Source organism: Spinacia oleracea, chromosome 6 (assembly GCF_020520425.1).
Source record: "Spinacia oleracea cultivar Varoflay chromosome 6, BTI_SOV_V1, whole genome shotgun sequence".
Taxonomy (NCBI): domain Eukaryota; kingdom Viridiplantae; phylum Streptophyta; class Magnoliopsida; order Caryophyllales; family Amaranthaceae; genus Spinacia; species Spinacia oleracea.
In genome coordinates this window covers 143,736,108-143,807,621 of record NC_079492.1, presented here as the reverse complement: position 1 = coordinate 143,807,621, position 71,514 = coordinate 143,736,108, and the positions used below count along the sequence as shown (strand labels likewise).

The 71,514-nt window shown below is 35.2% G+C and overlaps 8 protein-coding genes and 2 long non-coding RNA genes across 10 annotated transcripts; 3 read left to right on the top strand and 7 right to left on the bottom strand.

Moving 5' to 3' along the window:
* Positions 1–2,019: 2,019 nt before the first annotated feature.
* On the bottom strand, positions 2,020–2,801 carry LOC110786373 (uncharacterized). The gene is made up of 2 exons (XM_021990919.2): positions 2,443–2,801; positions 2,020–2,247 (listed from the first exon to the last, which is right to left on the bottom strand). Exons 1-2 carry the CDS (start codon positions 2,734–2,736, stop codon positions 2,239–2,241), a joined length of 303 nt encoding a protein of 100 aa, XP_021846611.1. The 5' UTR covers positions 2,737–2,801; the 3' UTR covers positions 2,020–2,238.
* A 1,646-nt stretch (positions 2,802–4,447) lies between these two features.
* LOC130462574 (uncharacterized) lies at positions 4,448–6,568 on the bottom strand. The gene is made up of 3 exons (XR_008923103.1): positions 6,459–6,568; positions 6,120–6,233; positions 4,448–4,898 (listed from the first exon to the last, which is right to left on the bottom strand). It is a non-coding gene; the product is annotated as an uncharacterized lncRNA (long non-coding RNA).
* A 7,102-nt stretch (positions 6,569–13,670) lies between these two features.
* Positions 13,671–14,725, bottom strand: LOC110786374 (uncharacterized). The gene is made up of 2 exons (XM_021990920.2): positions 14,344–14,725; positions 13,671–13,891 (listed from the first exon to the last, which is right to left on the bottom strand). The coding sequence occupies exons 1-2, from the start codon at positions 14,647–14,649 to the stop codon at positions 13,883–13,885; spliced, it is 315 nt and encodes a 104-aa protein (XP_021846612.2). The 5' UTR covers positions 14,650–14,725; the 3' UTR covers positions 13,671–13,882.
* Positions 14,726–19,499: 4,774 nt separating this feature from the next.
* Positions 19,500–20,886, bottom strand: LOC110786436 (uncharacterized). Its single transcript, XM_021990993.2, has 2 exons — positions 20,466–20,886; positions 19,500–19,726 (listed from the first exon to the last, which is right to left on the bottom strand). Exons 1-2 carry the CDS (start codon positions 20,784–20,786, stop codon positions 19,718–19,720), a joined length of 330 nt encoding a protein of 109 aa, XP_021846685.1. The 5' UTR covers positions 20,787–20,886; the 3' UTR covers positions 19,500–19,717.
* Positions 20,887–30,641: 9,755 nt separating this feature from the next.
* On the top strand, positions 30,642–33,349 carry LOC110786437 (probable WRKY transcription factor 53). Its single transcript, XM_021990994.2, has 3 exons — positions 30,642–31,333; positions 31,424–31,552; positions 32,340–33,349. The coding sequence occupies exons 1-3, from the start codon at positions 30,993–30,995 to the stop codon at positions 32,962–32,964; spliced, it is 1,095 nt and encodes a 364-aa protein (XP_021846686.1). The 5' UTR covers positions 30,642–30,992; the 3' UTR covers positions 32,965–33,349.
* Positions 33,350–34,815: 1,466 nt separating this feature from the next.
* Positions 34,816–39,441, bottom strand: LOC110786438 (uncharacterized). The gene is made up of 4 exons (XM_021990995.2): positions 38,915–39,441; positions 35,507–35,524; positions 35,213–35,400; positions 34,816–35,110 (listed from the first exon to the last, which is right to left on the bottom strand). The coding sequence occupies exons 1-3, from the start codon at positions 39,294–39,296 to the stop codon at positions 35,228–35,230; spliced, it is 573 nt and encodes a 190-aa protein (XP_021846687.1). The 5' UTR covers positions 39,297–39,441; the 3' UTR covers positions 34,816–35,110; positions 35,213–35,227.
* Positions 39,442–42,945: 3,504 nt separating this feature from the next.
* On the top strand, positions 42,946–47,379 carry LOC130462573 (protein SEH1). Its single transcript, XM_056831118.1, has 8 exons — positions 42,946–43,177; positions 43,752–43,863; positions 44,228–44,328; positions 44,429–44,506; positions 44,698–44,853; positions 46,378–46,490; positions 46,761–46,887; positions 47,059–47,379. The coding sequence occupies exons 1-8, from the start codon at positions 43,019–43,021 to the stop codon at positions 47,188–47,190; spliced, it is 978 nt and encodes a 325-aa protein (XP_056687096.1). The 5' UTR covers positions 42,946–43,018; the 3' UTR covers positions 47,191–47,379.
* Positions 47,380–47,464: 85 nt separating this feature from the next.
* On the bottom strand, positions 47,465–49,064 carry LOC110786439 (hydroquinone glucosyltransferase-like). The gene has a single exon (XM_021990996.2). The coding sequence runs from the start codon at positions 49,011–49,013 to the stop codon at positions 47,562–47,564; it is 1,452 nt and encodes a 483-aa protein (XP_021846688.2). The 5' UTR covers positions 49,014–49,064; the 3' UTR covers positions 47,465–47,561.
* Positions 49,065–57,216: 8,152 nt separating this feature from the next.
* Positions 57,217–58,257, bottom strand: LOC110786375 (enhancer of mRNA-decapping protein 1). The gene has a single exon (XM_021990921.2). The coding sequence runs from the start codon at positions 58,089–58,091 to the stop codon at positions 57,465–57,467; it is 627 nt and encodes a 208-aa protein (XP_021846613.2). The 5' UTR covers positions 58,092–58,257; the 3' UTR covers positions 57,217–57,464.
* A 4,760-nt stretch (positions 58,258–63,017) lies between these two features.
* LOC110780788 (uncharacterized) lies at positions 63,018–64,733 on the top strand. Its single transcript, XR_002531555.2, has 2 exons — positions 63,018–63,334; positions 64,437–64,733. It is a non-coding gene; the product is annotated as an uncharacterized lncRNA (long non-coding RNA).
* The last annotated feature ends 6,781 nt before the right edge of the window (positions 64,734–71,514 follow it).

Here is a 71,514-nt window from a genome sequence, read left to right as displayed (position 1 = left end):
TAATTATTAACGACGAACATCGTCGTTAAAGCCAATAACGACGGAACCTGTTACAACGAACATCATGACCGTCGTTAAAGGTTTTAACGACGAAAATTAAGGCTTTTAACGACGAAATTGTTCGTCGTTAAATGTCCTTTTTCTAGTAGTGCATAGCAATGGCTGATTATTTTTGATGAACTTCGAATGGAGAGGTATGAGGGATCGACAATGGTGGAGAAGAGGTAGAAGAGAAATAATGGAGAGGAGTGTAGAGATGAAGCAGAAAATTGCAGAGGAGAGAGGAACGAAAATTAAAATAGCAATTAAAGAAAATAAGGGGGAAAAAAAGTGTTATATGCCACGTAAGGGTGAATACCGCCTATAACAGGTTAGTAACTTGTTAGGCTTAATAATAGTAGTTGGGTCATAAATGTTGGATTATTTAGAAATATCGCATAGGTAGGCTTAATTAAAGAAAATCGGGCAAAGGTTGGATTAATAATTACAAATTTTCCAAATCTTTTACCACTTCAAGAAATTGTACCATTAACGACGGAAAATCCTATCGCTAAAGGCCAATAGTGGTGGGATTTCCTGTCGCGAATCCGTCATAAAAGGAGGCCCTCATTGATGAAAAAACCAAACATTCCCTGAAATAGAATCGTGCAATTTGGGTCATACATAAGAATCTAAGATACAATTGGTTGCATACAAAATTTCCTTTTTCAAGGGTTAAACTTGGTTAATTGATCAATCTAGCTAGTCGGGTTTTGATATTGTGATGTTTGAGTCTTGGTCACTCTGACAAAATTAGTAAATTATGAAATGGTCTCACATTTTGTGTGGTTTCATCTTAGAGCAAGCAATGTAGTTTAAATGTTAGTGGTTTCAGAGTTGTAATTATGCATCTCGATCTTTTGTGTTTAAGCTATGTTGATTTGGCGTAAAACTTTTTCAATGAAAATGATTTTTCAAGGAAAAGCACAATTTCGATCTAGTTTTCCTTTGTTTGGTTCATTACAGGAACATTAATAGAAAATGGGAGAAGATGAGAGAAGGTTAATAGCTAGGAAAAATGAAGAGGGATGTAAGGAAGAAAGAGGTTTTTCCGTTCGTTCTTTCTTTCAAATGGAAAAGGTTTGACCGAGCTGAACTCGAATAGTTCATCTGATTTGAACCAATTTTAAGAAAAATAAGTACTAATAAGCAATAAGAATAAGGTGAAGAGAACAAAGCCTCTAATTCTTATGAACCAATCTTTAAATAACACAACCTGTAATATCTACCAAGTAAACATTAATGTCAGCATCGAAATTTTTACGACACTTTGACGGGCGTCAATAACCTTAATCTTTGATTGGTTTATTATTGGTACCACCCCTAAATAAAATATTTTTTCCTCTAAAATGAAATTTCTTTAAGCTAATTTGGACCAATAAAAGACCAGGGTATATGGGTCCTACATACCCCTGAGGTATGTGTATCATCTCCCATTTGGTAACGCAAAGGCTACACATACCCCTGGGGTATGTGGGCTCTTACATACCTTATTCTTTGATTGATTTATTATTGGTACCACTCCTAAATAAAACCTTTTTTCCTCCAAAATGAAATTTCTTTAAGCTAATTTGGACCAATAAAAACCAGGGTATGTAAGTCCTACATATCCCTGGGGTATGTGTATCATCTCCCGCATTAATAATGACTTTGTAACAATAAAGTCTTGTTGTCAACGTCCAAGTTACTGCAAAACTACATGGATTTCCTTGTTATGTTCTCTCTGGACTTGGCAATAAAGACGGGACTTGCTATTTCTTGCTGTTGTGTCAAGAACACATTTCGCTTTCAGAACCTAGCTTGCTTTTTGAGATGCACGTTAAAATGTAATGCAGGTCATTGTTTTAGTTAGACTAATTTCTCAGCTTGAGCTATATATTGCTTGAGAGTTGAGAAGAGAGATATTTGTTTCGTAATGTTCTACTCACTTTCTAGTTTGAGTTAGCATAAGTGCAGTTTCATTCTAGAGACGGGACATAATTTCTTTCTAAAAACCAAAAGCCATGTACTATAACTTCATAAAAAAAAATCCGAAATACATCGCCAAACAAATTACTCCAAGATAGCAAAGTACACATCGTGTCGAATCCTGGCCCGTAATGACTAGCCTATTTTTAGAGGGTAAAGAGGACATTTTATTACACTGATACCATGTTTGCTGTCAATTCTCTGGTTCATGATTCATGCAAGTGTCAACTGTCAGTACCTCTGCAGTACAAAAATGAGACATGAAAGGGCAAGTTAGCTGATAGATTTAAGAAAATTTAGTTTGGACACTCAAAATAAGGAGTATTTTTCGTTCCTTAAAATTCTTTACCCTTACTATTTGCACAGACTTCAATGTAATATTTAACCATTAATATACCCGTGTCAAATTAAGAAGGATAAAAAAAAAACACGTACCGTCCTATCAATGATGTTAGGGTAGTGGTGGTGGTGGTAGCCGGGGATAACATCAGTGGTCACAAACCCCGTTACGACATTTCCGAGTCCGTTACGGGAGGTGTGATGACCAGGAATGACATCAGTCACAATCTTAGTTATGGAATTTCCCAACCTATTGTGGTGGTGGTAGATGCGGTTTCCATATTCGTCAACCCTGTAGTCAGCGACGTAGGCACCATATGGACCGTCACGGACGACCTCTCTCTCAACCTCGTAGTAGTTCTTTCCGTAGGGGCGGTTGATGTATGCCATTAATTGTTGTTGGTTTGCTTAATTTAGGGAGGATTACAAGTATTGATTGAGTGAGGTGCAAATGAGCAAGGTCCATGGTATGCTTAAATAGTGGTGAAAATGGGAATATTTTCATGTTGCATGTTTGAGAGAATCACATTTTCTTGATCAATTTGGAATTGCCATATTGAGTGGTGTTTACTGTTTAGGAGCCAAATGTAGAGCATATAGTATCTTTCATGGATGGTCTCAACTATTTGAGGATGCTTATAATCTTTATAACACCAACTTGATGATCAACTAGTTGTCTTTAATTAACTCTCTTTACTTATTTGTTGTATTATAATTAATTGTTAATAATTTGAGGCCTTGTTCTCTTCACCTGACTTGGTATGATTTATCTATTTTCTGATTTGGTCTGGTTTGACTAGTCTTATATGCACGCGATGCGTGCGAGATTATACACGCGATGGATATATTGTCACAAACCTCTTAAATTGATTGAGAGTACAAAAAAATACTACAGAAAACAAAATGCTACGATTATGAGACTTGATTGTGAGTAAAAATAGAAATTGAGTATAAAAATAAGACTTGATTGCGAGTACAACGACTATTCTGTCTCTTTAGCTTCGACTTGTCACTCGACATTTTGACATCTCTCATTCTGTTCATTTTCGACAGTGTCGCAGCTACAATAATGCTAGGATTATGAGGTCCACTGCAATAGAAAAAGAAAAAAGAACGTCGTTCAATAGAAGGAAAAAAAAAAGAAATTGAGTATAAAAATAATACTTGATTCACAGGAAGATATCAACCAAAGGGATATCAATAGATTGTTACTACTTAATACATATTTCAGAATTCAGAATCGATATGATAAAACATGAATGGTTTAAGTTTAATTAAAACAAAAGATGACATCACGAAATATTAGAAGACCAACTCTAGCACTAAAACAACAAATAATCAATTGAACCAGTGAGCTTAACCATGTTAAAATTGCATTACTCAAACCTAGCCTAATACACTGTCTTCTCATGAACAAAACCACCACCACCACCTACGTTTCCTCAAGCTCTAGAATTAAAAGAACAAATTGCCCAAATTCTTACTCAATCAAACATTAGTAAATTACACGAAGTATATAAAAATTAGCAATCAAAAGTAAGGATGCAGGTAGTCCCACAATATTGCTCCTCCCAATCACTACTGCTCTCTTTCTATAATTTCCATCTCATACCTAAGCAACAACTCAACACAACCGCATGGAACCCAAAAGGTTTATTACCATCGATAAATCTGTTATCAGACCTAAAATTTAAGTTAAACATGTTTTTATGCATTCACAAAGATACTGATTACAAATCATAGGTCTAATTTGGAAAAGACGTGAGATGTATTTTTAATTGTTATATGCGCATTCACAATGATTTAATTTTCCCCAAACTGTAGTTATTGTTTAAATCTACAATAAGAAATACCACATAAACAATGATCCAAAATAGCAATTAAACTGTAGATTTAATCATTTGTACCCGCAGTGTATTAGACTTTACTGTTTATCATTTAAAAATATGCTACGGCCTCTGGTAATTTGGACCAAACTGTAGATTTAAACATGTATCAATGTCTTAGCTACATATCCTAAAGTCCAAATCTTTGGTAACAAAAACAACCTTAAAATAAAGACAACAATAATCAATAAAAATATTGAAACTTTACCTTGAGAAAACCATCAATCAAATCCATCTGATTATTCCTTTCATCAATCAAATCCATCTTTCTTGCAAAAATTTGAGCCTCAACACCATTTAAACCCGTAATATCGTTAATCATACTGTTAGATTGATAATGACAATCATATGGTGAATCCAACCACACCTGATTACTCCTTCCAACCAACAAAACCCATATCAGGATCAGGACCCTTAAAACAATCCAACATAATCTTATGACTAAAACCAAGAGAATTGTTATTATTATTACAATTTAATCGCATCTGATTAATTCTCTGATCCACCAAATTAATCTTTCCCTCCAAAACCTTGACAAAATCCATCAAACCCTCAAACCCTAATCGATCGATAACCTGATCCTCTGTTTCACATCGTTGCGTAGATGAAACACCCACATCTTACTTGTTTTGATGATCTGAAGGCTGCAAATCAGATTTCTAAAACCTAATCAAAAGTAAAACCTCGTTATAAATATGTTTTCAGTTAGTAATGAAAATGCAAAAACGAAAACAAAACAACAATTAAATCCTTAGTTTGTAAAATCGGAGTCGCACAAACAGAACCAAATCCAAAAAAACAACAAAATTGATGCAAAAAAAATAAAAAAATAAAAGGAATTAAAAAAATAAATCGAAGATGAGAGAGAACTAAAGATTTGAGATCTTTGACTCTTTGAGTGAAGGGAGGAGAGAGAAAATATGAGAGTGAAGCGGCGTAGAGTGAACTTTGTGTTTTACGCTGTTGGGTTTGAAAGTTAAAGGGGAAGGGTGTTTTTGTCGTTTACGTGGGGGACACGAAAAGCGTGATTACCAAATTACCAAAAGCATTCATCATCACATCAGATAACCATTCATCAGACAAAGATATTCAAAAGGATTGGCAATAAACCAAGACTGATTATCAGAGTGATTGTCCAACAGAAGGAGTTACTATCGTATCAACATTTTGTCATAGCAATTCTCAACCTCATAGTAACAAAAATAATCCACATAAACACTTTAACACTCAAAATCCCTTATCAAACCTAAGAAAAAAGAGTAATTTAGTTTATTAAGAGCAAATATTAATGAATGTCACATTTGTAGCAAACTAAAATGACACCAGTAATTCAACTCTTAGAGATAGATTAATCTCTCATGACCTTAACATTCTTCCTACCCTTATAACCCCAAAAATTTAGTTCAAAAATTTGGTTCAACAATTTGATCTCATGTCCATTTGAAAGCGATAATGGTTTCCCCGTATACGGAGTAGTTGTAGTCTATAGCCCTGCCTCAGTCAGAACAACAACAATATGCCAATAATATGTATCAATATGCCAATAAATATGTGTCAATATGCCACAATAAATATGTTAATATGCCAATAATATGTGTCTGTTTTACAACACTGAGCCTGAGCTAGTTCATGAATAACAATAGCAATTTCATGTCATGTAGAAAGCGATAACGGACTTGGTTCCTTTCTCGAAACCTAGTAGATTTTCCAAAGCAAAAAGATATGAGTAGCATTAGCAATCATTTTCCCAAAGAAATAGTTCAAAGAACAGGCATACTTTGCTTCAGTTATTGACACTTAAACTTACCCCAGACCATTAATGATTCAAGGCAACGAAACAAAGGAAAAAGATGAATGATAAAAGGCAATGCAAGCAAGATTTTTTACCAAGATAAAGGTGAAAACCTTTGAAACAATTGTTCCACCATCTGCTTCAACTTGCCGGAACTTTGGCCTATTCCGAAATGCACAAACCAAAAGAGTGCAATTGGAATTCCAGTCCTGCTGATGTCCAAATTTCATAGTGATCAGCTAAAAAATCATAAACTCAAAGTAATTGGCGTTTTTTTAAGACATACGCAGATGAGAAAATGAATCAAATTGACCAAATACATGAAGAATTAGAAATAAGAATGTATTTTTTTTCAATTGATTGACAAAAGATTGTATTTTTCAATCAAATTAGCAATTAAACAAAATGGTAAGAGGATATTCATAATTTCATACCTGATGAAGAAGCCATTGCCTCAGTAAAAACTTCACCCAAAAATAATCAACGTGAGGGTTTTGAAACCCTAATTAATCGACCGATGCCGCCTCCTTCTGGTTAATCGAAAATTACACGAAATTGAAATAAGTAAAGCAAAATTGAAACCCTAATTAATCGAAAACAAAAAGTTGGGAAACTTAACAGGTTAGATGATGATGAGGGTTTTGATTTTTGAAGAGATTCAACGTGAAAAGGGCCGACCGATGCCGCCTCCATCTCGATCTCCACCAATTGATGATTAAAAAACCTCAATAACACAAAGATCAAACGAATAAGAACATAAGTTTTAATCCGAATTTACCGAATCTTTGAGAAGAGAATAGAACGGAAAAACGGCGAGTTATCTCACCCGGATCTCCAGAAGATCAGACGTTAATGGTGATGGTGATGGTGATGGCGGTGGCGAAGGCGAGAGGCGGAGGAGAGAGAGTCTGCGTGTGCGGTGAAAGAAACACGAAATATTTAGGGTTTGGAATGGAGGATGGGGTTTGGTGGAAGAGGATTAGAGGAAGAAGATCGAAGAAGATGAAGAGGAAGAGGAAGGAGAGAGAAAACGGGAGGGAGGTTGAGGGAGGTTAGGGACGCCGAAGACCTAGGAGAGAGAAAGAGAGGTATGTGCGAGACTCAGTGAGAGTGTGAGAGTGAAAGGGTGGGGGGGTTTAATTAGGGGGTAATTTCGTCAATTCACAGGGGGACACGAAAAGTTATTTTACTATTATGCCCTCAGCTGTTCCTTTATATAATAGAGATTTAGTATGGTTTGATCCGAGTGTTTTATGTTAGTGATTTTTGCTTTTACTTGTGTGATCTGGTCTAATTTTCCTAGTCTATTCTAATAAACAATAAGAATAAGGTAAAAAGATAAAATTTTAACGTGAAGGTTGGATGTATTTCTCTCATATACTTATTGTATCAGAAAATGCAATTCGGAGTCTCTCGGTCCTTTTGGAGAGACCGCAAATAGCCGGTCATGAGAGTATTAAGCCACATGAATATACTTCCTCCGTTCTTTTTAAATTACACAATTATTTAAGCAAATTTCCCGATGCACGAATTTAAACATTAATATTTCTAATTACGGATAAGAAAAAATTATAAGAATTAAGTTGATATTTAAAAAATATTTATTGAGACGAATGTAAGAAGACCCCACACGATTATATTTTTCCTTAAATGTAAACCACAAAATGAAATCAAAAGAGTTTGTATGAATAGTGTACAAAACCTAATTATGTCATGTAAATAATAACGGAGGAAGTATGACTTTGTTAGCGATTGTTAGCCAAGATTTCTATGAGTCACAATGATCTTGGAAATTCTCCATTTGCAAGCTCAAATTTTTCAGCCACTTGTGCTCAACAATCTATTTTTTAAATTGTTTTTTTTTAATGCAAAGCAAGGATTTGATTTAAGCACCACATAAAAAAGTAGCTACAAAGTTAAGGAGGCACGCATTTCCTCCCTGATTCTATCCATCACAAATCCTGGTGGATTAGCCAAACGATACAAAAAAATTAGGATAGTTTCTCTCAAGACTGTAAAATTAGCTAAATTGTTTGTTGCCTACATAGTAAGCTATCTTTGGAAGGGTTTGGTACCATATCTTCGCAATTATTCTACCACTCTTTCCATCAAAAGTTTAGTACCACATCTTTGCAAATTGCAATGATTCTTTCATCCAATCACTCAATTATCACCAAAGTTAATGCTTTTTTTTTTTTTTTTGTACATGGTGTTGTTTGAAACACACATCATAAAGGTTTTCGGCAACTAATGGTTCACAAGAGTGAAGTTTAGAAAGTTCGTGTAGTTTTCTTTTTAGTTGGTTTGTAAGAGCGATAATAGCGCAGTGGTGGTATGAGGGAAATGATAAATTCAATGAAGAATTTCATTTTTTCCAAGGAAATCAACTGTAAAAAAATGTGAATTTCCTTGGAAGAATTAAAATTTCCCTTGGATTTATCACTTCCCGGTAGTTTGTGTTGTATAAGAGCTCTTAACCCACTTTATGTTTGTAGACCTTTTTTTCTATTAATTTTTGTTTTATTTGCTGCCAACGAGATTGAATTAGACGTGTGGTAAACTAAATTGCTCTTTTATTTTAGGCATAATTCAATATTTTTCACGCGGATTGAGGGATAACTTTTAAATATTTCATTACTGTAAGTGTCATGAAGCGAAAAAATGAAGCCTCGGTGTAAATGCTTTCATGGCTATTGAGAGATCAATCCGTGGACTATGGACCATGGTGCACATAGAGCATGGTGCACCATGTGCACAAAAAGAACACATGTACATAAACAAAAGAACACGACACTACGACAAAAGAACATGCAATATAATGTTTTACTTTTTTGTTATAAAAAATCACAATTTATTAAAAATATAAAAAAAATATATGTCCATGTTCTTTTTACGTAACCATATGTTCTTTTAATTATATACTAATGTTCTTAAGGTGCACCATGCTCTATGTGCACCATGGTCCACCTTCTAAATTGCGTTGAGAGATTGTTAGCCTTTATTTCTAGTGGATTGGTGGTTTTTCCCCCAATTCTCAGGCTTTCCACTGTAAATTTTCTTGTGTTCTTGTTTGACTTTTTGCTTCCCATGGCCTAAAGTGGTATGCATGCATGTACCTTATTTAGATTTTTTGTTACTACTGCTACTAAAATGTTCAATGGTTGTGTGGTTATAATCACTGCAAAAATATGTATCTTTAACAACAACCTAATTACGACGGGTCAAAAATCCCGTCGAAAAGCCTTTTACGACGGGGCTAACAACCAAACAAAGACGGAAACAACCATCGCAATTGTCTTTTACGACGGTTTAACGACGGGATTTTCCATTAACGACGGCCCTCTTTTATGACGGGTTCGCGACAGGAAATCCCGTCATTAATCAACGATTATTGATCTTTAACAACGGGATTTTCCGTCGTTAATGGTACAACTTTTTTATAGTGAATTTTAAGCATGTTTTTTTTATGTATTTCGGTCAGTTAGTAGTGGTTTTGGAGCAAAAGGCAAAGTTTTCAATGGTGCCATTGGTAAATTTAATATTATAGGTGTATTGTATATTGGTAACGGAAATAAAAATTGTTTGCCAAAGAAAAAAATAAGCAAAAGAACGAGGTACATTCATTATCATTACGCTTCATAAAGCAGGATAGGCGGTCATCATAACAAGGTATTGCAAGTTTGCAATGCTAGCTAAATTATACTTCCTCCATTTTTTTTTCACTTGCAATACTTTTTTAAAATGAAACATCAAAATACTTGTAACGCATCTAGCTATACTATTATTAAATCTCCAAGGCAAATCATGTCATGTCGCCATGTGTCACCTTCTTTAAACATGACAAGGCGCCACATCAACAATGACATGGAGGATGTGATTTTTCTATATTGATAGATAAAATGTTATTGTTAGGGTTTGAACATGGAACCAACAAGAAATATAGTAGAAAGCTTACCATCTTAGCTATTATTTATGCATTTTAACTCTATGTAAATATATTTAAGTGGCATAGGATTAGTGTACGTGTATTTATGCTATTTTTTCACACGGTTTATGTTATTAATTTTCTAATTCCACCACATAGTGATTGCAAGAAAAATAATTTTGTTACCATTATTGAAAATGGTTTTGAATAATGGTTGTATTTTTAATTTGTCCATTTTCTATATATAATAGAACACGTTTTTCCATTAATTAGTCAATAATTGTGTTAGCATATGTGGATCATAACATATACACAAAACATTTGTTAGATATTGGACATGATTTACAAATACTAATTCACAACCCAAAAAGAGAAGAACACTATTACTGAAAATTGATACGTACTACATACAATACATCTCATCCAACTAAAATAAACGACCTCCGAATAATTATTAAAAAGAAGGTCAAACTCGCATACGCAACACATGTAAACAATGCTTAAAAATTTTGTATATTATCCAACATTGTAATCGGGCGCATCGCCCGGAGCACGCACTAGTTATAAATGAAAAATTATTTTGTTCCAATGACATTTATACATTACTTTACTCTCTTTATTAAATTGTAACCTGACACCCATAATGAAATTTTGCATTTGCACCTCGTAATAAAGCAGTGCGCGAAAAATTTTACGTGGCAACTACTCCACCCGTCTCTTTTTGTTTTTTTTACGATTCGTATTTTTCACGCGTTTTAACGATTAATTATTGTGCATTGAGATTGCACTATTTTTTTATTTAAACAAGACAAATTGCGCTTATTTATAATGTTCTTACTTTTATCAAAATTCTGATATTGGGAAAATGAGAAAAATTTAATGTATTAATAAAAAGTGTGAGAGATAGAATTAAATTGGTTAATATAATCGTTGAACACAAATTTTAATAGAATATGAAAGCATTTATGTGATAATATAAAAAGAAATGCAAAGAATATTTTTGGACAGCAAAAAAGAAAAACGTAAATAGCAAAAAAAAATAAAGGGAATATATAGAAACTGAGGATGTATTAATCCCGGTCAACCTGCTCAGCCAATAGGGTCACAGCCTCTCGGGAAAGGTATAAATATGTTACGGAGTACTTCCTCCGTCTCTTTTTGTTTTTTACGTTTTCCTTTTTGGGTATTTCAAAATGTTCTTTACATTTCCTTTTATATTCTCACATAAATAACTTAGTATTCTATCAAAATTTATGTCCAATTATTATTTTAACCAATTAAATTCATTGGGTCATTTAATCTCTCACACTTTTCCATTGGGACATTAAATTTTTCTCATTTCCCAATATCAGATTTTTGATAAAAGTGAATTTTTTATAAATAAACATAATTTATCTTGTTTAAATAAAAAAATTGAGGAATCTCGATGCAAATTAATTAATCGTTAAAACGCGTGAAAAATAACAAACGTAAAAAATAAAAAGAGACGGAGAGAGTAGGTTTGAAGGTCAATATAAGGGATTTTTTTTTTTTTTAGTTGACAAGAAGGGAAATTTATAGTCTGACACAAAAAAGACATAATCCGTACCGTACCCCTTGGTCGTAAACTCGGAACGAATCTATGGCTTCCACTGGAAATTCAAAGGTCGAAAGAATAATAAGCTAAGGGAGGTTGCATGAAAGAATCATGACATTTATGAATAAGAGCCAATTAAAACCATTTCGTATATGTAGGTATAAAAGTATGAATGTTATCTGTCATTGGCGTGATTGGTCGTGACTTAACTACGAAGAATAACTAGTATTTGGACCCATGCAATACACGGAAACATTTGTAAAGTTATACGAACTTGCATTAGTCAAAATACAATAACTTTAGGTATTATGATCTTTTAAATTATATGTGCGTCTCCGTAAATTTTTGCTTAGTGTAACACACAAATATATAAATACATAGAACCACGTTTTGTATATGTTAAGATTATTACTAAATTAATCTAAAAATATTTAGAAGGAATCATCAAAGATGGTGATAACGTAACATATAGTATACACAAATTCTTATTTACATGAGGTGTACGATAAATATTGTACACCGAAGTTAAAGTTGACGTAAAATGCTTAAAAGTCACCATTATATAGGTAAAAGTTATCTACTTTTTAGTAATAAAAATTTTCATTTTAATAAAAAATATTTATTCAAAATCACTAATAATGTATAAAATTAATCATTTAACACTTTAAAATGTTTATCTATTAACTTTTTTTGTAATAGTATAAAAGTTAGAGAAAACTGAGTAAAAGTTAGAGAAAATTAGATTAAAGTTATGTTGGTGCACAATAAATTTATTGTACAACTTGTGCACGCAAGACCTTTTGTATAATATAATGTCTATAGCAAAATAAACCGATAATAAAATAATCATAATAAATTGACGAAATTTCAAACTTAGCTATAGGAAGAAAAAAAACACATAAAGTAAAACACACATACCTCTGAACATGTAGATGATATAGAGTTGATTGTGTAAGATATATAACAAAATGATTGTTAGTCAATTTATAAGGATTGCATGGAACATGAGAGGTTGATGAATAAGATGTTTAGTTTCTTATGATTTATTTTTAGTAAATAATTTAAAACACTATTAAGTACTAATGTTTATTGTTATGGTGATGGTACTAATAACAATTTAAGTTAGCTCATTAAGTTTTGATTTTTATTTTTTGTGTGGGAAGTCTTTTCGGTTTTTCCTCTTTTAATACAATTAAGTACACATTAATATTGATGTCTTTTGATCGAGTTTTCTCTATTTTAATTAACAAAAAATAAATAAATTGATGAGGTGATGAGTTGATGACACATGTCTCATTATCATCTATGGTTTTAGTTTTTAAATACTACTAGGTATAGATTTATGTCATGTCACGTCATGTCATCCCAAAAGGTATAAGGTCATAGGCCGAATGAACAAATTTCATTTATTAGATAAGTCGCCACAAACTTAGTTGCCCAATTTGGTTGATGCTTGTTGAACAGTACTAGAGTAACGATGACGAACTACTTCGTCCATCTGAATTTAGTCAATAGTCATCACGTTATCAGTTTAAATTACACTTTCACTATAACTATCTATCTCAAATCCAAAGTATAGATCAACTTGCCAACGACCTAGTTAAGTTATTTCGCATCAAGAAATTTATACTATGCTTCGTATTACATTTTAGATAATTTTATGAAGGATCTTCTTCTAATGTTTTGCCTAGGGCTCAAAACATGGCAGGACCAGGACCGAATTGTCATATGTATGTTAGTACTCCGTATTACTTGTAAAATACTCCCTCCGTATTTATTTAAGAGATACACTTGGCCGGGCACGAGTATTAAGAAAAAGAATTGAATGAAACAAAGTAATAAAACAATTGGGGTTGGTTGGATATTTTAATAAGTAAAACAAATGAGGACCATGTCATTTTAGGGGTTGGGGTGGAGATAGGGTGTAGATAGATTATTTAATTAGATGGCGGAGTTGATAATTAAGTTATTAAAAATGACAAGTATATCTCTTAAATAAATACGGCCGGAAAAGAGAAGTGTATTCCTTAAATAAATACAGAGGGACTGAGGGAGTAGGACCTTAAGTCAATAAGGTCCGAATCCTGACATGCGATCACTTTATTTTTCCGGGGTGCAATTTCATTCTACTTAGACAGGATATAATTATTTTTTTTTTTAAAGCAAAAACCATGTATTATAACTTCATTAGAAACCGAAATACATAGTTAAACAAAGTACAAAATAGCAAAGACACATCGTATTGAATGGCCCGTAACGACTAGCCTATTCTTAATTAGAGGCTAAGAGGACATTTTTATTATACTAATTAATACCATGGTTGCTGTCAGTTCTCTGGATCATGCAGGTAACAACCCTCAGTACCTCTTCATATAAAAATGAGACATGAAAGGCCAAGTTAGCTAATATAATTAAAATCTCGATACATTGGATTCCATGCAAATAGTAAATGTTAAAAACTTAAAAAATATATATGGAGCAGTACGGAATACTACCTCCGTTTCAGAAATATATTTACAGTTACTATCTACACAAATATTAAAAAAAAATACGAAAGTTGTTTGAATATAATAAAATATGGAAAAAATAAGATAAATGTGTAAAAAGAGTGGTTGGGTGTAAGAAAAAATGAATAAAGTAAGAGAAGTTGAGTAGAAAATTGTAAATATTATGAGGGTAAAAAGGGTAAGGTAGATAAATTTTCATTTTCAAAAATAGATTAAAGCAAATTGTAAATAATATTATGAAAAAGACTAAACGAAAAATATAAAAATCTTTTTGAAAGGGAGGTAGTATAATTAAGCTAAAAAGAACATACCCTGTGGTGGCCAGGGAGGATACCAGCGACAAGGCCAGTTACGGAATTTCCCAGTGCGTTGGGGCGGGCATGGCTGCCGGGGATGATATCAGTGACAATCTCAGTTACGGAATTTCCGAAAGCGTCATGGGAGGCATGGGTGCCGGGAATAATATCAGTAACAATCTCAGTTACGGAATTACCCAACCCATCATTTCGGCGGTAGTAAACGCGGTTGCCATATTCATCAATCCTATAATCAGCACCGTATGGACCGTCACGGACCACCACTCTCTCAACCTCGTAGTAGTCGTTTCCGTATGTCATCGTTGTTGGTTTGCTTTGAGGGATTACTACTATTCTTGATTAGCTAGGTTGCTTTGGTTGAGTGAGATACAAATGAGCAACGTCCATGGTGTTCTTATATAATCGTGAAAATGGGAATATTTTGATCGATATTTTCACGTTGCATATATGCTTGAGAGAATCAAAACGTGACAAATCTTTTCTCCATTTTTTTTGTTTAATTTCTTGATTTGGAATATAATAATGCAACTTTTACTAGAGCGTATAGTATCTTTCATGTATGGTGTCAACTGCTTGAGGGTGTTTATAATCTTTATATCATGTCACCAACTTGATGATGCAACTAGCTGGCTGCCTTTAGTTAACGGATAATGATATATGCAACCCTTGCTTATAGCAAGGTTTTTTCATTGTAGATTGATTTTATTATACTTGCACACCTAGGTTCACCGGGGAAAAAAAGATCACCGGAGAGATGAATCTTGGAGTGGAAATAAACTAACTTCTTGCTCAGTAACTCCCTTGCTCGAATCGTGTCCCTATTCCGTGAATATATAGTTCTTTCCGCCAAAATGGGTGCTCCAGATTCACCTTGATTCGCCGGGGAAAACCTTTCCCTTGAAATAGGATCTAAATCATGGGTCGGTTTATTTGAGTCGAAATGGTGCATGTCGGAGAAGTAACCTCTCCCGAGAAAATTAGCACTCCCAAGTCCCAACAGCTTCGCATAAGCGAGTGGTTGAGGAAGGACCTACGAAAGAACTGGTCGAGACTAGTCTCCTGCGTCAGTGGGAGATCTGACGTGTCATGAATAAACAACAGAATCAGCCTTTTTGGAAAAGGCAAGGACGGGCGTAAATATTCTTGATTTGAAAGTTTCCTACGACGATATATATAGTATCTTTTCAAGAAAATATACATTTCTCAAAATATGGTTCCATATATTGAGTTCAGAATGGATCTTAGGTCAGATACAAAGCATCATTCAGGAACATGTTGCTATTTAGCCTACTACATGCTATATCAGTGTTAATAAGAATCTTAGGGTCCATGAAAAAGTTTTTAGACCTCAAAATATAAAAGATTATATTACATCATTTGGACCAATTTGGAGATTTCAATCACTTAAAGGTTCGGGATGAGCTTAATCTACAAAACTATTTTATAAGAAAATCAGTTAAAATGACAGTCAACTGAAGAATTAGATGATTCTAACCACCTAATAAGCATCTCAATCCCTCATGGGTCCAATGAAAACATCATGACCGCTAATTTTTCCGGTTCCAAACAAGTCACAATTTTCCCAAATATGAAGATTATAATACTATGGACTATTTTGTAGATTTTTGAAACCCGGTCTTTGAAACTCCTAAAATCCCAGAAAATGCATTTGGGTGTAATAAAAAATTGTTCGGAACAATGATCACCCGCTAATTGTTTAGAACATATTACATACCCCTTATGCACCGTGTATTCTCTCACATTTTCTCCTTACATATGAGGAGGCAATGTGATATAGACCACCAATGGGCATAAAAATACGATTGGGTGCACCGTGCACCCGGGCGGTACACCTAATAATTTTCACTAGTTGTTCACATGAAGTTCGGAATGACCTTCATTTAACAAAATAAGTTTCGTGAGAAAACCATCTAAAATGTCATCATTTTGAGAGACGAAATAATTAATGGTTTTAACCACCCAATAGTCTCCCGAATTTTAGATGGTTCTAACTGCCCGGTGATCGGAAAAGTCATGCGAATCAATCTCCAAGGTCTTCCTAGCTAACCCCAACATCAAAAACATTACTAGGGGTTGTTTATATCCGAAACAGTAAGGTGTTGCAAAATCGCAATGCTAGCTAATTAAAAGCATACTGTCTCCGTTCTCTTTTACTCCCTCCGTCCCGGAATACTTGACCTGTTTTTCTTATCGGGCCGTCCCTTAATACTTGACTTGTTTCTAAAAATGGAAATATTCTAACAATATTATATTATTTCTCACTCCACCCCTATTAACCCACCTACCCCCTACTCCATACAAAAAATAATTAAAAATTCAACCCCTACTCTCCCCCAACCCCACCTCTTAACTCACCTCCCACTAACTACATTAAAATAATACCCCACTATCAACTACTACCTATTAAATTAAATAAGTCAATTCAAGTCCCTTAAACTCTGTGCCGGTCAAACCGGATCGAGTATTCCGGGACGGAGGGAGTAGTTGCAACGTGCATTTCCTATTTTTGTTCGTTTCTTTTTAGTTATAAGTAACCTTTCTACTTTTTTCTACTTTACCCACTTAACTTTACCAAACTACTCTCATTCATATATGTTCAGGGGCATGAGTGTAATTCACTATGTATCTACTTACATACTTCCTCCGTCTTTTAATACTCGCAACGTTTGGACTTTTGCCACTATTCATATAATCTACTTTGACTATTCTTAGTGCTTTTTATATAAGATAAAACATAGTCGTGTGAGATCTTGTTAGATTCGTCTCAATGTGTATTTTCAAAATATCAAGTTTTTATAATATTTGCATAACGAGAATTTAAGATATAAATGATCAAAGTTGTGCATTGGCATGCGTGAAACTAACAAACGTTGCGAGTATTAAAAGACGGAGGAAGTAACAAATTAAATTAATTAAGGTGAACAATAATATTGCAACTAAAACAAAACAAGAGGAAGTATTACTCCTTGTTATCCTGCTCAGCCATAAATTGTACTCCCTCCGATTTATTTAAGGGATATACTTGGATGGGCACGGGTATTAAGAAGAATAATTGAATGAAATAAAATAATAAAGCAAGTGGGGTTGGGTAGATATTTTAATAAGTAAACAAGTGGGGAACATGTCATTTTGGGTGGTGGGAGGTGGGGTGGGTTTCTGAAACTGTTTGTTTAATAGTATGGTGGGTCATAGGGTAAATTAGATGCATTATTTAATTAGATAGTACTAAATATGACAAGTGTATCTCTTAAATAAATACGGCAGGAAAATGCAAGTGTATCCTTTAAATAAATACAGAGGGAGTAATATTAGTGTATCGCTACTCGACGTCCTCGTTCGCTAAAAACGCCCGCGTATTTTATGTGAAAGGACTGTTGTGCCCTTATAAAGCTCTACCCCACCCCAAGCTTTCACACTCCCCCTTATCCGGCAGCCCATTCCATTGTTCGGCTACAAAATCCGGCAGCCCTGCCTCACCTCACTATCTCCACCACCACCACCTTTCATCTTCAAACACCATCACCGTCTCTTCACCTTCCTCACAGTCCCTTCACCATCATCACCGGCTACCCATTCACTTGCTGACCTTCACCGCACCACCATCCACCTGCACCGGCGACCAAGTAATAGGCGGTTTTAAATTATTTTTTCTAAAATAAAAACAAATGCCGCCCATGAATGTCGGTAAGGACCATGGTTTTGCCGCCCAGGAATAGCTAGCGGTGCCGGCCATGGTCCAACCTCCCATATTGGGCGGCTGAACCATGGCAGGCATTGCTATTCTAAGGCAGCACAACCATGGCCCCAACCGCCATTTATGGGCGGCACATGGATAAAATTTTAAAAAATAAATTCAAAAACTTACCCCTTGCAGGCGAAGGCTGGGCCATAGTTGGGGCGGCGTGGTAATTGGGACGCAGCAACCTACCGGCGTGGTGGTTGGGTTTTTCTCGAGCAGCGACAGGGGCAGCGGCGCGGGAGTAGTGGTTTCCTCGACCAGCGACAAGTTGCGGGGGTAGTCAGGGTACTGATGCGTCGCAAGTGCAGTTTGTGCGGTGATGGTGGTGGTGGTGTAGTGCGGTTTGTGGTGGTGGTGGTGTGGCGCGGTTTCTGATGGTGGTGGTGGTGGTGCGATTTCTGGTGGTGGTGGTGATTTACTGCAGGGGAATAAGGCTGAGGTGAGATGGGAAAGGGAGAGAGGGGATTAATTTTTTTTAATAATAGTGTACTTTTACCTTTGAAATGAGAGAGTATTTAGCGAAATAGAACGTCGAATAAAAAACCATAATATTATTGGCCCACAATAGGGATAGGTACAAAACTACACGTAAGTACTATACGTTATACTTGTAGGTATAAAGTTCAATTATAAATGGAATTTCAAGTCTAGCACTAAAAAGACATAATTCGTACCGTCCCACTGGCCACTACAACACCATGTCTTCAATGAAATTCAAAGGTAGTAGAAAGAGTATAAGACTATAAGCATGGGCCTTTGGCAGGTTGCATGAAAGAATCGTGACATAATGAATAAGAGCCTATCAAAATCATTCGGTATATGTACGTATAAAAGTATGAATGTTATCTGTTATTAGCGTGACCGGCTGTGATTTGATTATGAAGAGTCACATATAGTTTATGTCATGTCATGTCATGTCATCTCATAAGAGAATTCGGGATAAGACCCTGGACCGAATAAACGAATTTCATTTGTTAGATAAAAGCGCGTTATATCGTATTTCTTTACAGGTAGTCCCAAACGAAGTTGTCCAATTTGGTAGATGCTAGCTTGTTGAACCGGACTAAAGTAAGAACGACGAACCACTTCTCTCTTCTAGATTTAATCAATATTCATCACATTATTAGTTTATTTTTCTGATGGAAATCACATTATTAGTTTAATTACACTTTCCCATGACTATGTATCTCAAATCCGAAACGAATGTTGAAACTTATGAACTTGAAAGCAACTTTGTATAACCCAAAGTAGCTTAATATTGCCACATCCAATGTGAGAGCTCGTGAAATTGTGCTCTATTTACATGAAGATGTGCCAAAATCAACAGAGTAGTGTGTCAAACTCAGTTTTTATATAGGTGCAATTTCGTTCTAGAAATAAACATATAATCTTCTTTTTTTAAAGCAAAAACCATGTATTATAACTTCATTAGAAAACCGAAATACATAGTCAAACAAAATCCAGTACAAGATAGCAAAGCACACATCGTATGAATGGCCCGTAACAAGTAGCCTATTCTTAGAGGCTAAGAGGACATTTTATTATACTAACACCATGCATGGTTGTTGTCAATTATATTCGATCTCTGGATCGTACAGGTACCAATTCTCAGTACCTCTGCAGTAGAAAAAAGAGCATGAATTGGCAAGTTAGATGACAGAACTAAAATCACGATAAATTGACGTCCGTGCAAATAGTAAATGTTACGGAGTATGAACTATAAAAAATTAAAGTAGTATTTCTTCCATTTCACAATATATGTATCATTTTGATCGACTTTATACTAACTTTAACCATCAATATCTTTCAATTACATAGTTAAAAATTATACGGAGTTTTTCATAAAATTATATATTTCAATAATATGTATTGAAATTAACCTAATAACAAAAAGATAAAATTTATCTTTACCTATTAGAAATATATACGGTCATAATTAGTACACTCCGTTCCGGAATACTGGAAACGCTTTCCTTATAAGACCGTCCCGGATTACTTGTAACATTTCTAAAAATGAAAACTTTTATTAATATTATATTGATTTCTCACTTAACCAAGGACCCATCTACATCCATACTCCGTAAAGAAAATACGGAGTATTAAAAAATTCCACTACGTACCCCAACCCTTTAAAAATTTGTCACACATCTCACTATCTATATTTTTAAAAAATACCCTACCATCTAATTAAATAAAAGTCAATTACAATGCATTAAATTCTGTGTTGGTCAAACCGCTTTGAGTATTCCGAAACGGATGGAGTAAATAAATAGTATGAAAAGTATATGGGGAAACCAAAACAAAAATGAACACTCAAAATAAAGGAGTACGGAGTATTAAGCTTAAAAACACATACCCTGTGGTGACCAGGGAGGATACCAGCGACAAGGCCAGTTACGGAATTTCCCAAAGCGTTGGGGCGGGCATGGCGGCCGGGGATGATATCAGTGACAATCTCAGTTACGGAATTTCCGAAAGCGTCATGGGAGGCGTGGGTGCCGGGAATGATATCAGTAACAATTTCAGTTACTGAATTACCCAACCCATCATTTCGGCGGTAGTAGACGCGGTTGCCGTATTCATCAATCCTGTAATCAGCACCGTATGGACCGTCACGGACCACCACTCTCTCAACCTCGTAGTAGTCGTTTCCGTAGGGGCGGTTGACGAATGTCATTGTTGTTGGTTTTCTTCGGAGGGATATTTTACTACTACTATACTGGATTATGATTGATTGGGCTTATTGCTTTGGTTGAGTGAGATATAAATGAGGAACGTCCATGGTGTTCTTTTATAGTCGTGAAAAAATGGGAATATTTTTATATTTTTCATGTTGCATGCTTAAGATTTAAGAGAATCTAAACGTTACGAATCTTATCTCCATCTTTTTGTTTATTTAATTTCTAGAGCATATAGTATCTTTCATTTATGGTCTCATCTGCTTGAAGGATGCTTATAATCTTTGTGTCATGTCACCAACTTGATGATCAACTAGAAGTCGTTAGTACTAACTGGGGTTGACATGAGTGGTTAAATGTCTATTGCTCCTTAACCAAGGTTTCGGGTACGTTCAAGTCTTAGGTATGAAAAAAAACTTCAGCTGAGACTCTGAGATGAATGTTGCCCGTCGAAGTACCCATACAAATTCCCGTGAGATATTATCCCCTGAAAGCGGCGGAAATTACTCGTAGTAAACCAAGAAATAAAGACAAGAAATCGTTAATTAACGGGTAATGATATATGCAACCCCGGTCTATAAATGTCAAATAAGAACTTAATACATTTTCCTATATTCAAATTAATTATGAATGCATGAAAAAATTACACATTGATCTAAGGCTCCGTTCTATTCGACTTCTTTTGACTGAATTTATATTATCTGAAATTATCTAAACTTAACTGAACTTATTTGAACTTACCTGAACTTAACTGAACTTATCTGAACTTATTTTGTCTGAAATAAGTCGAACATAACAGAGCCTAAGTACCACGTATAAGCTAATGTTTCAATTTTTAACTTCCTTTTCGTATTAATTATTGGTAACTTAATGTTAAGGTTGGATGATTTCTATCATATAATTACTGTCTGAGACATACGTAGTACTTCATCAAATTGGTAAATTTTAAGGGTCCGTAGCAACAACTTGAGAGTTGAGTCTCTCATTCCTTGTAGAGAGACTAGAAATTTTCGGTCATGGGGATAGTATTAAGTCACAAGAATATGTGACTTTTCTGGTGGTTGTTAGCAAAGATTTCCTCAAGTAAAATGGATCTTGGAAATGCTCACAGATTCAGCCACTTGAAAGGTTTTACTTCCTAGATCCTACACCACTCCTTCCATCAAAATTTTCGTACCATATCTTTACAATGATTTTGTCATAATTCAATCATTCGGTTAAGTTTATGCATCCACTAGTTGGTCACATAATGGTTCAGGATAGCTAGCTGTTATTCAACAAATCATTTTTTATAAGAAAATCGACTAATAATTCATTTAAGAGCCGAATTGCATAGTTCTAACCACCTGATTATTTAATACCAACTATATCTAATTTACTTTAGGGACTACCACTATAATAACTCCATATCTACTTTGATTAAAAGTCTTTTCCCATCATCTTGTTTCTACTACGTATTTGTTTATTACTCTCCCCCGCTGCTTGCTTCATTATTTTTATTAAATTCAACTCTCCTTCCTTGATACGTGTACCGATTAACATGTGACTCCTACTTCCTCCGTTCCAAAATTATGATCTTGTTTGACTAAAAACACGGATTTTAAGAAAAGTGGTCATAAATAAGGGTAAAGTACATGGGGAAAGGGAATATAGTACATGATGAGGTTTTCAATGCATTTTTTTTTGTTTTTGTGGTCCCAAATAATAATATGAGAAATATTTTCTACGAAGTATTCAAATAAGGAAACAACACTATAATTATAGGTCACCCGATTTAAAATATAGAACTTTAGACACTTTGAAAGTAGGGGATGGTAAGGGAAACCCTCCCTCAAAACGCCCTTAGTGTGAATTGAACCTGCAACCAAAAGGTTGAAAGGTAAAATTATTTCCACTTGGCCAAGACGATCGCTTGGTACTCCTAGTCAAGCTACTCAGCCAACTAGGAAAGGCACAAATATGTATACATATACGGCAGTGGCGGATCTTGGCCAAAAAATTACGAGGGACCAAGGTTTGAAACTTTAACATATTAATGAATATAAGATTATAAGTGCATTCAATCAATATATCACCGGCATTTTATATGTATATTTTAACTTGTAAAATTTATAATTTCAAAAAACTTATCAGGGGCCTGACCCCGAATGGCCCCGATGGAAGGTCCTCCTCTGATATACGGTATACTTGAAAGTTGAAAGTCATCTGAAGGTGAGTATAGGGGAAGCTTCTAGTCCGGAACAAAAAGGACATAATTCGTACGTACCATACCACTACAAGTCTACAACAACTTTAAACATAATGAACTATTGTGTCCTACGTACATTGGAAATTCAAAGACGGAAAAGAATCGTGACATTTATGAATACGAGTCGATTAAAATCATGCAGTGTATATAGATATGAATTATGAAGGTATGAATTCCATTTGTCATTAACGTGATGAGTAATTATGATGTAATTACGAAGAATCAAATTTGTCATGTCATCGTCAAAACTAGACTCATAAGGGCATTAGCCATGGATCATTATTATGAATAAGAGCCCATTAAAACCGTTAAGCATAGGCAGGTCTGAAAGTATGAATATATGTTATCTTTCATTAACGTGGTTGTTTGCTTGGATGCGACAGGAGCATGAAAAATCAAATATAGTACTACCTCCGTTTCTAAAAGTTCTTTACGCTTTGGAATATGTGTCAAAATTACGTAAACTTTGACCGTAAGTTCTCACCATTATATACATCACAACGTTACATGTAAGATCTTGTTAGATTGATCTCGGTATGTATTTTTAGAATATCAAATTTTTATAATTTTTTGACCTACGAAATTGGATATATTAGTAGTTAAATATTGCATTGAAATCTGTGCAAATAGTAACTGTAAAGAATTTTCTTAAACGGAGGTAGTATATGTCATTTCACCATCGAATATAGACCGATAAATGCTATGGCTAAGGCGATGGGCCATGGGAATGGGGCCATGGGTCATTTTTAGTAAGAGTCGATTAAATTTGTTCTGTGTACGTAGTTATGAAAGTATGAATATTATCTTGTGATTGATTGTAACTTTATTACAAAGAGCCAGATACATTTTATGTCATCTCATGCTATCGTTAAAATTAGACCCATAAGGGTTAAAGTCATAAAGCCATGATTTCATTTGGTATTTTACTAGTATTTCTTTACGGGTAGCCACAAACTAAGTTTCCTAATTTGGTAGATACTTGTTGAACCTGACTAGAGTAATCGATGACAAACTATTTTGTTCTTCTAGATATGCTCAATAGTCATCAAATCCGAGGTGAATACAAACTAAGCTAGGAAAAGTATATCGATTTGCAGGCTAGCTAGTTAAGTTGGTAATTGTTGGTAATTATAATCCATTACGGATCGGTTTAATTATGATAATGCTTGTGGGTCCGTTTCATTGTTGTCGTGGGTATTGGTTTTGGAGTATTGTTTAGGAGTTGCGGTTTATACCAGATTCCTTATAAATACTCCTTTATTTATTCCAATAAGATAACCCAGAGACACAGAGAAACATAAAGAAACCCTAAAAATTATTATCTCTGTCATTATTGTCCCATAGATATCTGAGCAGTTCTTGAAGTAATTCCAGCATTCCAATCGGGGTACAGAGTTAATCGAACCTTGTACCGGTGGTGGCGAAATACGCTTCTAGGGCAGGCGTAAAACCCGTCACAGCTTTTGAGATCAATTATTGAGTATTGTGTTCTTCCCTATTATTATTTTATTGTTAATTTTCATGGTTACAACGCATTATTTCCAACAATCTAGAAGCGTATTTTATCGTTGTTACCGTGTTTTATGGACAATTATGCATGACTTAATAAGGTATGCGATAGTCGGTAATTGTTGCTCTTGCGGAGCAACTTAATCTTTGTGATTATGGTTTATTTTGGTTGAATCAAGGGTTTAATAATAATAACAAAAGGTGAAGAATTTGTGTATGTATTTATGCGGCTAGATTTCCATGAATCTGTGTCTTTTGTTTGGGATATATACTTGGGAGTTATTTATGATTTAATGCATTAATTAATACTGCACATTGAATCATAGAGGCCAGATGAAGTTTGAGATTCGTACTTTTGTGTTTGGGTGCTCATCAAATTCCTCGACAAATATGCATTTGAACAACATAAGTGTACAAAACCGGCAGTGTAGACCACAGGTCCGTTGTGGCAATCATTGCTTTTTCCCGCGGCCAAGTCGCGGAGTATGCTGATGCGGCTTTATATTTTCTTCGTCAACCAATTGTTACTGGAGTTTGGAATCCTTTGGATGTTTGTAATATTGGCGGGCCCCACCTATATTCTCCCTCCTCTAATTAATTGATGGAGTATCATGTTTCTGCAAGGCATATATTTCAAAGACTAAGTTCCTTTCTTTTCCTCATATTAGTATATATATATATACACCAAGTTTAGAGTATATATTTTTTGGGTTATGATTCTGGATGAGATGTCATACCTTATTAGGCTTATGACTTTATTATTATTATAAGGATATAATCTTCTTAAGCATAGTGACCTTGTGTACGTGCAAGGGAAAACAAGTACAAGAATTGGAAAACAGTGGCAAACAAGCACAAATTGGTGCATACAGGGCTGGCCACGAGCCACCCGCGGTATAGAAGGCAGGCCGCATCGAGGCCGTGGAGTAGGCTGACCCATAATGCATTTGTACGAGAATAAAAGCAAGAAGCACTCTACAAGCATGCATGTGTTTAAAATCATTGGTTGAGGATGATCAAGTTCGAATAGCCGACGTTTGCATTCCAACAAGTTTGTGCGGTAAAAGGGGATTTCCTTCCTTTAATTTATCTTTGTAAAACTTTAACTTATTCGCATAATTTATTTTATGTGCCCTCTAATGCAAAAGTGGGCAATGTGAGGGTTAAAGTTAAAGTTCGAAGACTAACAAGTGCGTTAGTTGTGATTTTGTGCGTTGGACACTAGCAAGGTTGTGCAGGTTGATTATACTTGGACGCGTAGCTAATGTGAATACCTGTTTGCAAAGCTAGCAATAAAAATGAGGATGCTCGTCTACTACTTTGGAGAGCACTATCATTAATGATAGTGTATCCATCATGATTGATGTCAGGGAAGTTTCTTATCTAGATTTATGTTTGCAAACTCTAACTTATTTACATAATATGTAGATATGTCCCCTCCTTTGATGTGTGTTACATTGTTATCTGATACTTTGTCGGTCAATGTGGGGGTGTGAGTTAATGTTTGAGGCCAATGAGCTAGTTTACTTGCTAGAAATGAGGAGTATGTTGGAAAAGGAACACTTAAGCATTGATATGAGTAGTTTTATTAAACTAATTCATGCTATTGGTTTTATTATTAGCATATTTGATGCATATGTGTGTGTCCCTATATGTCGTTGGCTTTGATAGTGTTCATATGCCTGTGTGAACCATATGTTTTTGCATTGTACACACGTTAATGCGTTAAATGAGACTAAAGTTTCTATTTCTCAATTTAAGATAAAAGTCAAAGTGAGACAAATGAATCGGTAAAGGTACGTCCTAACCACATTTGAGTTTGTAGAGGCTTGGTGATAAGTACCAAATTTTAATTGAGTGGCAATCATATTAGTGTATAATCCTAGCATATTGTGGAAATTTATGTAGAAATAGTTTCTCATAAATTGAATATGCTAACATGCTTGAAGTTCCACTATTGTATGATAAATTCATGACTTGATGATGCTTGTGTTGTAAGCATACCTTGTAGATAATCCTATATTGCATAGGTGGAGAGCGTGGAAGTGATCTTCATTATTCACCAAAAGGTACAATGGGAAGAGGATCAAATAAAACGAGTAGGTTTGAGATCCCCATGGAGTCAATATGAATTTATGGCAATATCATTGGATCCTACAAGTCAAGATTCATACAATTAGAAAAGGATATTGGATGATGGCTCATTGTGGGGGTAAGTAATTTTATCGCATTTCTTTATATTGTCATTCACTATTTACTGTATGTGTGAGTTGTCAGGTACAATGAGTTAATTGGCAAAGTGAGACACATTCGTGAAATTTAGACACGAGAAAATACAGTTATTTGTGAATGTGATACCCTCCTTGAGTATGTGAGATTAAAGAGAAAATATTCTTTAAGTAAGGTCTTGGCACGAGTTGGTGTCAAACTAGTTAAGGGGAAGGGTTTTAAAATCTATGTCGTGTTCAATTTCTACGGAAAACCCTTGTTAGGATGAGCTTATGCTCTTAATGAATCTATATCCCAAATTTGGGTGGTTCTATGAGAGAACTTGATGGATTCACCGTTTTGTGTGAGGTTGAGTATTTTACTCTTAATGTATCTAGCCTTATGGTCCCCTAGAATGGGTGGTACTATAAGAAGCCTTGATTGATACACCGCTTTATGATTGGGAAGGTTAATCCTTGTTGTTCTTATGAGTCCATAGTCCTATTGTGTGGATGGTTCTTATTGTTGAACTTGATGGATTTAAGATTAAAGTATCTAGCCTCATTGACTTCACTTACAAAGTGATTTCATGAGAAGACTTGATAGATACATTGTTCAATTTGCGAGGATGAACAATATGTTCTTAATATATCCATAGCTCCTTTGAGTGGTTCTAATTGAACGGACTTGATGGATATAACGATGGATAAGGTTGAAATTTAGTCCTTAATGTCTTCATATCCCTTTTGGGTGGTTTATGTGGTAAAATAGACTTGATGAGACACCTATGTGAGTAAGAGGGGATGGCATCCTTCTATGAAAAATATGTTTGTTATTTTTCTAATAATACTCACTAGAATCCAAGGGAATGTTGGCCTCGTATGACGTTTCATGCGGTCGCGGAATTTTTCAAGCTTCTAAAGGTGAAGCGTGTGGTGTTGGGTTTCTTCAATAGTCGTAGAGTTCAATCGTCGGATACTTTATTGGTTGTTGAACACCTCGCTCCACTAATATGTTAGTTCAAGTCTTTAGACACTAACATTTATGCGCTAAACCTTTCATTTACTGCTCAGATTTCAAGATCTCTTGTCCGTATGCATTAGTGGGGGATTGTTGGTAATTATAATGCATTACGGATCGGTTTAATTATGATAATGCTTGTGGGCCCGTTTCATTGTTGTCGTGGGTATTGGTTTTGGAGTATTGTCTAGGAGTTGCGGTTTATACCAGATTCCTTATAAATACTCCTTTATTTATTCCAATAAGATAACCCAGAGACACAGAGAAACATAAAGAAACCCTAAAAATTATTATCTCTGTCATTATTGTCCCATAGAGATCTGAGCAGTTCTTGAAGTAATTCCAGCCTTCCAATCGGGGTACAGAGTTGGAAGGTAGCTGTGTTACCCTTGGGGAGCAATCGTCACTGAGAACCTTGTACCGGTGGTGGCGAAATACGCTTCTAGGGCAGGCGTAAAACCCGTCACAGCTTTTGAGATCAATTATTGAGTATTGTGTTCTTCCCTATTATTTTATTGTTAATTTTCATGGTTACAACGCATTATTTCCAACAGTAATTAGTGTTGTCATCTAGAAAAAGACACATTGTGGCCAATACAGCTTAAGAGTAGAGGTAGCCAACAAGTCATTTCTTTTGGACTCGAGTCAATTTTCAAATCGAGTTGGGAGCGAAATACATTGATGGGTTTGTTTATTTGTTACTCCGTAGTATTTACTTCCACATTACGAGTATTTTTTTTAATAAGTAGTACGAGTACTTATCTTCAAATTACAACCATTTAAAATTCCATTATTCAAGTTTTTTATTTTCTACATTTATTAACCATCAGCAAATGTAAAATGGACATTCAGTTTTCCAAGTATTAAAAACTCACTTAAATCCGCATAATTAAAATTGATTTTGACATTCCACTTTATTGATTTGATACATCTCTACGTGAATGGAGCACGCGAAAAGTTTATTGTGCTCTCATAATGAGTATACCAAAATCACTTCTTCTCGTAATCATAATTACTCTGTAGTATTGATCATCATTAACTGTATACATTTTGAGGCGGAAACTGGTTAGCTAAATCACTTCTTCTCGTAATCATAATTACTCCGTAGTATTGATCATCATTAACGGTATACATTTTGAGGCGAAAACTGATTAGCCGGATGTATTTCGGATTCATTTCAGTTTCTTATTAGTTTCAGATCTCAAATCAAGTTCTGTTTTGCACTTTTGCCCCTTCTAGAACAAGGTAAACAACGAACCTGAAAATCAAAGAAAGAAAGGACGGGACGAGAGGTCGTTGTCTAGGAGGACCCATGAATCATTTAGTCTTGGAAAAACGTAGCACACTATTTTGCTGATTTTAATCGTGTAACTCACTAAATTAAAAAATAACTCAGAATAATATAATAAAGTAATACTTCGTATAAACTACAAAAATCCCCACAACCGTAAGTATTTGCCATAACATAGCTCAAAGTATGAAAATTCAAGTAAACCATGACAAATAAATAAAACAAAATGCTAAACATTGCAACTAAAAACTTATTTATCAAATTTTATTAGAACTAGGATTAGGTAGTTTGAGGTTAGGGTGTGAGGCTCTTTGTTCTCTCTTTTCTCATTATTTCCTTTATTTTTGAAGTTGTCTTGTACATTATCCTAAAGAATAATTCAGGTAATTCACCTGGTTAATTTTCTTTCTTTCACGAGATATACAGTTAAAAACCACCCAAGGTGGGAGGTGAGTATGACTCATACCAAACCTCTAGGTATCAAATAAAAGCAAAATACTTACCCCGGATATAACCAAACACATTGTATTAGAAATCAAATTTCAATCCCATACCACCATGATTTCATTCCTGATTTCAAACGTATACCACTATTGATCATATAACATATACGTTGAGGTAAGAAATTGATAATTAAAAGGGATTCCTTTGGGAGTCACTTTGATGTTAATTAGAAAGTATATGGTGCTTATTTTCATTTATTTTAAAATTATGAACTTATCTAAAACTTACCTGAACTTATTAGAATTTATCAAACTTATTTATTGTAAATTGAGCTTAGATACAAGTGAAACCAAGGTGAACAGTACAAGGTAAAAGTTGTTCGGGTCAAGGTCATTTGACTCTCTACGAGTATTGGTCATCATCGTCATGACCAACAAATTTTGACTCGGGTTCTAGTCGGATCGACATGTCTCGGTTAAGCCCGTTAAGGTCCAGCTTCGCTTCAAATCGCTAATTGTGGATCTCATAGTTTTTCCCCTTCTAGAACAAGGTCAACAAGACAACAAATGAACCATGAAAATCAAAGAAGAAAGAAAAGATGAGAGGAGAGGTCTTTGTCTAGGAGGACCCATGAATCATTTAGGCTTAGAAAAACATAGCACGTTATTTTTCTAATTTCAATCGTGTAAATTACTAAATTAAAACATAAATCATATATTAAATTACTAAAAAAAATTCCCACGACCACAAAAATATGTTGTCCTAATCATTGCTCAAAGTAGGAAAATTCAAGTAAACCAAAAATAAACAATTAAAATATACGCGTAAACCAAAGTTTGAACAAGTCCAAGCCCTCATTTTTTACCTTTTTTTAAATTTATTCAAACACTTAATTATAACCAAATCTATTCTTACAAATAATGAACCAATCACAGCAAAGTTTGAATTAGTCAGCACTTCATTTTGAACTCTTTTTCCATCTCTTATTCTATACTCTCATTTCTGTTGACCATAGACTAGTCTTTCTTTCTACACAAATTATATTTCCATTTTGTCAACATTTTGCTTTTTACAGTCAAATATTTTCTCTCTCCTACCACTTTCTATATAACCAATATCATTATACTTCCATTTGGAGCATAATTCCTTCACTTCTGTTTCTCTCTCTTACCTAAAACATCCTTAAAACAGTTTAACTTCCACCTTGTTTTCAGCTACCTTTTTTAACTGAAACAAACCGGCAAGCGTGTACTTTGCCCGGTTTCCTTTCCTCAACTTCTTCTTGTAAGTGTACGCACATATTCGTATTACGCACTGTCAGGCAGCTGAAACATGCAACTTACAACAAGAGAGTAACAACCATAACTGATATACGACTGTACGTCAGACAGTTCAGATAACAGATAACAGAAAACAGACACTGGCATTCTGCATATTTTCACTCTGAGGCAAAATTTTAAAAAAAGTAGGAAAAGGGAAACGGAAATGGAAAAAGGTTGTGGAAGTTACGAGCAAGAGTCGTTGGTGATGGAGCTAATCCAGGGGATAGCGCTAGCGAAACAGCTGAAAGCTCAAATGAGTCAAGAAGTATTACTTGCAGGTGACACTAAAGGAATGTTGGCAGAAAGGATACATTCTTGCTTGGAGAAAGCCCTTTTGATTATGAAATGGGGTGGTTCAATGTCAATGGAACAGTCTAACCAGAGTGTGGTGCCATCAACCACAATGCCTGAATCACCACTCTCGGTGATTGGAAGTCCTAGGAGTGAGGATTTTAACCCCGGGTTTCATGTTCAACAAGACGGCAGAAATATGTCAAGAAAGAGGTAAAACCGTAAAACTTTCTACCTGAGTTTTTAATGCATTTCCTGGTTAAAAAGAGAGTTTTTAACAGTGTTTTGGAATACTTGTTGCAGAAAGATGATGCCCATTTGGACAGACCAGGCTAAAGCAAGCTCTGAAAATGCGGGCGAAGGAGCACCTGAGGACGGGCATAGCTGGAGGAAGTATGGTCAGAAAGACATCCTAGGAGCCAAACATCCTAGGTAAACTTACTTCTTACTGTAGTTTTTACCAAGATACTTCATTTGTTTCACAATAGATGCATCATTTTGACTTTTTACACTATTTATATACTAACTTTAATCATCGATATCTCTAATTACATATTAATATAAATTACAAAAATTATATATTTTGAAAATATATATTGAGGTTAACCCAATAACAATTAAAAATACAAAATTTGTTTTTACATATTAGTAATAAATATGGTCAAAGTTAGTAGATGAATAGTGTTAAAAGTCAATATGATGCATCTATTAAGAAACGGAGGAAGTAGTACATAGTCAGTCCATCAAATCATCCATATTTATCATCAGACAAGGTTTTTATCAGAAATTTGTTAAACATGTCCAAAAAATATCCCGAGAGTCCTACAAAGCAAAGACATAGATTTGATTCTAATGTTGACCAACCCCATCTTTTTGTCTCTTTCTTTTTCCCTTTTTTTGTGTTTGCATCTACTCTATTTTCATCTAGAAAGTTGAAGGAAAACTCATGCAATCCTGTACGGAAAACAGCACTAAGAAGACTTTTTTCCAAAAGTCAACTACTAAAAATTTGACTATAGATGTATCTCCAGCTAGAAGGTTTGCAATGGAATCTCAGATCCTTAAAGCAATTAAAACAAAATTAAATAAGTAAACAAGAAAATTTAACACTCATATATAAAAAAATTCAACTTTCACAGGTCATCAAGAAGTAAAAAAAAAATAGATGGTAAAGAGCTAGACATAGAAGCTAACAGCAAGATTATTTCTGCATTTACAGAAGCTACTACAGATGTACTTACCGCAACATTCAAGGCTGCAGCGCTACCAAGCAAGTGCAACGAAATGATGAAGACCCCATGCTGTTCGACATCACCTATAGAGGGAGTCATACTTGTACACTGGCCCCACGTTCAAAGTCTGCACCTACATCACCACAAAAACAAGACCGCAACAAACAAAACAATTTTGCCATCACACAATACCAGCAGCAGCCTGATATGCTTCTAAATTTTCAGACAGGGCTAAGAGTTGACACTCAGAACTTAGAAAACCAGGAGACTGGATTTTTCTTTCCTACACAAGAATTTGGACATGAAAATCATGCCTTTACGCCATCAACACTCAACCACAGTCACCCTAGTAACAGTTTTCCTCAGTCGTTCATACAATCACCGGCCACCTCGGAATCAACCTACTTCTCCACATCACCCTGCAAGACGAGCACCTTTGGAGGTTTTAACTATGGACAGCATTTCGAATCAGACATCACAGATATAATTTCAGCCACTACTTCAGGAACCAACTCCCCAATAATAGGCATTGATTATCCGTTGGAACAATGGGAAGGTTTTCTGTGTGATAACCAAGCATTTCCCACCAGCTTCTCTCAAGCTAAAGAATAGTCCAAACTCCAACATGAAACCCCCACAGATGGTTACTTGGCTGTTATTGGGGAATTTTTCAGTTCAACATTTTATCTAATCAGACAAGACAAGCAGGGAGGATAAACAATAGAATCATTACTCAAGTGTAAATTATCAGAATAGGTAACAAAATGGGGATACTACCTAGTATAACAAAATAGAAGGAAGCTTGTGCTAGGTTTATAAGGAGTCGCTGGTACAAGCAAAGAGCTTCATGCTAGTTGACAGCAGTTTTACTATTCATTTTATTCTTTCCCCTTGTAGCCTAAAGTCTTTAGTTAACTCCAACAACCCTCCAATCAATAATGAAAACATAGTGGATCTTAATCTGAAATCAAAGATTTGTTACTCCGTAGTTAAACAATATTGTAAGCTTATAACTATTTTTGGAAGGAGAGAGTAGTTGTTTAAGGTTGATGATTTGTTAATTATTATATTGACATTTCCTCTTTCCCTTTTAGTTGCAACGTTCTATTTTGGGACGTTTCTTTTTAGTTGCAACATTCCTACTTTTGACAACTTTACTTACTTGACTCTCAGCAAACTACCCTCATCATATTCAATATCCCACTTTTTTCCCTAATTAGATCCGAAAATGGGGGCATGAATGTAATTTACTACTCCGTATATATCCACTTGCATTGCAAAATTTGGATGAATCGTAAAAGTTGCAACTAAAAGAGAACGGAAGAAGTATTAATTTATCACAATCAAAATTGCATAGGCACTCTAAAATGTCAAATAATACTTCGTATAAACCTTAAGTGACTAGTATGACGGTATGAACCAAAAAAGCTTGTTAATCTGACAAATAAGTAAGTAGGAGAATCAGCCACAGCCTACCAGTCAAAGAAATATGGAGAGGGAGCAGACAAGCCCAAACATACAAAGCAAACTAACAGAAAAAAGGCCAATAGGAAAGACGTGTCTAGATACCAAAGTGATATTACTTGCCATATAAGAACCGGAAGTATGAACTACAGCCTACGATCTGAGTGGCTACGCCTGCTGTTGGCGTACTGCCCATCCCAGGGGTAGGCCCATGGTTAAGCACAGACGCATGGCCAACATGCACTGTCGGGCGCTCGCACCGCGTCAAGCTAGTGCACAGGCACCTTAATGCCCTCATATACTTTATTTTTAGCTAATTGTGTAGGTCCATGGGCTTCTTGTCATGCCTGTGCCGGTCTTTTCAAAACTATGACCCAAAGTACACAGGCCGTCAAAGGGGGGCTCGTACAGGGTCACCATGGCCACTGCCAGCCTTATATACTTATTTAATTAGGTAAGCCAAAGCACTCCAAAGGAAAAAAGGGAACCCAAAATCGAAGGCACGTAGAAAGCTAGCTTTAGTTCAACCACATATCAAGATAAATCGAAGGCACGTAGACATTTAGCTTTGGTTCCGTCACTTTAAAAAAAAAAATACCATAAGATAAAACTTTATTTGACCCCATGGTCCCAAGAGGAGAAAATCGGAAGCAGACTTCACCCCTAGAAAAATGAACAAATCTAAGATAAGAAAATACGGAGTTCACCCCTAGAATAGTAATTTTCAACAAACCAAGAAAATCTAACTACACAAATTAAATACTAGTCAGATTAACTCCTCCAAAGGTGCTCATCTTGCATTTTGAGTAAGGGGGTGGCAGCTTGGATAGTTTTCTAGGGGTTTCTTCCTTTTGAAGGGGCTAAATTTTGAACCTCTCTTTCTAGAAACCCACATCAATTGATTGAAAGAAACACCTTTGCTACTTCAGAAGATCCTTGTGATTAATTATCATGCCTAATACTAGAGATTGAATAGCACCGCAAAAGGAATACAGGGAATAAACACAAAATAATAATTTATACTATATTCTGAGACCATTGAACATTTGAACCATGTTTGAAGATCCAGGCAACAAAGTATATAATTATATATTACCTGAATAAGAGTGCGGAGAACAGATGGGAGAGATGATGTATAATTGTAAAATTAGCAACATGTATAGCTAAAACAAATTACACTATATTGAGCTCCGGAAAATCCCATCCTCCCGGCACGATCTTTACAAGATGCTTGATGTGGCTACCTTTGGCATAACCTTGAAATTGATTAGTTGCAGCAGCAGTTGGCGTACATCTGCAAATGTAATATGCTTAATACTCAACACACAATCTAAACTAAGAAAAAGTTAAACTATTATCAACCAAACTCAACGAAGCACAACAAGTCAACTAATACCTATGAGGAAGGATTCTACTCTTTGAATCCTGAAACTTCATCAGATTTTGTCTCTTCCGAATTTATAGGTTCCCTCAGAGCTTTTCTCAATCCCAGCACAACAAATAAGTTCGACAGAGTGAGCAGAGACTCAGCCCCACCATGCAACCAGTCCACATTAGAGAGGGAAGTTCCATAGTGTATCTTCGCTACCACCAAAAACTTGCTAGAATTTAGGCATCAATTCAAAAACCAGTCCCTTTTAAACCATACAGGATAATAACACTAATAGTTAATGTTGATGAAGTAACTTACCATATATTCCAGCAGGAACTGCCAATGAGGATGGCCGAGCAGCAAAACCAACAAGGGAAAATTAGTAAACTTAAGTCAGAAAGCATGGAGTGATAAAAATTAAAGTGACTTGAAGGAGTAGCTAGTTAATGTAATTAGAATGATCTTGAACTTTTTCTAGGACTAAGGCTACGTTTTTTTTGATGGAAAACAGTTTCTTGGAAAAAGAAAATGACTTTCCTGTTTTCCTTTCTTTGTTGGTTTAAGGGGAAAAAATAACTTTCCCAAGGTGGAAAACGTTTTTCTTTTGTAAGGAAAGAATGCCACTGTTTCCTCTCTATTCCATTACATGTTTACATCCCTTTTTCTCTCCTCCCATTCATCCTCTCCTTTCCACTTCCATATCCTTTTTCTCTACAGATTTTTCTTGCAAGTAAATAAACAAAGGAAAACTATTTTACAATTGGGTTTTCCCTTGATAAAAAAATCCGCTAAAAAAAGTGGAGCCTGAGGGAAACAGGAACCTCAAGAATAACACAAAAATGATAAAGATCAACATACAAGACGTCATATTAGAACCAATTATGTTTGGAGCTTGAGGTAGTTTCCCAATTGGTTAGCCTTTATTTCTAGCAACAAGAGGAAGCACACTCAAATAGAGAATTCTATCATACATGTGAGTTCCTTTTCAAAGGCCAAGTTTAAGTACATGGAAAATTAACGGGAAATCTAAGCCACACAAAGTAGTCCAAATATCAGTAACCCAAGGATTCACATTGGCCAAATAACTCTACGAAAATGTATTTTTAAGTTCATAACTCACAATTGAGAGACATTTTCAGGGCCAGTTAAGTAATCTCCTCAAGCCGCTAATAATTACTAGGATCATGGATGACACCAGATTCCATACTAGTTGACCATAGAAAAGGCCAAATACTTTTCATGGATCGGTGAAGCAAACAAACAATTCGAAAAAGGAACTTACCCACAGAACAAATACCTATCAAGTATCCAGGTTTAAGGTTTTATGCCCATTAGAATCACAATGGTATAGATCTTAAAATTGGCCAAAAAATGCCATCTGAAAGGTTCTAAGTATATCCCAGAAAACCTCATAAGGTAAGTAACTTATCAATGGAGTAATGGACACTTGAGGAAAGTTCTTGAGTTCCCAAAATCCACATGAACAACGAATGGCATACCTAAGATCGTTTCACCCCATCAAGGCCATCATAGCCACAACTTATGTTATTGAGACCCTTCCCGTTGGCCCACGACACATGTGTACAGATGGTAGTCGTCTCCATACCAGGATCCCCATCACCATAGATATCACTGTACCCACATCAGGCATGGTAAAAACCATCATGACAGTTGTAACTCTCACCCTTGACTGCCTTGAGACTAACTTGCAGGCCAACGGGGAGTCTTTCCATAGAGATAGAAAGGGAACTTCCCCAATGCCCTAAATATACCATGACACCTCGAGTACCAAGCATTCTGAAAGTGATCCTATTGTTGGCATCTCCTGAACATCGTGTATTTAAGCTTGCGACTTCAGTATACCAGAGCATATTGTGTATGAACTTCCAACGTCTTCACAACTCGTTCTCTCGCCATCAATTGGCCCCACACCGAACACAACCAATCGATACGACTATCAATACTTCTCACAAAACACATTTTTTGTAAATGATATGGCATCATGCCCTCTCAGTCCAATTTTTATTAGGAAATTTATATCCACAACATGTCTCAGCTCGAAGTGCTTTGGGTTTAAGAAATAAGGAGCTATTAGTGCCTCTACTCTCTCGGCATTGGTGAAGCAAGGATTTCTCTAACTTAACTAGGAAAACAATCCCAGTTTTAGAATCATTTTTACCAAAAATACTACAATTTCCCTCGAGAGATTAACTAGATGGATTCTACAGAAGTACTACATAGCGAAGATATAAAACCAGTAATCTAACGCTTGAAGAGACAATGGAATCTGCGCGTAGATTTTAATATTTACATAGCAGAATAATTTAAGCAGAAAGAGATAAAAGATGTAGTATCTTATCAATGTCCTTTAAAGCGGTTGTTACACCAATATGGCCTGAGGAAAAGGGGATAGAGTTCTATAGAAACGCAATACAATAGATTTTATCACAAAAATAGGATCCCAATTGATTAAATTATAAAGCTACAGAGTCATCAAGATTAAGAAAACATAGATATGACTTTTTTATATTTCAGAAAATTTTTTATGCTCATAACCAATACAAAGAAGTCTCAACTCTCAATCAAGTGTATAACCGCATTCAACTGCATAAGCCACTAGCTGATCGATCTCCTCTTCATCTATGACTCCATCAATATCAATATCAGTGTAATAGATTGCACGATCTGCTCTCCAACTAGGCATAATTGCACCCAATCTCCGAAAGGCTTCCTTCAGTTCTTCCTTATTCAAGTGCCCATCATCGTTGATATCATGTTTCCTGAATGTTGCCCTCAGTTGTGCTTCATCTAGGGCTGCCTCATGGAATTTGGACTGTGAGGAATTCATTTTCTTCCTGGACCTAGGTGGGTTTTGAGTTTCTGATACAAAAAGCTTATTGCACTAAATGAAGAACTTTGCCAAGTGATGTTTTATAGGACCTTATATATCCTGCTTGCTATGATTCTTAAAATCTATCAACCCCTTCGCCCTAAATTATTAGCTGTCTTAAAGCAAAAGAACCACCTGTTCTGCAATGTTTGGAGAATCCCAAGTTCTTATAAAGACCACAGAGGGAATCAGATTCCATCTTTTCCTAACACAAAGTATGCGCATTTCTAATGATAATATAATCTTCCTAATCTCTTTCTCTTTAATCAAAAGTTACAAAGCAAACTTTAATCCCACGCATCAATTCGTTGTGTGAGGATAACGCTACGTACACCAAACTTCAAGCACCTTTTAGTGTGTGGTAATTTGCAAAATATCCTAAACAGGACAATCAAATACAAACCAGGAAGTTAGAAGCTATCTATTCTTCCTCAATTTCGAGCATTCTCGATCCCTTTTCTACTTATCCAACATCACTTCCTAGAGTTTGGTAATATGCAGGATGTTCTTTGAACAGGATAACCAAATCCAAACTAGTGAATAGCTTCTCCTCGGTTTCGAGCATTCTAAAAGTTCCTTGGGAATCATCCTAGCTTCTTCTTCTTAACTTCTCAAACTAATACAAATCAACTAAACAACCACCTAATCTAATTAAGATTTCCCATTAGCAACCAAAATAACAAGGAAAATTACTCAAATTCACAATTCACAGTTCACAAATGTCAATATTCATATAAAAGTCCTAATAATTGCAACAAAATCATAAGCCCTTAAAACAAAACTTACAAAAAAAAAACACAGAAAATAAAGATTAAACAGAAGGGAGAAGAACTTACTGGTGGCACCCACAAACGCAAGCAGGAAATAGAACCCAAAAACGGTGAGTTTTGGAGCAGATTTGGACTTGGTGATAAAGTAGAGAAAACCCAGGTAAGGGAAGAGAGAGAAAGCGAATAGCTGAGAAGCAATGCTCTGGGAATCAATGTTGGGTGCCCATGGATCTACCGGTAGAATACTGCACACTATTCCTCCCTCTCTTCTTCTTCTTCCGATTGTTCTTGTAAAAGCGCCATTGTTAATGGGGTTGAATTTGGCGGTATCCCTAATTTTGAGAAATGAGGAGGATGGAATTTGAAGGGAACCTAACCGAGTTGTTGGTGGGGCGTGTGAAGTTGGGGTTGAGTTCCTATGAACTGAGCAAATGCAATTGGCTGCCATTGTTGTTTGATTTTGAGAAATTGGAAAAATATTGCAAAAAAGCTAACGGTGTTTCTTTTGAGTGGCCACCGGAGTTTGCCTAAATTGTCAGTTTTTACGGTTTGATGGATTCGCGCATAAACCACGACGTTTTTTTAAGGACTGTATTCGGTTAACCCGATAATCAAAAGCTTATTACACAGTAGATTGAAATTGTTGTTACTCCCCGGACATGGAAATCGATCACATGATCACTTGGGATCGGGATGAAACACTCTAAAAAAACAAGTTGATTTTATTAAACAAAGAAATAAGTGGATTAAGTGTATGTATTAAACAATTAGAGTAAAAGATAGTGATAGTATTAAATATGATTAGCGGAAGGAAATGATATGACTATTAGGGTTCATGGGAACAAGAAAATTACTCTGTATAAAATAAAAGGGGGAGTATTTATAATAGTACTCTATTACCACCTAATAAAAAGTATGACTGATTTTAAGAATTGCCTCCCTTAATAAAGTACAGAGGGAGTAATTTGGATTCAAACTGGCTTTAGCCTAATGTTGTAGTTTACTCCCTAATCGAAACAAACAAATCAACCACTTGTTTTTGGGTTCACAACTTCATACTAGGGATGGCAATCTGGTCCGAATCCGACTCGAGTCCGATCCGATCCGAAGGAAAAAGTCCGATCCAAATCCGATAAACAAAAGTCCGAATCCATATCCGAAAAAAAAAAGTCCGACTCTGAATAGGAGCCGGGTCGGATATAGATGTTGTGATGGGTCCGATGGAGGTCCGAATAGACTTAAAGGGTATTCATATTTTTACTATAAAAAGAAAAATAAACCCTAAAATCTACAAACACTACTACCAGCCGCCACTTTCTCACCTCTCTCCCCATCTCTTTCTCTCTCCTCCCTCATCTCTCCCTCCTCCCACTGAGTATTGGCGTCATATCAGCACTTCTTCTCTAAATCTTTCTTCAAATTCTTTCTTGGAAAGTAATTATGGTGCAAGCATGGTATAGATAATGCCCCTGTGATTCTTCATCAACATTAAGATACTATATTGTATTTCTTTGGTTAATATTTTGTGATTTCTGGTTGATTTAATATATTGGAGTGGATGTATAGGTATACGATTTTATCATTGATTATTAATCTTTTATTTTCAGATTCCTTGTATTGACTTCATTAGAGTTCATGACATATATTTGTTCTTGTTCATTTTTGTAATCGGCTTAAGTGAATATATTTAATGAGATTTGTTCTTGTTTCATTTTTTGTACTCTGCCATTGTTGATAGTCATACTACACATCCCCTCTTTTTTTTGTTGGAAATATTGAAAAAGATGTTGCAGAGAGCATTAGGTGGATTCGGATCCCGTCGGAGGTCCGACGGATCGGATCGGATTCAGACCTGCGATTTAGGTCTTCGGATCGGATTCGGGTTTCAGAGTTTCGGAGTCGGATTCGGATTCGGATCCAACTTTAAGCTCCGATTATTATATGGATCGGATTTGGATCTTGCTACATCCGACCCGAATCCGATCCATTGTCATTCCTACTTCATACAAATGGCTTAGGCTACTAAATTGAATGTTACTAAACTAAAAGGAACTGAAAAGTAAAGAGTGAAACTTAAATTAAGCCAAAAATAGCATTAGTTATTACTTATTTGTGATATAAATAGTCACTGGGACTTCAAATGAACTGATACGTGCGCATTTGCGAACAAGTTCGGTCAAAGCCCGCTTATTCAGTAATGAACGAGTTTGAGCAAAAAAATTACGCTCGATAAGTAATCGAGCCAATTAGCTCGACCATCATCACATTCAGCTCGATATTGTTCACAATCACTCATTTATACCTCATTAATTACTCGTTTATAACTCGTTCAAACTCGAAAAAAAATTGATGGAATGAAAATATAATTTTTTTAAAAGAAATATGGCCCGTACATGTCAACAAGTATTTAAAACGAAAGTGAATCAATCATGCGCACATTATAATATCCCATATATATATATATAATATTTTGTTAACTTTCTCCTTGAATAATAGGGGTGCACGCAAATGAGCTGATACGTTGGTGAACTACTCGCGAACAAGATCGGCCAAAGCTCGGTCAAAACTCGTATGATAAGTTAATAAACAAGCTTGAAGCACTGAACAAAAAATTTAAGATGGATAAGTAAATGAGTCAAGCTCGAACAATTTAGGCTCTGTTCCGTCCGACTTATTTTGACTCATTTCAGACAAAATAAGTTCAGATAATATAACTTCAGCAAAAATAAGTTTTTTCAGACATTTTCACACACAAATAAGTTTATTTCAGACAAAATAAGTTTATTTCAGATAAAACAAGTTCAGATAATTCCAGTTAAGTTTAGATAAATTCAAATAATATAAGCTCAGTCAATATAAGTCCAATAGAACAAAGACTTAATGTTCGGCTCGTTAATATTTGTGAATAGCTCGCTTAAGTTATTTTGTAAGCATAATTATATATGTTCAAGTATAACTCATTAAAAACTCGTTCAAACTCTTAAAAAATATATGACATTAATTATAAAGCTATCTTGGTATTCTTTTAAATGGATTCAAAATTTTCACAAGTATAAAATGTTGGCCATACATTTTTATTATAGAGAGATTTGAAAAAACTCAATAACATTAAATGGATGCATAATTTATTTTCTTAGAAAGGTAATTCAAGGTTTGTTTATTTTATCAAGCTCGAGCTCAAACTCGTAATGCAAACAATTTTGTTCGTGAGCAAAGCTCAAACAAACCAAATTCGTAACGAGCCAAGCTTGAACAACAAATTTTCAAAGCTAGCTTGTTCAAGCTCGAGTCGACTTGAACACTTATAATCTGTATCAAGCTTAGCTCGAATAGACTAAAACTCGGTTCGACTCGACTCGTTTGCAGCCTTATCCATGAATATATATTTTACATCAATTTGACAAACTTTCAAAGCTCGAATAAAACTCATTTAGCTCGCGATTGAATCAGGCGGATGCTCAACGAACAATGCCCGAACAACAAATTGCAAAGCTCGGTCAAGTTGGAGCAAAACTCAAACAGTTAAAATCCTTATCAAGCTTAGCTCGAACAAGGTGAAATTCAAATCGGCTCGGCTCGTTTGCAGCCCTTTAGTCACACTTTTAACTTTCTATAAAACCTTCTTTTTCTCCTTAAAATGCATTTTGAATACCTAAAACATGAAAATGTACTTAATTTTGATAAGGTCTTCTAAACAAACAAAAAAATGATACCAAATGGTAAAGATGGCTGTGGGCAGAGTCGGACCATGCTTCCGTCCGAGTCCATGTGCCTTGGCCCAACCTACGCAAAAATCAGATGTTACATGTTGGGACATGTCGTGTCGAAAAAATAAATAATGTGGTCCAGACACTACCCAAACCCACATGTCGTCATGTTCGACCAAGATGAATCATCGTGTCTAAACCTAATTTCACTAAATTAAAATTGTCGTGCCTCATCAGTCATCATACTTCCTCACAAAAAAACGGCTCATGCCCAACACACTTATTCGCGCTTGTGTCGGGACGCGGGCCGGCTCGGTTCAGCTCGGCTCGACTCGAGGCCATCTTTACCAAACGGACCCTCAAACGTCAACTCCAGGTCAAAGCTTCGAGTCAAGACTAGAGAAGGAGGAGCGGGAAGTAAAACCCTACAATACGGTGGACAAGAAAAGAGAAAGAGAAAGCAATGGAGAAAACGGTGGCGACATTGGAGAAAGGAACAGTATGCTCAGCTTGGAATTACAGCGCTCAAAGATTAGCTACTGGTTCAATCAATGGTCTTCTCACCATCTTCGATTCTCCTGACCCTGCTTCCTCTTCTCCCTTCTCTCCTTCCTCTTTTCAGGTCTGCTCCTCCTTATTTTCCCAATCAATTGCAATTTTTTTTTTGGAGACAAATTCATTTCTTAATTGCTCATCTTTGTGTTTATACTATAATGTATGATATTTTCAGTTAAATATACAATCTTTTATTTGCTGAACTTTATTTCTTTCTAGTAGTATGTTTGTTGTTCTATGTATGAAACAATTTAATTTATGATGGAAGTTTGTGAATGTTGGTTACTTGATACTATGGCGCATGGTGATCTTTCCGATTTTAAAAATGTTAACAATTATTAATCTTAGAGCTGTCAAATTGGTGTTTTGGTCGGATTGTGTGTTCGTCGAATCATCCCCGGTAGATCATCTAAGGTCTGGTAGCTCTAATTATAATGTATGTGAGATTTTGATGTAATTCCGAATTATGATTCAATTTAACATTTTTCAGTGTATCAATATTTGGGGGTTTATCAAAATTATGTTGAGTTTTTGAGAATTAAGTTGGAGGGTATATATCTAATTTCTTCCGTTGAAGCTTCTGAAGTAGTATGATGCAACTTTCATGTGACAATTAACATGAGATTAGATTGTGGTTTTAGGTGCATGAGGGTAGCATTGTGAAGGTGGCATGGGTTCCTCCAGAGTATGGAGATGCCATCGCGTGTATTTTGGATGATGGGACGTTATCATTATGGGAAGAAGTTACAGGAGGTAACACTAACTCAAACCTCTTGTTACATTCATACAAAGCAATCATTTCTGCACATGTCAATTTACACCATATTGTCTTTTCTATAATGACTGTACTTCCCTTCTTAAAGAATGAGTTGTGAAATTGTATGCTCGTGTAAGCTTTCTAGCCGAGAGAATTATGTTGCCAACTACTTTCAGATCTCCGCATTACAAGTAGAGTAATGATTTACAAATCTTATGCTACCCTTTTGGCCTTTACCCTAATGACTACTAGTAATAAGTAAGACATTGATTTCAGAATTGATATGAGAGTGGTGTTATTGGTGTATGGTTACGAATGATTTAAAAATCTAAAACATTTGCGCTTCCCTTTTCCATTCAGAGGGGCAATCACTTCAGTGGAAGATCTGTACCAAGTTTCAGAATAAAAGTGCCCGTGTATTAGATATTCAATTTGGAGGATCCTCTACTTGTTTGAAGTTGGTAAGTGTTAGATAATAAAAAACTTGCTGAATGTGTTCTTCTTGGTGCATGGTGAAATCCTCTGACTTTATAATTGTGTCATGCATTTCTTTGCTTGTAGGTTGTTGCATATTCAGATGGGTATGCCAAAGTCTATGAGCTCCAAAATCCTTTGGAACTGAACACTTGGCAACTTCAGGTATATTTCCTGCTTGAATAATTGAATAAAAAATTTAAATGCTCCATTAACTTGATGCCTACTTATCTAAGGAGCTTTCGTTTAGTTAGAGTATCTGTAATAGTCGGAGCCCTCTGCAGCTGCTCTTGTAACTTATTAAGTACAAGTTCGGATTTCTGTTAACAAACTTCTATTGTCAAATTGTGGTGTAGGCCGAGTTCCAGAATGTCATTGACTCTGTATCTAAATTTGCGAAAGCTTCATGCTTATCAGCATCCATTTCATGGATTCCACAAATAGGTGAAAGCCAGCAATTGAGCTTCGTTCTGGGATTCAATTCAGATATACCACAACTCAATTCTTCCAAGGTATTGTTGAGTCCAATAAGTTTTGCTGAGTATTCTAACTTTTCTTTTTCTTTTTCGTTCACATGCCCTTATAGCATTGGTAGTTATGTTGTTCTAGGCCTTCTAGCGTATATATAGAGAGAGTATACATGTGATTCACCCTCTTCTATCACTTTTCATTGTGTGTGGTTGCTGTAACTGACCTTTGCCTTTTTTGCGTATGCTTTAACGTTTATTCTTAGTTACTGATATCACTCTTTATGCCACTTTGTTTTCCTCTCCCGGGATTTAATTATTGCTACTAAAGTAGTAATACTCCTCTAGTGCTCCTCTCGTCTCAGAAGTTGTGTTCATAGTAAATAATATGGAATCAGCCTCTTTGAATGCTGAATGATAAAAGGTAGGCTATATGCAATTTGACTTCCCAAATATAACATCAGTATGGGGATCCACCGTGAGTGTTGTTTTTCTTACTATTGTTTGTTGTGAGATGAATAAGATGCTTGTGCTTCGCCGACTCATATCATATGTTTAACTTCGGCTCACTTACAACCGACAAGTATTAGCTTTTTTACTTTAGGTCTTTAGTACTTCGTATTGTTTCAATTTTCTTTTTGTTTGTGTGTGTGTGTATGTGTGTGTGTGGGGGGGGGGGGGGTGGTGTTGGTGTAAAGCTTTACATAATTGCATATATATATATATATAAGAACATATAGGTGTGTAAATCTAAACTGAAACTTTTCACGAAGCAATTTTATATATGTAGAAAACATAGCCACCATGAGTTTTGGCGCCAAATTGCCAACAATGTCTAAGAAAACTATGCTATTATTGTATTATCTGTCAGAGGAAGATCAACCCCAATCCTGCAACTTAGAACAGAGGTCTGGATTTGGTTAGGTTTTGTTTTGTTCGACTTATTTTCGACAAAATAAGTTCAGATAAGTTCAGCAAAAATAAGTTTTTTCCAGACATTTTCACACACAAATAAGTTTATTTTAGACAAAATAAGTTTTTTTCAGATAAAATAAGTTCAGATAAGTTTAGATATTATAAGTTCAGTCAAAATAAGTCCAATGGAACGGAGCAGTGTTACCTGGTTCGTTAGTATGAGATTGGGTACGGGTTCGCAATTAGCTACCTAATATGCTAAATTAGACCAAAATTATACCATTTTGATGTTGTAATTCGCTTTTTCGGTTCGCGGTTCGTGGGCTGATTGGAGGATTAGGTAACACTGGAACGGAGCCTTAATCCCAAATACCTATGATATGGTTTATAATAGGCTCTAGCTCTTCATTGACATTTCGTTTTCTAATAAGATAAAATCCTAAGAAATTTCCTAATGTAATAGTTTTGTCTTGGTATATCTTTCAGAGATTCTAGTGTTCTGAATAAATCTCCCTCTATTCTCTAACGAAGTTCTACTGGTTTTTCTGATTCCTGAATGAACTTGTTTTAGTTCTTGGGTGGAAATATCTGTGATGAAGCGACTTGCTTAATTGAATAACTTAACCAAATCAATCTCATGTTAGATGATATCAGGTCTGGGAGTTTGATCAACTACATCAAAGGTGGCTTACTGTTGCAGAGTTGGCTTTACCTGAAAACACTGGTGATCCGGTGCATGCAGTTGCATGGGCTCCCAATATTTGCAGGTAACTGTCACACGCGTTTCTTATTTCTTGCTCCATATTATACATTCTGATTGTTGGTTGAGCCTTTTCTGCTGGTGTGAGGCATCATAATCTACGAGTCTACGGCCATGCATGTTTGGCTTACACAGTCTGCTTCCCGTGCCTCTAGTATGTTACCGATATTAGGAGTACTTGGAAATGACTCCTTCATTTTGGAAATAATAAAAAAAAAAAAAATTTGGGTTTTTTTTTTTGAGAATAACTGTGTTCCTGCCGAATCTTCACTTACAGGCCGTATGAAATAATATCTGTTGCAACTCAGATGGGTATAGCAATATGGCATATTGGTTTGCACCCTGATGTTAACGGACACCTCTCAGTTGAGAAGATTGCTTTGCTATCAGGTCACCAGGGCGAGGTATGACACAACAACTTTCTCTTCCTTTGGCCTTATTTCTTAATCAATATAACAGATCATTAAGCCAAACGATTATTTTAAGGAGCACATCAGGGAAAAAGTTGTAATCACTAAGGAAACATTCTTCTTCATGAAACTGCTAATTTTGGTTGTGGTACTTTGGGTGAATAGGTATGGCAAATGGAATGGGACATGAGCGGAATGACTTTGGCAAGCACCGGGAGTGATGGGGTGGTTAGGCTTTGGCAGTCTAATCTGAATGGTGTCTGGCATGAGCAGGCAGTCTTGGAACCTACCTCGTAGTGTTGTACCGCGTAATGGAATACTTAAGCCGGCCTGTCTATGGCCGCGAATTTGTATGGCTGACATAGTGACATTCTTATAGTGACATTCTTATGGTAATCAAATTCTAGAGCACAGATTATGCAAGAATTATGACTCATTTGTGACCAACTGTCAAATTTGTGTAGATGATAAATTCTTTACTCGATACTTCTCCTTGTTTTTGCTTGTTTTAGTAACGTTTATACTGAGGTACTAAAGAAAAATCAAATTAAAATAAACTACAAATTGCTGGTTACTAGAAAAGTTTGATTAATTGTGCAAACATGCAAATCTTCTTCATCATGCAATATTAAAACATAGGAAAGTACATTAATTAAACAACCAAAACATCAATTATCAAGATGATTGGATTCATTTTTTGTGATCTTGTGATTCATTATCACTTGAGCAACCTTTGCTAATGACTCCTTAGACGACCCATCTTTGTTTAAAGCAACATTAGCCGCATCCATAAGTGTTCTCATTTTCTCTTGCAATACTCTTCCTTCCTCTCCTTGAATCAAACATTGTGCATATTGACCAATTTGGTCACTTTGAATCAAACCCTTCTCATTTGGTTTTACTCTGAATGCAACCTTTAAATCTTCGGCTATTATTACAGAATTCAATCTTTGTTCAGCGTAAAGTGGCCATGCAATCAAGGGCACGCCATGAGATATACTCTCCAGAATCGAGTTCCACCCGCAATGAGTTAAAAACCCACCCGTTGAACCATGACTTAATATTTGCACTTGAGGAGCCCAATTAGGCACCACTAAACCTAACCCTTTGGTCCTATCTAAAAACCCCTGCGGCAAATACTCAAGTGGGTTATCAACATTATTGACACCAAAGTAAGAAGCATTAGACTTATCATGTGGGGATTTAACAACCCACAAAAACCTTTGACCACTCAACTCAAGCCCTAATGCTAACTCTATAAGTTGCTCATGAGAAAGGTTTCCACCACTACCAAATGACACAAATAACACCGAATCATTTGGTTGGTTATCCAACCATTTTAGAGAGTTTGACCCGTCTAACAACTCACCTTCGGGACCGGCCCGAATTACCGGTCCAACGGAATAGACCGGTGGAAAATTATCTTCTTTACCACGGTTTTCCATTAAGTACTTAAAAGCAACCGGTTCAAGGTCAAAGAAACTGTTGACCAAAATCCCGGTAACCTTAGAATAACATTCTGTTAGGCCAAGAAAGAACTTGTAGACTTCACGTTCCCTATCTTGAACCGGGTCAGGAAAATCAGCACCATGAACATGAACCGAACCGGGACAAAATTGAACCGGTTCAGGCAAATCTCTATACTCACGCGTGTGCATTTTATCCAGTTTTGGCATAGAATAAGCGCAGCACAAACCCAAAGCACTCGTGATGAAAAACACGTACGACTGGATATCAAATTCTTGGGCCAAACTTAACGCTTTGTAGCCCAAAAGATCCACAACGATGCCAACGAGCCTAGTTGACTCGGACAAAACTCGGAGCGAGTCACGAAGATCTGGGATGGACCGAGTCATGGTGAGTTCAATCCGAGTTTCAACAGGGATGCCGGAGTGGAGGTCTGTGACGTCAACAGGAGAGAGAAATCGGTGGGAGACGGAGGGTGGGAGGTTTTGTAGGAGAGAGAGTTGGGAATTTGACGGTGGCGAGTCGTCGTTGGGAATGAGTAGTGTTACGTTGATGTTAAACTCGGCTAGCCACCTCGCTAACTCAGTGAGTGGAATGAGGTGACCCATCCCTGGTGTGGGCACGATGGCTATATGTGGGGGTGTTTCTTGCATGATGAAAGTTGCGTTAAGTGCTTTGGTGTTTAATGTTTTGGTGTTGCAAGTTTATATAGGGCAAAAATGGGATATGTAAAAGGAAATAAATCAATTTACAAAATTGATAGGGAAAGAAATGGGTATGTAAAAGGAAGGAAATCACTTGGGCTCTGTTCTTCCGGACTTGATTTGGTTAAACTAAATGAAATAAAATTGAACGGAACTGAATTGAATGAAATTAAATTAAATGGAACTGAATTGAATGAAATTAAATTAATACCACCGAGTAAACAAGGTTACAATGTTATGCATACCACCTAGTAGTAATTATTTCGTACTTGGTGTTGCAAGTTTAGACTTATTTTGTTATTATTTTAGAAAAAACATGTTTAGATAAGTTCAGTTTAATTTGTTCAAATAATTACAGATAATATAAGTTTAGAAAAATAATTTTTTTTTGTTTAGATATTTTCGCATACAAATAAGTTTAGTTCAGACAATTTTTTTTCCACATAAAATAAGTTCAGAAAAAATAAATCGAATAGAACGGAGCCTTAGGTAGACGAGAACCAGAGTCTTGGGTATATTTATGCCTTGAAAATGCAACAACGTACATTTGTCGGGACGAAGAGATTTGTAGTACTACGTACTCCCTCCGTTTCGAAATAATGGGGACAATAAATTTATGTTTTTACGTTTTCCAATGTAATTGTTTGGACATAAATATCTCTAATTTTGTATTTGTACAAATTATAAAAAGTTAATATTCCGAAAGTACATATCGAGAGAATCAAACAACACCAACACGACTATATTTTTCCTTACCCATAAATCACAAATGATAGTCATATTATAATTTGTAAATAGTGTCAAAGTGTTCCTATTATTTCGAAACGAAGAGAGTATACAGTATAAAAGGATGGAAATCAATTTAGAATAATTAGTACTTCGTACAATGGAAACACAAGTAAATTAGGAGTGGGAAAGAACTATTTAGTTGATTACATTATCATAGCATTGTAACGGGAAAGAACTTTAGTTAATACGAAGTAAATTATATTATCATAGCATTAGTAATTGACCCCAACTATACTAAGACCCTGTTCTTTAGAGCTGAACTGAACTGAATGCTCCTGAACGGAACTGAACTGAACTGAATGCTCCTGAACTGAACTGAACTGAACTGCCAAATAAGTCCTGAAATTGAAATTAAGCCAAAAAGAACAGGGCCTAAGCGGTGTTTGATTTCATGTAAAACATTTTTCTAGAAAATGATTTTTCCCTTTCAATAAATTTTTCGTTGTATGATATGGTAAGGGTGTAAAACAATTTTTCAATAATTCTCTCAGTGCTGGAAAACATCTTTCATTTGAAAGAAAATGAGCCCGCTTTTTCGCTTGAGTCTGAATCTTTTGTTCCATAATCCGTGTGCCACTTTTTCCCATTGTCTGGTACATAATACTAATGTAATTTTAGATATGATAATAAAAGCGATTAACTAATTACAAATATCAATCAATAGAAATAAGTGATATATAAATGGTAAGATAGATGATTTTGACTCTTTCCAGTTTTCCTCTTTACCACATTTTCTCTCTTCCCGTCATTCCGTCAATCCCCAATTCCTCAACCATTTACATACTCACATTTTTCTTTTTTTCTACAAATTCTTTTGTAACAACCTAAACAAAATAAAACTAATTTGAAATTTTATTTTGTTTAAAAAATACTTTTCATTCAAATTTATTTCTCACTGAAAAAGTTTTTTCCACAAACCAAACCTCGCCTAAAGTGCAAACTGCCAAATATAAATTTGGTCGCATGTCTATTAATGTAAGCTGTTTTAGTGGTGGGATTTGAAACGTAAAATGAACTCGTGAAATCGAATGGAGTAGTATGTACATGTCAGTAAAATGGAAACAAATCCCAACAACACTTGCATCCTGAATAGACCTGGTTATTGGACAGGGTAGTCCAATGGATATAGGGATAGAGTCAAGTTAATAGGGCTTTTATTGGGCATGGCTCTTATTGGACAAGGCTTTTATTGGACAGGGTCATTATAGGGTCAAACTTATACTACAATTATTTTGAAAATTAAAATAGTAATGATACAAAAAATTACGTGTATAGCTTCGTATTTACTTGTACTTGCACATGGCTCTTTTGTTTTTCATTTTTCATTGCTCGTTTATTGACCCGCCCACTAATGACCCGCTATTGACCCGCGACCCGCTTTTGACCCGTCCATTATCGACCCGCTAAAAATGACCCTTTCAATACCCGACCCTCTTTTGACCCGCACCGACCCTGACCCGCCCCGCCCGATAACCAGGTGTAATCCTGAACAATTATGTGTTGATTGTCACATTGTCTTGGTGGTGATTGATGCTGAACTTTGTAGAGAGGATCTCATGTTCGATCTCCTACAACAATAATCGGAAAGTGACTGGAACATATCCACTCAAAACTCGCCCCGAATCTGGATTAGCGCTAAGCGTGAACCGGGTGGTACACCCAAAAAAAAATTGTCATGTGGGTATACCGGTAACCAACAAATTGTTAGCTCCATCCATACTACTAGTAATACTCCGTATTACTTATGCAGTTATGCTATGCATAATTTAACCGATTGAAAAGACAAAATATTTAAATCAGAATATCTGTATATTATGTCGGGGTTTCAACATGTAAATAAAATAATTATCTAATCTGCATTAATTTTTTTTCTTTCTAATAAATGTAAGGTATAAATGCTTTCTTTTTTCAAAATAAATAAGTGGTCGGCTAACAAGTAACCACCCTTGTCTCATAGTGATTTCGTCACTGAATATAACCGGTGGTAACTTATACGGAGTAAAAAAAAAATTGTTTGTCACATATTCGCTTAAATCTTCCACTATTTGAGTATTTATTTTGACTAAATTTTTCTACTAATCAATATGTGAATTAAAAATATTATTATAAAATTATTATCTGATTAGTCTCAATATATATTTTTAAAATATTAACTTTAAAATACGAAGTATTTTTTTTCTTAATAAAAAATATACTATATTTACAGTTAAAGTTGTGTGTTTGCCAGGTAACATGCACAAAAGAAATGAGAAGTTTTCTTGTGGCGAAAAGGGAATACTCCATAGTATATCTACAATACAATGTGTGGAAAATATTACTCCGTAGTGACGGTCAAGGCCGGCCCTGTACATGTCCAAAGTAGGACACGAAACAGGGCCTCCAAGTTCAAAAGACCCGAAATTGAGTGAAAACATTATCTTTTTTTTTTTAAAAACCATTTTCTATTGGTAGTAGTACAACAAAGTTATGAGGCTTATAGCAGTCTAGATACAACAAGAAGTCTGCGACTCTTTAAGTGCAATAAACAAAATATAAAAAATTATTGGGATCCATTTTTGTAATATTAACAAATTTGGCACAGGGCCTCGTATTTACTTGGGTCGGGCCTGCTAACAGTAATCCAAATTTACAAATAACCGAGTTAAAGCATATGAGATCCCAGTCTAATAAGACACTTTCTTTTACTCATAAGGGGTTCCGGTCTAATAAGATACCTCTCTTTACTAATCAATAGGGGTGAGCAAAAAGTCAGGGTACCCTGAATCAGAACCGAAACCTGTTAGGAACCTGCGGTTCCAGAACCGCAACTTATTGTGCAGGTTGCGTGTCCGGGTAACAAATTTTGGAACATGTTGCAACAGGTTTCGATTCTCAATTTTTTGGAACATGGAGTACCCAAAATATAAAACAATCCTAGCTAATTTGAATATAGAACTAGTTTTTGGGCTCGGGCGATGCCCCAGATTACTACATCAATGACATTCACATTTACTTATATATTTTTTTTTCAATAATAACATGAACACATGTAATATCTTAATGGTAAAGGCCTTATTGTTTAAGCTCAAGGTCAAGGGTTGCCTTTTAATATATAAAAACTATCAAAGCCCAAACCATAAAGTGGGTATTTTTTCAATAAAATATCAATAATTTATTAAATTTTTTGAAATCACAGGGTACCTTGAATCGGAACCTGTTACAACATATTCCGTTCCGATTCCGTTTTATGAAATTTTAACAGGGTAGTTATTGTGCTCACCCCTTCTAATCAGTACGTAGTTATGTACAGACAAAATAGATACTTAAGCCTGAAAATTAAATGAGTTGGAAGTTAATTAAGAAAGCAGGCCTATTTGCCTTTTCTTGGGTCCAGGTCTAGTTTGGTTGGTAGAGGTTACAGGTTCCTCTGAATGGGAAAGTGGACCACCCAGAGTTGGGCCGGCCTGATATGTCTCGTGGCTCAGCAATATTGAATTCAAATGCATCATGATATTACATATTTCGAACTAACTTAAAAAATCACCTAATTCGAGTTAACTCAGTTTCTGAAAAACCTTTTCGCGTTCGAATATGTATAGAAAATACGAAAACTGTGAGCTAAATTCTCATTATTATATACTTCGTATATCAAATTTTATTAGGTAAGATCTTGATAGATTGATCTTGATATATATTTTTAAAATATCAACTTTTTAAATAATTTTTTCACATTCGGAATTTAATATATTACTCCCTCCGTCTTTTTTTGTTTTTTACGTTTTCCTTTTTGGGTGTTTCAAAATGTTCTTTACATATCCTTTTATATTATCACATAAATGATTTAATATTCTATCAAAACTTGTACCCAATTATTATATTAACCAATTAAATCAATTGAGTCATTTAATCCCTCACACTTTTCCATAAAGACATTAACTTTTTCTCATTTTCCCAATATCAGAATTTTGATAAGAGTGAAAACATTATAAATAAACGTAATTTTCCTCGTTTACATGAAAAACTTAGAAAAATCTCAATGCACATTAATTAGTCGTTAAAACGCGTGAAAATTACCAAACGTAAAAAACAAAAAGAGACGGAGGGAGTAGTTGTTAAACATAGAGTATTGCATTAAAGTCCGTACAAATAGTAAATGTGAATAACTTTAAAAAACAGAGGTAATATAAATGTGTAATACTTCGTATATAACTTTCATATCCTTAGTAGCAATTATATACTTCGTATAAGAAGAAAGATTTAATTTTGTAGCAATTAATGCTTTATCACCATTGCATTTGAATTCTTATTGTTTAGATTAGCAAGATTTATGGAACTGGTGATTATTATATTGGTTCTGTAGAATGTTTGACGATATATCATTAGCCTTCACCCCCCTCCCCTCCATTTTTTATGGATTGAGATTGTTGCTCGTAAAATATTTTTCTTTATTACTTCAAAAGTTAATGGTTTTTCAAGGGTATTATGCTTGAATAAGGAGTTATAGCTCAATATAGCTAGCAGAATCTAGCAACATTACAAAACGATACTCCCTCCGTCCCTTAATACTCGCACCGTTTCTACTTGACACGCTTGCCAATGCACAACTTTGACCACCAATATCTTTAACTACATATTATAAAAACTTGTAAAAATATTAATATTTTGAAAATATATATTAAGATGAATCCAACCATATATTATATATTAACATTTGTTTTCATATACTAGAAATAAAATAGGGTCAAAGTGAATTACGTGAATAGTGCGAAAAGTCAAAACGGTGCGAGTATTAAGGGACAGAGGGAGTACTTTTTAGCCTCTTTGTACATGTATTTACTTTACAAAATGCAAAAAAACACGATCATACATGGAAAAAAAAACAACCACGTGCAAAGCACGTAACCCTCCCTATAAAAAAAAGATTGATATAGAGTTTCGTCAATGTATATAACTTAATGTGCATGTATTAGTATTGTAATTAAATATGAAAGTCTCGACAACGAAGACGAACTTAAAGAAAATTAAAAGACAATTTATAGGAAACTTCCTTTCGAGTACGTACATATGTTTTCGTAGCTTATAAATACGTAATTGACCATCTAAATTAAACGATAGTGCTACTCCAAGAACTCCAAGTTGGTGTATTTTATTTTAGATATTTATTACTTGACCACGTAAGCCGGCCACAACCTCACTCCAAAAATTACATTATATGCACATCCCTACATATCTGTAGATGTCAACTAATTTAGTTAATAATTTTAAGGTGATATTGCTCAAGCCATATATGAGATCAAATCCCGTCTATATCATTTGTCTCCGTGTCTTATACAAGCATATCTCTAACTTACATGTCTCGGGATTGGCTACATTTTGTCCATAACTAACATCGACCACTAGCTATATGGGAAAATCTTCGGCCAGTAGTCACTACATACGAAATGTTAATACATGGGAAAATCTTTTTTCCCAGACACTTTTACTTCCTATATATGGTCAAACACACGTTACCATATGTCTTATGTCACAATTTTCAATAGGGATCCGGAACGGGGAGCTCAAGCAAGAAATCACATACCTATAGACTATAGTTCATGAAGCACCGAGTATAATGTGTTTATATCGTGACTTTTTGGTTTTGCTCTTTGAGGGGAATGTTGACATTGGTTTAACTTGTACTACATCCGTTTCTGAAAATTCTTTACGCTTTGGAAAATGTGTTCAAATTATGAAAACTTTGATCGTGAATCCCCAATATTGTATACATCAAAACGTTACATGTAAAATCTTGTTAAATTGGTCTCGGTATGTATTTTCAGAATATCAATTTTTTATAATTTTTTCACATGCGAAATTGGCTATATTAGTAGTTAAATATTATATTGGAGTCTGTGCAAATAGTAACTGTAAAGAATTTTATGAAGTGGAGGTAGTAGTCGTTAATTTTGTTTTGTTTTATTTTTGAGTGGCAGAACGGGATGGGGGAATTTTATTAGATGGCTAATTAAGTTACATCGAGTTGTGGAATAACACTAAGATACGTAACTAACTTGCTCAAACCCATTTGAAGGAACTAATTAAATGTGTCACATAATGTGCCACAATGTTTCCGACCTTTTTAACATGACAATTAATATAAACCCTATATACGTAAACTTAATACATGTGATGTTCTTAAATATTGAAAACTATAGTAACAGAACTACAAATTTCAAAAGGCATTGAATTTAATATCCGGATCAAAAAATGAATTTTAGGAAATTCCCAATTGTTCTACGTTTGCCCTAGTAACAAACTACTACTCGTAATATGCAAATTTCAAAAGTATATTTTTCCAGAAATAATAAATATATGTCCGTATTATTGCAATTTGCAAGATCAATCACCATTCACAACTAATGCCATGTCTCGATCTGACTAATAAAGCAGTAAGCTAGACCCACCATGAAAATTTGAATTGATGGTGCTTAACAAACATATTTATTGCTACATTATACTAACCGATCTTAGTATATTACAAACGTACTCGTAATTAAACACTTTTAAGGTGATCAACTATTCATTATGCTTTGCGGAAAAGAGTTCATACAAACATATCCGTCCATTATTATTCCGTGTTTTCACAATTGCCTGTTGGTTCAGTGGTGATTGGTGCTAAACTTAGTAGAGAAGATTGGGTGTTCAATCTTCCGCAACAATGATTGTGAGATGACTGAAACCTATCCACACAAAACTCGCCCTGAATCCGAAGGAAATGTTTGGTTGACCCTAAGGGTTGGCAACCCCTAAGATACATACTAGTATAACATAAAATAATATATAAGCACAATTAATTGGAGAGAGAATGTGTTGTATGTAAAGTTTCAACGCATTTGTAACCAATCAAAATTTAATATTAAAAGGGTTACCAACCCTTAGGGTCACTCTATCATTGTCCGAATCCGAATTAGCCTTGAGGGTGAACCGGTGGTAACATCAAAAAAAAAATGCTAATTAATATAATACTATTCTCTCCGTTTCTTTTTGTTCTTTACGTTTTCCTTTTTGTGTTTCTCAAAATGTTATTTACATTTATTTTTATATTATCACATAAATGCTTTAATATTATATCAAAATGTGTGTCGAATGATTATTTTAACCAATTAAATTCATTGGGTCATTCTCACACTTTTCTATTGGAACATTAAATTTTTCTCAAATTTTCCAATATCAAAATTTTGATAAGAGTGAAAAAATTATAAATAAACGTAATTATCCTTATTTAAAAACAAAAAAATAGAGGAATGTCAATGCACATTAATTAGTCGTTAATAAACTTATAAACGTATAAAAGGTCAAACATAAATAACAAAAAATAAACGGAGGAAGCAATACATAATCAATCTAGATACAACTAACATATTCGATCCGTATTATTCCGTGATTCACAAACGTTAATACATTATTAATCTAGATACAACTATTTTAACACGACCGTAAATACGATTTTTGATTAGCTAGTTGTACACGATCCATTAATAGTAACTGTTCATAATATAACAAACATAATACAAATTTACTTTAACCAAACAATATCTTGACTTAGTATCTATTTGAATTAATCCAAACAGAGTTTCGAACTGATAGGGCACTTCATTTTACCATAAGATCAGGAGGAGTGGTGAAACGAGCCGACATCGTTTTCCTAACCAACGAACTAATATCAGGCGAAAAACCAACTTCCGGAACTTCAGGAATAGAAGAAAGCCCATTGGGCTTTTCATAAACAACAAAATACCTACCACCATCAACCATTTTGCCTTTTTCTAGGACCTGATCATCATCATCATAATGATCCATAAACCATGGATCAGGGCTGCTAATACGACTATTATCGTACTCGGGCTTTAAATGATTGGGCTGCTTATGAGTTCTAAAAACAGACCGTAGAAGCTTCTGGAAGGATCTAGACACTTTCGAAGCTAACGGCTTCTTCGACGGTGGTGGTGGTAGTGGTGGTGCGCGGCGTTCTTCGGACGGAAGACGAGGCATGGAGTGAGTCCGAGAGGAGTTGATGATAGCTGAGTCGAGTTGCTTTTGGAACGAGTTGAGCTCGAACGAGTCGTAGAGAGTGCTTCCGCAATCCCATACTGCTGCTTTCTTGATGTGGTTTGGTTTAAGGTTTGGGAATTTGTCTTGAAGCTTTTTTGGTGATTTTTGTGAGAAATTTTGTTGAGTTTGTGGTTGTGGTTTAGGTTGAGGTTGAAGTTTCTGCTCCATCTTAATTTTTCTGGGAATGAGGAGAGAGAATTGAAAGAGAGATTGGGTGTGATTTCTGGGAAAACAAAGGTGGGTAGGAAATTAAACTAAGAAGGAAATAAGGAGGGAGAGAGTTAGTGGCCTCGGGTGTTAGTTAAACAAAAGGCAGCAAGGTACCACATTCCGCGCTTCTTTTAAATGGGACCATAATAAGTTTTCACGTACCTATTTAATTTTGGTGTATGGTGCAAGGGATTCCCATGTTGACTTGACTCGATGCACCCTTTTCTCCTAGCTAAGTTGGGCACTCTTGCACTCCAAACTCCAAAGAGTAGGAGACTTTTTTTGGTCGGCGTTGCTCCCTCCGTTTCGTTTCTGAATAGCTATAACAGTTTGACTTTTGCGCTATTTATATATTAATTTTAACCATTTTTTCTTAACAGTAACTTTTGTGTAAAACCGCCTTACCAGAAAGACCTCTTTGATTGCTTAATTAATTGGTTCTATTACTTAACTAATTAGTTATAGTGCTTTACTAATTAGTTTTATTGATTAATTCTAATTAGTTTCAGTGCTTAACTAATTAGTTCCAGTGCTTAACTAATTAATTTCAGTGCTTAACTAATTGATTTCATTGCTTAACATATAAGACACCAAGATGGTCTTTTGTATAAGACCGCCTTGTATAAAAGTTTGTATTTTCCTAATAATGTACTCCCTCCGTATTTATTTAAGGATACACTTGTCTTTTCCGGCCGTATTTATTTAAGAGATACACTTGCCATTTTTAGTAACTTATCAACCCCACCATCTAATTAAATAATACATCTAATTTACCCACCCCACCTTCCACCCCCAAATGACATGGTCCCCACTTGTTTACTTATTAAATATTACTCAACCCCACTTGCTTTATTATTTTTATTTCATTTAATTCTTTCTTCTTAACACCCGTGCCCAACCAAGTGTATCTCTTAAATAAATACGGAGGGAGTATAAGTTAAATGTTATTGTTGAATATTTGAGAGAACTTTCTTATATTAAGTGTATAAAATTCAAATTTTATTGTGTAATATATTGATGGATAAATCTTAATTTATATTTTTCAAATATCAATTTTTTTAAAAAATATTTTTTACTGTCAAATTTGTATCTTGTCAAATATTGTGTAATCTCGTATCCTTCTCATTAATAACACACGTATATATATAGTACAACTCATTACCTAAACCCTAGATTACATATTAGGTAACATACCATATGTAGGACTCATATTAGGTAACATACCATATTTAGGACTATACAGAATATTCACAATATAATATCTCCTATATTCTATCTTAACATCCCCCCTCAAGGTGGAGCATGAAGATCTCGAATGCCCATCTTGTTCAAAAAAAAAAAAACTCAAATTGCTTCTTCCCCAACGCTTTAGTGACGATATCTGCTAACTGAACCTTCGTCGACAGTCTTGACACATACGACGGGCTGATGACTGCCTTGTCTCACTCTCATCACTACACGTCGTCTCATCGACACCTGTCGTTGCTGAGACGACGTCTGATTCCACTCGACTGGGTGTATAATGTTGTTGTTCCTCCCTCACAGGCGACGACACCCCTTCGTCGACGCCACTAGTCAACGACACGTCCTCATTGTCACCTGTATGCGACAACACTCCACTAGTCAACGACACTAGTCAACGACACGTCCTCATTGTCACCTGTATGCGACAACACTCCCTCAGTATCACCCGTAGGTGACGACACTCCCTCAGTATCACCGTAGGTGACGACACTCCCTCAGTATCACCCGTATCATATAACATAACTCTATCTCATATGATATTCTATCCTCTAGGATAACTACGTTATCCTTAACTCCCTCCCTCAATCGTAACGGCAGTTTCACGAACGTTGCGATTGGAGTCACCATTCTTCAATTAAAAAAAATCGAGCAAGAACGCCATTCTTTTCGAACCTGCACTTTTTTTTTTTTCCTCTCTTGATGAGAACGCCCTTCTTTTCGAACTCACCAATTATCTCAATATGAATACTCGAATTGGACGCGATTCCAAGTACGAGTCTTTTCTCCAACACCAACCTCATCTTCTACCAATTTGCAGCGGAATTATTATATTAATTACGAATCCCGCCGGTGGATTTATTTTTCTAACCCACCGGCAGGGGATAATTTTTTTTTTTTTTTTTGTAGACGGGTCGTAGGATCTCCCTAAGCTCTGATACCATGTCAAATATTGTGTAATCTCGTATCCTTCTCATTAATAAAACACGTATATATATAGTACAACTCATTACCTAAACCCTAGATTACATATTAGGTAACATACCATATGTAGGACTCATATTAGGTAACATACCATATTTAGGACTCTACAGAATATTCACAATATAATATCTCCTATATTCTATCTTAACATATCTTTGCTTGGCAACGTGTTAGTGAAACTGTTGCAAGTATTCAGAAACAGAGGGGATAGTTGTTGGTCGATCCTTTACTTGCTTAAACTAATTCAATTAATAGTTATTTGTTTTCATTTTTTTAGGTGAATTACAAGATCGATGTTCACCTGTGGAAAACAATTTTTATTCATTTGGTTTTATCGTATATTCTTAATTAAAAAGATTTTTGAATAGATTAACTATTGGTTACGATGTTTATGTGTAAAATTATTGACTTTAATGTGAGTTGTCATCCCATTTCATCCTTTAATTATTTTGTATACCCGATAAGAAACATGTTTGTTTTGAATATATGATACTTTTTTTAATTTTATGAAAAGCTCAAAGTATAGAGTGTGATTACTGATTAGTGACCACTAATCTTGCTATTGTAATTACTCGATGCGTATATTAATTTTAGAAAATGTGGAAGTTATGTCTAACATAATTTTATTTAACGTTGAGCAAGGGAGTTGTGTTTAGAATATTTTGGTTGAAACAATTGTACTTAATTTGCTTATAATTATGTTCCAAAGAAGTACTCAGTACATGTATTATGCCCTTATTTTTTTGGTTGCAAATGAGCAAAAAGAACAATACAAATTACAAAGAAATATAATCGACTGTAGGAGTTTAAAGTTGAGAGATAGGACACACGCCCTTAATCTTAACCATTAAAGCAACACCACATTACCGACATTAGTACGTATGTACTCCGTAATATGCATTTTATGCATATGCTCGTAATCTCGTATAATATTGCATTGAATGAAGAAACAGGATGGAAGGTACAGGAGAAGATTTTGACGCGTAAAAAGTGGTAGCAAAACTGTGAATGACGATGAGGTTTTTTACGTATAAAATAAGATCCACTAGCTTTGAAATAATGAAAACTATAGAATGCATTAAATATTCTGAATGGTTCCCTCAATTGTACACGTTACATTTAAAACTACCATGTAATTATATGTACGTAGTATATGCAAATGCAATTGAGTGGGATGTTCAAGGGAATGTTTGAGCAACTTAAATTAATTATTCCTAATCTTAGATACCAAATTAAAGGAATATAATGACAACTTTGACAATTTCTAAATTAAAGTAGTATATACATGTTTTCCGAAAAGAAAACTATTTTTCATTTATTATAAAGATTTTGGAAAGCTGATTTTGGCACACTTCTGTATGAGTATAGCACAGTTTCCATACTCTCATAATGGAGGTGCATAAATCACTTTTGGGTGTGTCTATAACTTCCCAAAATTAAGAGGAAACTGAAACGCAACGCGATAATAGGGTTTGAGAGCCGGTTTGAGTTTTAATACCATGAAACCAACTTTTGATGAAAATAAGAAAAATCATTCAAAAATAAGGATCGCTTGTCAAATCGAAAAGCACTTGCCCAAGCTATACAAAAAGGTTTAATTGTTATAATAGCTTTTTCCCAAGCAATTGATCATAGTCGCTCGTACGACCTGTGTAAGTGGTTTTTAACGACTTTTGTCGTTCTGTTTGACATATAATTACTTGTACTCAGTATTTATGTATATACTCCCTATATAATTAGGATCTTACTCCGTATTGTTTACTACGAATTGAAGAAAATGCCCTCCCCTAAAATTAAAATAAAATGATATTCATAGTCAACTTATCAACGCTTAAGGAAACACTTAACAAACAATCTTCATTGTGAATTGAGATGTTGAATTGGTGATAATAAGTTAAAATAAGTATGACACCTACACATAGTTCGTTCCTAATCGTCTTTTTTTAATCATAACGATAATTCACATGCACGTTATATATGATGCTCAAATAGTCGTCTAATAATCTTATCGATCAATCATGCAACTCGGCTAGTTTAATTAATCCATATAGTACGTTAGTTAGCTGCGCAGTATTAAATTATACTCAGTAATTGATACGGAGTACACATTAGGACCTAAATTAAATGATTAATGTATTACATAAACTTGTAGATTTGTGTAATATATAATTCCATCAATAGAATGGAACAAGTCAATATCATGTCATTTATTGATCACCAACTTTAATTTTTAATTAACGAAAATCTTTATCTCTAGCCATTAGCAGAATTTGAACGAAGTAAACTAATTTTACTTGGAACGGCCGGCGTTTACCAATTACCACAGTTAAATATAAAAAGTTAATCGGAATATGTTTGTTTGGCACTACTACAAAAATCGGAATACATAACGCTAGATAGAGTACGGTTAAGTGTGGTAAGCGTTTCCTAGAATAATAGAGAACGGTTTTCTCTGATAACAGTTCTATGGGGATAGAATAGAGGACAGTTAGCTTATTTAACCGTTTTTTACGTTTTTCAATAATAAAGTAAAAAGTAATTAAAATTGTTATATGAATCTGTAACATATAAAGCGCTTCTTGATAGCTGCGTACTACAGAATATTTTCTATATAAAAATAAATTATTTACCTCTACCAAAGTACTATACAATGACAACAACCTAAATTAATCAAAACTAAAAAAAAAAATATCCCCCCGTCAACCCAAAACCCAAATCACGGATACCAAAATTCAAATCAAATCTAATTGGTTACTATTTGTATTCCGTAATTTTTTTTTCAACCTTCTAATTAATAGGAGTAGAGTCTTAGTCCACCTTCTAAATTGCATTCCACACCAAACAAACAAAACCCCAAAAATTTATCTCCTGCAAAACCTAAAACAAAAACTAAGCACCTCTACCAGGATACCGCCGCCGTACTGATTCAACCTCCGGTGAAAGCCGATAAACTCTCCACCACTCTGAATTTCGAGGTTGGTATCCTTAATCTTTTCTGCATATTTGATATTTATCCTTCACCTAATAATCCTAGCCATTGTATTCGATATTCTTAATAATCAAATTGTAATGTCTAACTATGGACTTCTTGGTGAAAAACTCCTTATGCACTTTAATTCATGTTTTTGGTTGAAATATTGCTTCTTGACGAATACACAGAGTAGGGTCATAATTTCTTAAATCGAATAATTAAGTAGAATAATAGTCCTATTTAATTGAATATTTAATTTAGTATGATTTGAGTCAAATTAAACTGAAATTCCCAATTAGAGAAAGGAAGAGGTGGAAGGGAAAATGTATCTCATAGTTTGGGGGGAAATCCATAATTGACAGTCAGGGAAAGAAAGAGCAAGGAAGAGAACCCGAAGTAAGTGAAATAATATTCAATTTTCTGGCTTTTTATGAGAGCTCATCTAAAGTTTTGATTTTTGTAGTTTGAACAAGTGTAAATGGGGTCTCTTGGTTCAAGGGGTGACATTATGTGTTTGAAACTTTGAATAATAAAACCTGGATTCAGGCTCGCACAATCGTTTCTTTTTCGCCCAATAGTCCAAAGCATAACAACTCAATATACCAGTTTTCTGATTGGAATATTGTAGTATAATATCACGTATGCGTTCCTGTAAATCTCATTTGCATTTGTGACTTGTTTTCCACCAGAAAGTAATGGAATGAAGTTGAATAAAAAAAAAAAAAGTGTTTGGGGTGGACAAATTAAAACTTTTAGCTTGCTTATAGAGTGATAGAGTAGGTGAGTGAGATGCACATCATAAGGAGTGCTGCAGTCAGTAAGGTATTAGACGCGTTCAATATCTGACTTTATGTTTTTCATGAGTGGCCTCCTCTGGTATAGGAATAATGTATCACCAAATTCTTAACTTTGTCGAAGATTTCAGTTCGAATGTTTCTATGTGAGGATAACTCAATCCAGTCATTAAGAGTGCAATACTAGTAAATAATAACACATTTCAGAGCATTACTATGATACAGAATTACAAAGTAACATTGTAGTTTTACTGTTTTAGGTTCTAAATTATATGTTATGCATTAACTTATATCTTTTACCTTTTCTTGCAGTATTTTAACAAACATCCTCTCACGTATGTTTAAGATACAATTGACGAGATAAGGCAGAGTTGAATCTCGTATGTTACCGGATATCATCAACCAAATAACGATGAAGATGAAAAGATGATGGTGATCAAGTGTGAGTTGGGCTAGCTCAAGGAGTTGGTTATTGATCTATTTTTGTATTTTATTTTTTTGACATTAGATAGGTCTTTGATTTTTGTTGTTGTACTATTATGGATTATTTTGTCAATAAATAATAGGATTTATTATTGAATGAATGCGATTTTATTTTATTTATTTAAATTTGGTGTAAGTATAGGAGCTTTGATAATAAATTCCTCAAAAGGGGTGGCATGTGCTGTAAAATTTGCGATTTTTTTTTCAAAAAAAATGGTAGAATAGAGAACGGTTGTCTGGGGCAACTGTTCTCTTTTGCAATGTTAAACAACAAGAATATATGACGGTTATGTACGGAAGGGGCTCTATATTTTATTGTTTATGGGACGCTTATGTACGTAGGAGGCTCTATATTATATTGTTTATTGGACGGTTATGTACGGTAACTGTTCTATATTCCTTCTTTATTTTCTGATTTTAGGAAGGGAATGGAGGACGCTTATCTCTTATCACCGTACTTTATGACTAGAAATATAAAACGCCTCTTTTACCCGTTTTATAATCTTTATAGTGCGCTGAGTTGAAGAACGCCTCTAAGACGTTCTATAAAGTATATTTCAACAGTACTCTTTGCCCTTTTTTGTAGTAGTGTGGGCTCCCAATTGGATACCAATTGGCCCAACAGTTCAAAGCCCAATGACTCTATACAACAACATCAACCCATTTCTAACCCACTTGGCTGGTCACCCACCAATAAAGTCCAAGGCCTAATGACAATAAATGACCTATGGACACATTTATTACACAAACACTATAAATAAGCCGTCAATGCTCACACCTCAAGGTACGTCCAATTTATTGCCCTAAAACTATTCTCTCTAGAATCCGAGCATTGTTCTTACTTAGGCATCGGAGAAGCTTTCCTCGGAAACACCCCCGAGGCTAGTAACAATGTCATTGTGCATGTAAATTCAGACACAACTCATACAAGCAAGCAAGATCTTCCATGTAATCCCCCGTAATTTTATACATTTCATTTATATATTTTAACGTATATTTAATATATTTAAATAAGAATTTATGAATTTTGGAAATAAATATATAATTAACGTGCATTTATTTATTACATTTTAATATTTTCAACGATTTACGAAATCGAAAATGATTTTAGAATTTTAAGTTGAAAAGAATTTGAATTACGAAAATTGATTGAATTTAGAAAACGATCCTATTCAGTTTTGGACTCGAATCATAAAAGCTAAATCCTACTCCTAGCCCAATTGGGGAAAGCCCAAACCAATAAAACCCAAACCAATACTCCCTTCCCTTTTCTAATTCGCGTGAGACCAAAGGAAACAAAAAAAAAAAAAAAAAACCCTCTCCCTCCTTCAACCTCACGTACAACACCAAACACTCATCCCTCTCAGCCGTTCTCTCTCCTCCCTTCACGTCCGCCGCTTCTGCCAAGCAGTCGGACCACTGTCGCTTCACCGCCGGTAACCTCTGTCTCCTTCTCCTTCGTTGTTCTTCTCCTTCGTTCCCCGTTTTCTTTATTCTTGGATTCGTTCTCACTATTCGTTGTTGTGTTTTGACCGGCAGCCACCGCGAGTCCCCGCCCTTTGCCTCAGCCACCGTCGCTGTAACTCTGACCGTCGGACCGGTAGTCTCTCTTTCCTCCGTCCTTTTTCTTTTCTTTTATTTTCGTTGGTTGTCCTCCTCCTTTTCGTGGCTGATTTTGTTTCCTCCGTACAGCCACCACCACTGCACACCGTGTGCCGCCGACCTTGCTCAGCCACCGCCGCCGTGACGTTGTCCGCCGGCCGCCCAAAACCTCCTATTTTCTTGGTTATTTCTTAAACCCTAAGTAACTAATTATTTTAATTAATTATAGTTTTAATTTAAATTACGTTCTTGATATTAAATTTATAATTTTTATGACTTGAATTTGATTTTCAGATTTGGTGTTGCTAATTATAAACGAATTATTTTCAGTTTTGGTTAATTAAAAATAAGTTAGGGCTTAATCATGTTTTATTAATTCGAATTATGTTTTCGTGAATTAAAGTTATGGTTTTGTGATTTAAATTATAAATTTCAGATTATGCAAATTATATAATAAAGTTATTAATTTTCAGATTATCAAATTACTTTGAAATATTAATTTTAATTGTTTAAAGTATGAAATTCAAGGTTTTTATGATTATAAATCATGGTAGGTTGAGTATGGATTATTGAATTTGTTGTTTTGAGATACTAGGAACGTAGATTGATCTTGGTGAAGCTTTTAAATGAATTTATATTGCTGAAAATTTAAAGTACGATGTTTGCAAAAGTTTTCAACGAATTTCAATAACTAGTTTAATAATTATGATGCTAGGAAATTAAATGTTTAAGTTTTGATATTGGGGAAAGTTCTAAATATGTTTAATATGCATTTAGAATGCTTTCTTATGGTTGCCAATGATTAGAAATTGATTGGGATTACTTGTTGGTTGTTTTAGGCGGAGAATTCTCTTTAGGCGACTTTTGAAAGTGTTAAAGTGGCCTATCAGTTTGTTTACACAAGGTACGTACATACCTGTGTGTTTGGAATGTGTGCTAATTGTTGAAACCATGTTGAACTTATTGGTTAACTTGGTTGTGTTGAGATGGTTGTTGAACTTGGTTATGTTGATATTATTGACGAACTTGGTTATGTTGAAATTGCATGTTTAATACTGTTGGACGGACATATTGAACCTATATTGCATTATGAGAATTGTAACATGTTAGTATGGATGATTCATACAAACATGTTGGTTGGGAACACTAGATTATTTTATATACATTGATGCAGATCGATTGATCGTTGTTCCCTTTTTAGCTTTTCACTACTTTATGAGGGTTGTGGACCTTGTTTAGTAAGTTGAAACCTTATACCCATATACAGGGGTTGATCATGGTTAAAGAAAAGGTTGGATTAATTGGAATGAGTCTTGATTGATGCCTTTGTGATCACTTACTTAATTCCAAGATAAAAACAGTTGTGAACAAATGTGGATTGTATGTCTTATGTGATTGTTGAGTCATAACAGAGTCTCAATTTGTAAATCATGTAAAGTGAAACTGAGTAGCAATAGCTTTAGACTGTGCACGTCTAAAGTGACGGACAAACAGGAGTTGGGGTTCATGGTGGTAGCCCATGGCCTTTTCTGGGACCGGATTGATAACCGTGTTCTATTTTTATTCAAACGTTCCTCGATATCGCAGGTCACTGAGGTTACGGAGTCGCGCCCGTACCTCGTCTTCCTTGGGGAAGACTTTTGGTTGGACAACTTGGTCCATTGTCTATTTCAACTAAAATAATATCATTGTTATAAGTCTAGCCTAGTCTAGTCAAGTATGGTCGTCAAATTATCATGTTTTGTCTGCTCTTATTTATGTTCATTAGTATCATGTTAGGGTTATTCGTTTAATAGTATCATGTTAGGATCATTATTGTTTTAGTATGTAGTACTCAGCTTTGCTGATTACGTGCTTTGTTTGTGTGTGTTGATCATGGCTATGCCTTATTGATCCTGTGATGACCCATCTTTGGTGAGCAGTCTCTAAGGATCAATAAGCGTTGCCCATCTACAGGTTTGAAGATGATGCATCATTGGGATCGGGATTAGAGAGCTTGTAGTTATATTGGTTTTGTTAAGTGATTTGGTTTGTTAACTTGGATTTGAAATATGTCGTACTAATCGTATTTCCGTTAATTGGTTTTTGGGACTTAATATGTAATCGATTATTTATAAACCTAAAGTTAGTTTTATGTTTTCCGCTGCAAAATTCTGAATAAGCCGTTACGTTTTCACACGGGCGATAATACTTTGATAATTCTCTATAGTTATATTTATAAAAGGGTTATTCTAGAAAAGAGAATTGTCGGGGTGTTACAAAGTGGTATTTTTGAGCTAAAGGTTTTACTGACATTTCGTGTCTACGTTTTATATTTTAGGCGCCTAACTAACTAATTAGTTACGTAAAAGTAATTTCGCACTAGTGAATAAATTGAAAGTTATTAGCTAGAAATGTTTGAATTTATTTTAATATTAACTCTTGAAACGTACTTTGAAATACGTTCTTGTTTATGTGAATTAATGTATTTCGATTCTTTTGAAATTCAAATTAATATTTTCAAAAAAAAAAAAAAAAAAAAATTTACTGCTGCTGCTGCTACAGTACCGTAAAAAAAAAAAAAAAAAAAAAAATTTAATTATTTGTCGTTTAATAATTATTCTTTTAATCAATCTAATTCTTATAAATCATTCTTGTTTTATTCTTTTATGCTTAAATGTTTGATATACTATGATTATTTTGAGAGTTGGGTAGCATAGGAAAGGGCATATAGAATAGAAGCATTGTGTCTGCATTATGTCAACATGATTGTAATTTCTCTACCTGCTAACTGTCGTGTCTTTCCTATGCTTTGCGATTGATATATATTCTTACTTATTGTGTATTGTGGGATCGTACGGTAAGTGAGAGTACTAATTACTAACATAGAAACTATGTTTAATTGTCATAGATCACTAATCATGTCTGACATAGAAGAGAATAGAGTAGGGAGCAACTCTAACCCTATCGTTCTGAGTGATGATGACCCAGCCCTATCGTTCTAAGTGATGGTGACTCCAATCTTATTAATCTGAGTAATGATGAAAAGGTGATGAATTATGAACCTGACAGTAGAATTCGCAGTCTAGAGCACATTTGTCGCGAAGTAATGAAAACAAGTGCATATGGTAGTGATGATGAGGCAATTCGTGAGTATGACCGTGCTGTGGGTCAAACAAAAATGGATATCTACAAAGCCTTTCTGAGGGTTGAATCTGATTCTGAGCCTGAGATTGAGTTTGAGTTTGAGCCTGAACCTGAGCCCGAGCCCGAGCCTGAGCTAGAGGAAAATAATCATCAACTTCAAGGTCTACGAAGATCCTCAAGGCCAAGAAAAGAAGCTTATTATTTTGATATGGATGACGATGATGAACTTAAGTATGAGTTGTTCACCCTAGAAGATTAAGCGAATCAAAGGACAAGTCCGATGATGTCTCCCTTTAACTTTGCTTACATATTTAGTTGCGTGTGAGAAAATGTTGGACAATTCGTCCAACCGTAGTTTATGTTTATATCGTAGAACCTTTTTACTTTATTTTGAGAACAAGTGTGTGTTAATATTTAGGATTGTTATTGACATTCTTTTGAGGAATAAAAGTTAGATTATGGATTATCCAAAGGATCAAAGTTTATTACGGGCACGCAAGGGGAATGTTTTCTTCTTTATTCTATCTTATTATTCGTGATGATTGAAGTTATTCATTGTTTCTCAGTTGAATGTTCTGCATGCAAATATCATTCGTAGATGATTGTTCATTTTATGTGAATTTTGGATGTTGGTGTGATATTACATTGCTAGAGGATAATATAAGTAAAGTTTTGAACCTGAATTAGAGTATATTAATTTCAGGTCGCGTTCTAGGATGACCAACAGTAATGACCTAGCTGCTGTCTTTCGCCTCTTAGCGGAAAAACTAGCCCAGGAAAGAACTGAGCGCCCCGATTCTGCAGGAGACATGTTTGAAAGGCTTGCGAAAGTTAAGCCACCATACTTCAAGGGGCAAGCAGACCCGACCTTCCTAGAAAACTGGATTAGGGAGTTTGAAAAACTATTTTGGGTGGTAAACTGTCCTGAAAATATGAAAATAGGTCAAGCTGTCCTTTACCTAAAAGATGAGGCCGATCTATGGTGGAAAGAGAATGGAACTAGGCTAAGTGTTGTTGAAGGATTTAATTGGGACTCATTTGTTGTTGCGTTGAGGGAAAAGTTTTATCCTCCTTTCATAACAAAACGAAAAGCGCATGAATTCATAAACCTTGGGATGGGAAGTATGACTATCGCTGAATACTATAGTAAGTTTATAGCTTTGTCGAGGTTTGCACCTGAGGTGGTAGCTACTGAGGAGCTAAAGGCTCAGAGGTTTGAGCAAGGGTTGACCGATGAGATCCAGTTGGGATTAGGTGGAGAAACCCTTACATCTTTAGAAAATGTGTATGAGGGAACCGCTCATATTTATAATTTGCAGTCTATAAGGGACGAGAAAAATGTGGTTGGGGAGAAAAGAAAAGAGTTTAATGCTGGGAAAAACCAAGGGAATTTCAAGAAAAATACGAAAGTGAACAGGAATGAGGGTGGAAATGGAAATTTTCAACGGAGGAACAATCAGGGGCACAACAATAGCAACCAATCTGAGAGAGTGCATCACTGTAAGATGTGCAACAACAACCATCCTGGTAAAAACTGCAAGGGAGAATTAGTGGCATGCAACTATTTTCAGAAAAGGGGGCATAGGGAATATGAGTGCTTCACTAAGCACAGAAAGGAACAAAATAGTAATGGAGGTGGAAACCAAAGGAGGTTTAACCAGTCTGGAGGTCAAAATTCAAAGCCTGGAGGGGCACAAAACAATCAAGAGAACTATAATAAGCCTGCAAATGATAACAACAACCCGAATAAGGCTGGGGCAAAGTTGTACATGATGAATCAGAATGAGGATGAACGATCTGCCGATATAGATTCTGGTACTTTTCTATTAACTCCGTGCTAGTTAAAACATTGTTTGATTCAAGGGGTAACTCATTCTTTTGTTTCGTCATTTGTGGTTAAGAGTCTGAATTTAGTAGATTTTGAGTAATTGATTTACCTGTTAGTATACCTACTAGTGTAACCATAAGGTGTACCAAGTTGTTTAAGAATCCGCCTTTGAAGATAAAAGATTGCGTTTTCTTTCTGATTTGATAGAGTTTAATCTGGGAAACCTAGATGTAATTCTGGGGATGGATTGGCTAAGTTGGTTCAGGGCCAAGTTAGAGTTTGTAATTCAGAAACTAAGTATAAGGAATCCTATGGGAAATTTGACCTCATATAAACGTTTTGGGAAGACCA

What these genes read in the sequence shown, in the direction of transcription:
- LOC110786373 (XM_021990919.2), bottom strand. Translation starts at nt 2,736, where the DNA reads ATGGCATACATCAACCGCCCCTACGGAAAGAACTACTACGAGGTTGAG.
- LOC110786374 (XM_021990920.2), bottom strand. Translation starts at nt 14,649, where the DNA reads ATGACATACGGAAACGACTACTACGAGGTTGAGAGAGTGGTGGTCCGT.
- LOC110786436 (XM_021990993.2), bottom strand. Translation starts at nt 20,786, where the DNA reads ATGACATTCGTCAACCGCCCCTACGGAAACGACTACTACGAGGTTGAG.
- LOC110786437 (XM_021990994.2), top strand. Translation starts at nt 30,993, where the DNA reads ATGGAAAAAGGTTGTGGAAGTTACGAGCAAGAGTCGTTGGTGATGGAG. An exon ending in AGAAATATGTCAAGAAAGAG is followed by an intron (nt 31,334 to 31,423) that starts GTAAAACCGTAA and finishes TACTTGTTGCAG; the next exon opens with AAAGATGATGCCCATTTGGA. An exon ending in CTAGGAGCCAAACATCCTAG is followed by an intron (nt 31,553 to 32,339) that starts GTAAACTTACTT and finishes CTGCATTTACAG; the next exon opens with AAGCTACTACAGATGTACTT.
- LOC110786438 (XM_021990995.2), bottom strand. Translation starts at nt 39,296, where the DNA reads ATGGCAGCCAATTGCATTTGCTCAGTTCATAGGAACTCAACCCCAACT.
- LOC130462573 (XM_056831118.1), top strand. Translation starts at nt 43,019, where the DNA reads ATGGAGAAAACGGTGGCGACATTGGAGAAAGGAACAGTATGCTCAGCT. An exon ending in TCTCTCCTTCCTCTTTTCAG is followed by an intron (nt 43,178 to 43,751) that starts GTCTGCTCCTCC and finishes TTGTGGTTTTAG; the next exon opens with GTGCATGAGGGTAGCATTGT. An exon ending in TGAACACTTGGCAACTTCAG is followed by an intron (nt 44,507 to 44,697) that starts GTATATTTCCTG and finishes ATTGTGGTGTAG; the next exon opens with GCCGAGTTCCAGAATGTCAT.
- LOC110786439 (XM_021990996.2), bottom strand. Translation starts at nt 49,013, where the DNA reads ATGCAAGAAACACCCCCACATATAGCCATCGTGCCCACACCAGGGATG.
- LOC110786375 (XM_021990921.2), bottom strand. Translation starts at nt 58,091, where the DNA reads ATGGAGCAGAAACTTCAACCTCAACCTAAACCACAACCACAAACTCAA.